Source organism: Cherax quadricarinatus, chromosome 27, assembly GCF_038502225.1.
Source record: "Cherax quadricarinatus isolate ZL_2023a chromosome 27, ASM3850222v1, whole genome shotgun sequence".
Classification (NCBI taxonomy): Eukaryota; Metazoa; Arthropoda; class Malacostraca; order Decapoda; family Parastacidae; genus Cherax; species Cherax quadricarinatus.
In genome coordinates, this window is record NC_091318.1 from 20,802,122 (window position 1) to 20,872,255 (window position 70,134).

Sequence of the window (70,134 nt, forward strand, 5' to 3'; positions counted from 1 at the left end):
AGCTAAGCGCTTTGAAAATGGATCTGCCTTCCATTTTCCGAGCGCTGAGTGACCCCTTCCCTACGAGTACAGCCATTCCTAATTATTACAACAATTACCCATTGCTAACACTTTATCTATATAGGGGTAATTAGATTGGATAAGAGGAAGAAAATGGTAGGACCATTTCCTTGAATCAAGAGTCTTACCAAGAGTATCAGGTTTGAGTCCTTCAAGGGCAAAAAAAAAAAAAAATCCTTGAGGTGACTTTTAAATTGCAAGACGCGACCAAGACAGTTGTCAGATCTCTTGTGCATTCACCCCTGGGCCAATCTTCTGCCAGTTAGTCAAGCCTCTCTGTGTCTGGAGGCTGCGGTGTAGCAGCAGCGCTGTGAAAAGGCACAGCGGGACCTCTGAGAAATTCTCAAATAGCTCGATAGAAGAGAATAAGGAAAGAGTGGAAGAAAATAGGGGGTTAGTAAAAATGGTGGTAGTATGGGAATTGATAAACCTCCAGCGGAAAGAAGGGATGAGTGACCTTCAACCATCAGACATTACTAAGAAAACGAGAATGATGGGAAGGGTAAAGAAATTTTTTTTCAGAAGTTGTCTGACCACACACGCACCGGCTGTCTCCTCAATACGCAGGTGACTCAACAAAGAAAACACTTTCATTGCCAGTCACTCAGTCACTGTTTTGCCAGAAGCTTGCTGACTTAACAGTTCGGATGACCCTCTAAACCCCAATACCCCCACCCCTCCTTCAGAGTGCAGGCACTGTGTTTCTCACCTCCAGGACTCGAGTCCGACTAATCGGTTTGACTAAATCCCTTTGTAAATGTTACCTTGCTCACACTCCAACAGCACGTCGGATCATAAAAATCATTTGTCTCCGCTCACTATCCCCCCCCTCACCCACACACAGTAGTATAGTGGTGAGTATCCCCGCTTGTTACGCAGGAGACCGGGGTTCGATTCCCCGCCTGGAAGGAAAGCTTTTGGCTACATGAATTAATGGTTTCATGTTAGGAAATAGCTCTTCAGTAATAATTATCATGAAGTGGAACAATCTGGAGAGTGATGTAGTGGAGACAAGATCCATACATAGCTTTAAGAAGAGGTACGATGACAAGATCCATACATAGCTTTAAGAAGAGGTACGATAAAGCTCATGAAACAGAGAGAGAGGACCAATGAAGTGGCGGGGCCAGTAGCTGTAAATCGATCCCTGCAAATAGGTGACCCCAGTACAAATAGGCGAGTACAGAAAAGCCTGCTACATGTCCAATCCTCTAGCACTCAAAACCTCCTTTACCTCCACCCGACAACCATAGGATGATCTCTACCCCTCCACCCCAAATGTATATAACAGATAGGTCACTAAAAGCAGCAGAGAGCCGTATGAGAAGGGTGAGGGACTATTTTCCAGTGAAAGATGAACTTTGACAAGAATGTATGATGTCACTCAAGTTGCTTCACGTTTAGAGATGGAGGTTGCAACATTAGAGTGTTAGGCGAGACCACAATCACTAAAAACAACGGATATAGCCCTACTCCATAAAGGTGGCAGCAAAGCAGTAGCTAAGAACTATAGACCAATAGCTTTTACGTCCCACATCATAAACATCTTTGAAAGAGTTCTTAGAAGCAGGATTGCAAACCACTTGGATTCCCATCAATTACACAATCCAGGGCAACATGGTTTCAGGGCAGGTCGCTCCTGCCTCTCGCAACTACTTGATCACTATGACATGGTCTTGGATGCACTGGAAAACAAAAATGCAGATGTAGTATACACAGATTTTGCAAGAGCCTTTGACAAGTGCGATTATGGCGTAATAGCGCACAAAATGCGTGCTAAAGGGATAACTAGCAAAGTAGGCAGACGGATCTTCAACTTTCTAACCAATCGAATACAAAGAGTAGTGGTAAACAGAGTTAACTCGGAAGCTACCATAGTGAAGAGCTTTGTTCCACAAGACATAGTACTCGCCCTTATCCTGTCCCTCATCCTCATATACATAGAGATGTAAACCATAGTACCGTATCATTCTTTGCAGACGATACTAGGATTTGCATGAGTGTTATCCATTGAGGACACGGCAAAGCTCCATGAATATATAAACCAAGTTTTCCAATGGGCAACAGAGAACAATATGATGTTCAATGAAGACAAATTCCAACAACACCGTTATGGAAAACTGGAGGAAATAATAACTAGAACTGAGTATACTACAAACTCTAATCACACAATAGAGCGGAAAATTAATGTGAAGGACCTGGGTGTGGTAATGTCTGAGGATCTTACCTTCAAGGACCACAGTAGTGCCACTATCACATCTGCGAGGAAACTGATAGGATGAATAATGAGAATATTCAAGACGAGATGCCAAGCCGTTGATGATCCTTTTTAAATCACCTGTTCTCTCTAGGCTGCAATGCTGCTATACATTAACATCTCCATTCAAGGCAGGTGAAATTGCAGATCTAGAGAATGTACAGAGAACCTTTACTGCACGTATAAGTTCCATCAAGCACATTAACTACTGGGAAAGCCTGGAAGTACTTGACTTGTATTCACTAGAGCGCAGGCGAGAAAGATGCATCATAATCTACAACTGGAAGATCCTGGGGGGACTGGTCCCTAATCTGCACACACAAATCACACCATATGAAAGCAAAAGACTTGGCAGACGATGCAACATACCCCCAGTGAAAGGTAGGGGCGCCATTATTATACTAAGAGAAAACACAATGAGTGTCCGGGGCCCAAGACACCTGAACAGCCTCCCACCAGCAATAAGGGGAATTACCAATAGACCCCTGGTTGTCTTCAAGAGGGAGCTGGACAGGTACCTAGAGTCAGTGCCGGATCAGCTGGGCTGTAGTTCGTACGTTGGACTACGTGCGGCCAGCAGTAACAGCCTCGTTGATCAGGCCCTGATCCACCAGGAGGCCTGGTCATGGACCGAGCCGCGGGGGCGTTGATCCCCGGAATACCCTCCTGGTAGGTAGACTCCAGGTAGGCTGTGTGAGAGGTGTGGCATTAAAAGCTGATGAATCTGTTAGTGAAAGCTGTCAGCTGCTCCTTGCTGTTGACACAGTTCTTGTGGGCATTGGCGGACTTACATTTTTGGGGCCCTGAAGCTTGAACTGTTATGGGGTTCCCTTCCCAGCCAGCATCGGCTAGCCTACATGATACTTTAATGACCTTTTAATTTTTATTTAATTATTTTGTAATGAATTACATTATATTTAAAAAAAAACTTCTCATACAGTAGACCCAATTTTTTTAAGCAATGTGGACTAAGTGGCTTTTGGGGCCCCTCCGGGATTAGGGGCCCTGAAGCTAAGCTTCATAAGTTTCATAGTAGATCCTTCCCTGCTTGTGGGAGATTCTGAAATTGCAAAGGATAGTGGATGAGTTTAGGAGAGCATGTAAAAGGAAATTAATGATTAATACAGACAAGAGTAAGGTGATGAGAGTAACAAAAAGTCTAGATAGTAAAAGATTGTATATTGTACTGAAGAAAGAGGGGGTGTGGAAAAAGGGAGCGTATTCATATATTTAGGAGTGGACATATTGGCAGGTGGGTCTATGAAAAATGAGGTGAACCACAGATGTGATGAGGAATCTGTAGAAAGAAAGCAACCTTATGTATGGAGGCAAAGAGGTGGATGTACGAGTATTGTGGTACCAACACTTATTATGGATGAGATAATTATAATCATGGGGGAGCAGTAAACCCCATAGGATTATACAGCGCTTCTGGGGGGGGGGAGATGGAAGGTATTCAGGGAACTAAAGCACAGATCCAATTCCCTAGATCAAGAGCTCCTCACCAACGTCAAAACCTCCCTTGAGGGGATATATATGGATGAGAAACATACTTTGAATACTAGGAGGCGGCGGAGATGTCATGTTTGAGAGCAATGTGTGGAGTGAATATTATGTGGAGAATTCTGAACGTAAAAATTAAAGATGATGGTGAGGGTTTGATGAGGTGGTATGACCATTATTTTTATGATTATTATAATCATGGGGGAGCGCTAAACCCGTAGGATTATATAGCGCCTGTGGAAGGTATTCAAGGCTTAATTCAGGGAACTGGAGCACAGATCCAGTTCCCTGAATCAAGAGCCCCTCACCAGTGCGGTATAGCCATTGTGGATAGAAGGGATAGAACGACAGTGTGTGTGTTTGTGGAATAAAGGAGCAGGGATTGTCTCAGGAATGGTTGGAAGGAGAGAGGTGTAAAGGATATTTTGAATGTTGGGAGCTTGGGCATCCAGCACGCTTGTGTGAGCATCTTTGATGGGAGTAGGTGGAGTCAAGTGAAAGTCAATATTTGACATACTGTTGGAATGTGGGCAAAGTAACTTGAAAAGATTCTGGGAATCCAATCAGCTGGACTTGAGTCTTGTAGGTGGATAGGGCAGTGTCTGCACTCTGGAGGAGGGATGCTGATTTTGGAAGTCATGTGAACTGTGATGTCAGAACACTTCTGACAAGACAGTAACTGAATGAATGTTTTCTTGCTTGGGTCACCCTCCTTGATGGGTCACAACTGATAGTTAAACTGACATTACTGTACGTGATTTAATACTAATTAAAGAAATTAATATAAATTGACATTGTACTTGCAGACTAATACATCAAGAATCAAGACTACTACAATCAAAACAAAGTGCTAAACCCAGCAGAGTCATACAGCACTGATCAAGAACCAAGAGATGTTAGCATTCTACACAAACATTATTGCAGTTAAGTAAGGTGTAGAAGATACTTGTACTCTCCAAAGTCCAGTGGAAATCGACTTTGCTTTTTAAGTACTGTAAGTCAACTTATCTTTCTAAAAGACAGTTTTTTTTTATATATAAAAATAGATTAGTATCCGTGTGACCCCATGTTAAGTCTCAAGAGTTGACAGTGAAATTTGATGGAACTGAGTCAACTTGGTTTAGTGGCTACAGCTTCTAGATAAATAACCTTTTTTTTTTTTTACAGTAACGGCCTGGAGTGAGCTGGAAATCTGATAAGAGGAAGATTTCATCATTATGGAAAGAAATAATATAAAATACTGACATGTTGGATAGACGTAAGTGCAGTATAATGTAATCCTTTGACAACATTTTGCCCACACAGTGGACTCTCTGAAGTTACAAACAGATCTACCTTGGGAGAGAGGATGTGCATATATATATATATATATATATATATATATATATATATATATATATATATATATATATATATATATATATTAGGAAACATAGTGAAGAATCAGGAGAGATTACTCGAATACAACCTCTTTAAAGCCATATATTTGTCCAAACCTTTACCCAAGAGGTAAGCTTCAACACTTCACCTGACTCTTCACCTCACTACGCTAAATGTAGTGATGTGAATACATCCATACATCCTCTCTCCCCAGGTAGATCTGTTTGTGACTTGATAAAGTCCAATCTGTGGGTGAAACATTGTCAGTAAAGGATCACATTACACTGCATTTATCATATTTTATTTTTTTCATCATACCCTTATTAATAATGGTAGAATCATAAATCATTATTACATTATCCTCCACGTGGGTGATTGGATGCTGGTTATCCAAGGAATTGAAATTATTATAATAAAAAAGAAGCCAAGGAATTGGAGCTAATTTCCTTAAATCAAACATAAATTTCCTCGCCTTCCCAGTCACTTAGCGGCCTTAATGGGTTCAGCAGATGCTTGTGCACATAACTTATATGTATTCAAGGAAACCACTAAACCCACAAGGATCATTCAGTGCTGTGCATATAATTCTTATATTCAAGAAACACTCAATCTAAAAAAGGTCATATAATACCTGAGGGACGAGAGGAAGTCAGATTTGACCCAAGGAAGAGAACCTTGATGCTGGCAAAGCACTCTCCCTCAACATCAAGGTACCCTTCCCCTTTCATCCCTCGAAACAATCAGGTGAAAGAAATAGCTATGTACAAAATGCTTGAGTGTCTTTATTGCATAATATACATGCAGGTAGAAAAGTAATGATAGTCCAAGTGATGATAATATATTTAGACACCAACTGACATAATCTATATATACACACTAATGCCACACTGGTTAATACTGTACTTTTTACATGGGAATAATGGGAAGATATATTTGTAAAATTATATAAATAATAGTCATTTAAATATAAATAACGTGGCAACAAAACCTCTTAATTCGAGATAATTCATTTAAAGATCAAGATCACTAAGATAATCATATCTACAGTTTCTGGGAGTAGCAGCATAATTATCATTATTTGGAGTTACCCTCCCCTTCCTTGGATCAAACCTGATTACTTTCAATTCCTCAGGTGCTGTATGATTCTCAAGGGTTTAGTACTTCTGCAATAAATTATTATTATTAAACATGGGGAGCACTAAACCAATCGGGGTAAAACAGTGCTCAAAGAATAGTAGGTATACAGGTTTGATCCAGCTCCTTGGATCAAGAACAATCACTATCACCAAGGCATCCTCCCTCAAAGGTAGCTGCAGCACGCAAAATATTTACATTATACTGTACAATGCTGTATTTTCAAATATTCTGCTTTATAATAAATTAGTCCTGCCTTCACAGAACCCTCTTCATAAGTCTATTGTACAACAAAATGTCTAAAAATATTCATTTCCTCTTATCTCTACTCTTTTGGTCCCTACACACCTACTTCCTTTATCTCTCTCCTCCCATTCTGATCTCTATGCTTTTAGTCGCCACACTCCTATCTTCCATTCATTCTCATCACTATTCCATCATTCCCTTCACTCCTACTTTGCACCACATTACTGTTCACATTAACTTTCAAACACTTCTGCCAATCTCTGCAATTCTCTCTGAATATTCACAATTACCAATACAATATCATTTGTAAACTGTCATTGTGACAGCTCCCACTTAAAATCAGTTCTGTTTCCTTTCAAAACATGGAAAAACATTAGGCAAAATGCTTGGGAAATTTAATGTCTTATACTCACTAGTTACGTCTTCAAAGTGTACCTTGAGGCTGATAAAAGGCTCTTGATCCAAGGAAGTAGACATGCTCCTCCATTCTTTGAATCATAACTGATTACTTCCCATTCACCAGATGCTGTATGACCCCTCTGGGGTCTTGCAGAAATATAATCTTGGAGAAGCACTAAACTCATGAGGGTCATACAGCATCTGGAGAATGAGAGGTAATCAGCTTTGATCCAAGAAGAAAATAGCACAAATTCCCTGGATCAAGAGCCATTCAGTAGCATTAAGGCACTACCCATGAAGGCTCAACAGGAGAATACAAGAGCACACCAGTTTTCACTTCTCTTACATTGCCATTCATGAACATACAGTACTGTATTAAGTCATGGATAATTCACACATCCTTGCCTAAGCATAAGCTTGCCAAAAACTTGTCTACTAGTACACTGTCTAGACTACTTTCACTAAATACTTCTCTTCAGACCCTAGACCAAGCATGCCCAAGAGTCCTCCCATCTGTACATGCCTCTGCACCCTGTGTGACCCCACACCAAGACCGAGCTGTCAGCAAAAAACGCCATAATCTACATCGCACAAGTTCCATACATAAAATCTAAATCCACTTCACATGTTTCAAATTCATCATTCTCGAGAAAATTACATACATGTTGAATAAATTCTCAACACAGTGTACAGAACAATAACAATCGTGATGTTCCATGTACATGTAATGGTTTGAAAAAGACTTGTGTACATAATGTTAATATTCATTTTAGCGCACATCTTTCTTCTTTCAACGCACTGGCCACATCCCACCGAAGCAGGGTGACCCAAAAAGAAAAACATAAGTTTCTCTTTTTAACTTTAGTAATGTATACAGGAGAAAGGGTTACTAGCCCCTTGCTCCTGGCATTTTAGTCGCCTCTTACAACATGCATGGCTTACAGAAGAAGAATTGCTCCACAAGAACTAGTAAGAAAATAGAAGAAAACCCAGAGGGGTGTGTATATATATGCTTGTACATGCAGGTGTAGTGTGACCTAAGTGTAAATAGAAGTAGCAAAGCATACCTGAAATCTTGCATGCTTATGAGACAGAAAAAAGACATCAGTAATCCTACCATCATTTAAAACAATTACATGCTTCCGTTTTAAATTCACTTGGCAGGACGGTAATATCTCCCTGGGCGGTTACTGTCTACCAACCTACTACCTAGTTTAGCATATATACATACATGGTGTTTAATAGCGTATGTATATATATATATTATATATATATATATATATATACAGTGGACCCCCGCATAGCGACCTTAATCCGTGCAAGAGGGCTGGCTGTTATGCGAAATGTTCGCTATGCGAATGAATTTTCCCCATAAGAAATAATGGAAATCAAATTAATCCGTGCAAGACACCCAAAAGTATGAAAAAAAAAATTTTACCACATGAAATATACATTTTCCTACACACAAAGAGAAGGATACATGCACAATAATATAGTACATGCTCAATATATATTGTGCATGTACTACTCTACTAAATGAAGAATAAATGACACTTACCTTTATTGAAGATGCAGCAATGACTGATGAGACACTGTGTCCTGGGAGTGCCTTTTCCTCCTGAGTACTGTAGGTCCTGTTTGGTATTTTCTTCCAGAACAGGCCTTATCACACTGTGTATGCCACTACGATTCTTAAATCTCTCAAACCAACCTTTGCTGGCTTTAAATTCACCAATATGAGCACTAGTTCCAGGCATTTTCCCTGTTCACCTGGGTGTTAGTCAACTGGTGTGGGTTGCATCCTGGGAGACAAGATTAAGGACTCCAATGGAAATAAGTTAGACAGTCTTCGATGACACTGACTTTCTTGGGTTATCCTGGGTAGCTAACCCTCTGGGGTTAATTGTTTCTTGGTATTCTCAATAAGCCACACCAACAACGGTGGTACAGCAGCAGCAGCAGCTGATGGTGGTACAGCAGCAACAGACGATGCTACAGCAGCAACAGACGATGCTACAGCAGCAGCAGACGATGCTACAGCAGCAACTGACGATGTTACAGCAGCAGCAGACGATGCTACAGCAGCAGCAGACGATGCTACAGCAGCAGCAGACGATGCTACAGCAGCAGCAGACGGTACTACAGCAGCAGCAGCAGCTGACGGTGGTACAGCAGCAGCAGCTGATGGTGGTACAGCAGCAGCAGCTGACGGTGGTACAGCAGCAGCAGCAGCTGTACCACCAATAGTAGCAATGGTTGATTGGGGTTTATTATACAACCTGGCCAGCTCGGAGACACGCACTCCACTTTCATACTTATCAATGATCTTTTTCTTCATCTCCATAGTAATTCTCACCCTTATTGCTGTAGGGTTGGCACTAGAAGCTTTCTTGGGGCCCATGGTCACTTATTTTCCAGAAAAAAATCACCAAAAACACTGTAATAATACAAAATGTTCCGATTGTATGCTTGGATGTTACCGCGGAGGCTGGCTGGTAAACAATGCCACCCGCGGAACATGTGAGCGTGGCTCAGGCCGCACATTGGACGCGTCTCGGACGAAGGCCGCTGAGCGGGTTTTTGTTCACTATGCGGGGCAAAATTTTAGCGAACAAAGCGTCCGCTATGCGGATTGTCCGCTATGCAAGGCATCCGTTATGCGGGGGTCCACTGTATATATATATAATTTTTTTTTTTTTTTTTTTTCTCAACAAGGCCGCCGTCTCCCACCGAGGCAGGGTGACCCAAAAAAAAGAAAGAAAATCCCCAAAAAGAAAATACTTTCATCATTCAACACTTTCACCACACTCACACATTATCACTGCTTTTGCAGAGGTGCTCAGAATATAACAGTTTAGAAGCATATATGTATAGAGATACACAACATATCCCTCCAAACTGCCAATATCCCAAACCCCTCCTTTAAAGTGCAGGCATTGTACTTCCCATTTCCAGGACTCAAGTCCGACTATATGAAAATAACCGGTTTCCCTGAATCCCTTCACTAAATATTACCCTGCTCACACTCCAACAGATCGTCAGGTCCCAAGTATCATTCGTCTCCATTCACTCCTATCTAACACGCTCACGCACGCTTGCTGGAAGTCCAAGCCCCTCACCCACAAAACCTCCTTTACCCCCTCTTTCCAACCCTTTCGAGGACGACCCCTACCCCTCTTTCCTTCCCCTATAGATTTATATGCTTTCCATGTCATTCTACTTTGATCCATTCTCTCTAAATGACCAAACCACCTCAACAACCCCTCTTCTGCCCTCTGACTAATACTTTTATTAACTCCACACCTTCTCCTAATTTCCACACTCCGAATTTTCTGCATAATATTTACACCACACATTGCCCTTAGACATATATATATATATATATATATTATATATATATATATATAATATACACACACACACTAGTTTAATCCGTTCCATGACCTTGCTTGCATCTGGATTTGCTCATTTGCAGAGTCAATTTTCCTAATTTAAATTAACTGAAATGCATTTAATCTGTTCTGGCTCTCAGGAGGCACGACAAGATACTTCAATATTTCGCTAATATCATCTATACGGCTTATTTATCCATCACAATTCATCTAACGACATAAACAATATAAATAACATAGAAACCTGATATATACTCTAGAATAAAAAATGCCATTATGTGACGGGTGGAGGCGGCCACAATCGCTCCCGCATTGTTGTGGTTATCGTTGCCATCTAGTGATGGCCTTTTGAAGCCGTCTATTATAATTCTTATATAGTACATTATTATTATACATGTATTATTATTTTACATATTATTATACTATTATTTTTATATGTAGTAATAATAATATTACAATATAAATACTGTACATGTAATTTGTAATTTTTATTCACACAAAAAATAGAAGATTTACTGTTATGCAGACTACTTCATTATTGTAATAATTGTATAAATAGTGTTAACTCATTCATGACTGCATACTGGAATGGACAGTGACATCATTTGTTTACTCTTGAACAATGCCAAAGAATCGAACATTTCTGCTACTTAGAGCTCAATTTCAAGGTACTTTTCGTCATGAAACCAATCAAAATCATATATATTTCTGTAATAGTATATCTTCCATTCTATTAAAGGAGATAAAAAAAAAACGAGAATACAACCATAAAAACCATACAAAAATACCGCTAAGGGGCGGATAATGCCCGAGATGTGAACTCCATTATTTATGGTCTGATTTCTTTCATTTTTGGTGTACGCTAAGAAGTATCTTTCCATCATACATTGCCCAAGTTTCAATAAGATAGTCCAACAAACAACTGAGATCCAATTCCCTAGATCAAGAGCAAGAGCCCCTCACCAGCGTCAAGGAACCTCCCTTGAGACCCGCTCGCAATTGGAAATTTCACTCACATCTGGAAGCAAAAAATTGACTGAGCGACTGCTTGTATCTGGAGAAACTCTTATGTGGATGCAATCGTAAGTAGATGTTCCATTATATTTCACAATATAAGCTTACATAAAATTATGGCATTATATTTATTAAAATCCTAGGCAGTAGGTTGGTAAACAGCAACTGCCCAAGCATTCTGCCGAGTGTAAAACGTTAGCCTGTACGTATTTGTTTTACATGATGGTGGGATTGCTGGTGTCTCTTTTCTGTCTTAAAAATGCAAGATTTCAGGTACGTCTTGCTACTTACACTTGTGTCGCACAACACGTGCATGTACAAGCATATATATATACACACCCCTCTGGGTTTTCTTCTATTTTCTTGCTAGTTCTTGTTTACTTCCTCTTATCTCCATGGGGAAGTGGAACAGAATTCTTCCTCCGTAAGCCATGCATGTCATGAGAGTCGACTAAAATGCTGGGAGCAAGGGGCTAGTAACCCCTTCTCCTGTATTATTAGAGTTAAAAAGAGAAACTTTTATTGTTCTTTTTCTGCCACCCTGCCTTGGTGAGAAATGGCCGGTTTGTTGAAAGAAGATTTCTCAAAATATACTGAATGAGAATAAAATGAAAATGACATTATGTATTTACTGAATGGTGTACATAAGATAGTAACGTACTTTTTTGTAATTTTCTCCTTTCCATTATTCTACATGGTTATCATGGAAAGTGCTAAGCCTGTAAAGATCATAAGAGTACTGTTAGATCCAATACAATTCAAACTTTTAAAAATTGAATGAGGCACCCCAAACTGCCTTGCTGTTTTCTACAACAGTGTTGCCCACTTTCGAACACAGGTCTCCTAACAGTTTTCTCCTCATATTACTCACTTTGCCTAAAACCTCAAAAGAACCTACCTACTAACCTACATCCTCCTTTAGATGATAAACTGAATAACTCAAAATGAGCACAGGATGCAGATATAGAATGTGAGAAAATTTTAAAATAATTCTGGATGACCTATAATTTAGAGAACACAATTGAGCAAATGAAATCAAGGACAGGAAAATAACAGAATATATTACAAAAACTTTCACAACAATAGACTTCATGCCACTGATGGTGGAATACATTTCATGTCTCTAATATTGTTTTGTTTTTACAGTACCTTGAAAGTTAGGAGATATAAAAAATGAAATAAATCCAGAGGTGATTCATTGCCATCACAGAATCAAATGTCTGAATTACTGAGAACACCTGAAGCACTTGGAATGTACTCTGTGACAGAGAGGGGACATGTACATAATCCAGTATGTACATGAGGGTTAGGGACTCCCAATCTGCACACTATCATGACTCATTGGTGTGAGAGATATGACAAAAAAAATATAGAATACACCTAGTGCAGTGCAGGTGTCCCAGCCCACGACTTATGAGGCTTCTACCAGCAGATGAAATAACTATTGCTGGAACAATGGCAGAAGTTTCCAAGAGGAAACTGATGGCTGTGTAGGTCTGTGGGCTATTGGCAGCAATAGCCTAGTTGACAAAGCAATCAACAACGAAGTCTGGCCTCAGGCTTAGCTGTGAGGGCAGACCCTTTGGAACCAATCCCTTGTATGTCACTTCTATGTAAATCATAAATGCAGGTAGATTACCTATTATTTTACCATCTATATACACTTATGGACTAATGTAATGCTACACATCTGCTTAGAGCTGTATCAAACACTCAGATTTCAGTAGCTCAGAGTCTCAGGGCCTTATTTAATTGCTGCGCATTGTGCTAAACAATGAAATGAAAATGTATTTTTGTACATGAATGTAATATATATGATCTTTCAAGTGATAGCAAGTAATGGTGAGTGTGCTTCATACATAATGCAAAATGGTTCTGCTGATAGTAGCTGCTTAAAAGTACCTGTATGTTAAAATCATTTGAAGTATTATTACTCTAGTACCACTTTTTAATGATAAATCAACAACTTTTAACAATAAATGCATAGTTAACATGAGATGGTGGTGCACATCTAACACTGTTAACAATTGATTTTAATACAGCAAACAAATAAGATTCTAGCAAACTTATTTCTATATTTTCAAGATTCCTGACAATAGCTAAAAATTATAATAAACAGAGTAAATTGTGCAGAAAAAACAAGCCATGATTTACACACACCACTCTTCAAAGAAGGCACCCTGATGCAGTGAAGGCTATTGACCCAAAAAACTGGACTTTTCTTCATTTTAGGCTTAAACCTCATTACCTCTCGTATCCCAAGTGTTCTATGGCCTCCTACAGGTTTAGCATAGTCCCATGAATGGTATAACCATAATTTACATAAAATCAAGACCTAATTTCTTTTGCCCTCAAGGAGATGCTTCGATGCCAGTGAGAGGCTCTTGATCCAAGGAAATGTGTCAAGATCCTTTCTTTGGACTGAACCTGACTGCCTCCCATTCCTGCAGCCACACTTGATCTGAGGCAGAGCAGTTACTTTGATTCCTTGGATCAAGAGCTCTTCAGCATCAAAACATTCCCCTCTTGAATGATTTCTGTTTATGCCAATGGCTGTCTAAGCCAAGGAAGGGTAACCCAAGAAGGAAACATTCACCATCATTCAATTGCTGTCTTACCAGTGACTGAATAATATATAAAAAATAAAAGTAGCACAGAATCAGAAGACTTTAGTGGAAGTGGGCCCAAGCCTGAGAATTTTTTTTTTTTTCCCACACTTGGGCTCTTAATACAGAAACTTCTCAACTTACAAATGCCCAAAGTTATGCACATCTGCATTTACAAACCTGGCACTTGGGAACTAAATAAAGTTTTACAGCTGCTGTGTTGTATGCAGACAATGGGAAGCATAATTTAAAGATCTTTACACAGGTTCCCCCATGTAAAGTGATTTTATGGTGGATGAAATTAAATTTCACCCAGTGGAGCTTGATCAAGTATGATAAAGTTTGGTAATGCCCCCACTGTGGGTGAAATGTAAAATAAAGGTTCTACCTGCTTACAGTCTTGGAGTTTCCAACTGATGAGCTTCAGTACAAATGTGTGTGAAATAATGTCCACCATCTGTACTATTATTTCCTAACCAAATTTTCATTTAAATTGGAAAAAACATGAACAATTCAAATTTCTTTTAAATTGGAAAAAAAATTAATATTCCTTGTGTAGGCTGGGGACCTTAAAGAGCACAGGTTAAATGATAAAGAATATATATGCACAGCTGTCATTTACGTACTGTGTGAAGAATAAGAGCCAAGTCTAAACAATATGAAGATTTAAGTGAAACTGAAAAATCATATGAATGATGGTGAAAGTGTTTTTCATTTTTGGGTCACCCTGCTTCAGTGGGAGGCGGCCGACGTGCTGGGGGGGGGGGGGGGAAATACATACATCATTACATGTTTTGATCATCAGGAAAATCAAATACTACATACTAAATGTTTAACATAGTTCTTCCACAAAATAAGTCATATTTATGAACATGTAAAACAGACTTAAAATTATTTAGAGATTTTTTCAACAGATCTGTGAAATGGATTTAATTAATATCAGACTGATTTATACTCTCTCCTGTTCATAAATGTTTCGTGAAATATTTTGTCAACTTTTGCATAATAAATTATGTTGGTCATTCAGAATGGGAAGCAACAGTTATTTGGAAAAATTTCAAGTTAGACAAAAATTCAAATCAACGTATGAAGCACCACTGTTCCTTATAACATTTTGTTGGTGTATGCATACACCAACAGACAAACCATACTAATATTAACATAATAAAAATATTGTATGACAGGAATATTTACACTTGTTTTCTAAATGGCAACTTTTTAAGACTTAATAAATATTTTCTCTTATACACAGCATTCCGTCAATAAATTGTGATCGTGAACTCTCATCCAAGTCTCCAGTATTCCCTTTCTTGCCAATTACAAGGCAATCCTGGTCCTGAATATAAGACTACATTTTCTCATAATCACAACCACCCACTTGCCATTCATCACAAGAAGATGGAAGACTAATATAAGAACAGAAGTCGAAGATAAACATTATGTCACTTGATCTTTCATACATGAACACACTATGCTGATACCAGAGTATTAAATATAAGAAATACAAAAATATAGAGAATAAATTTCTGAATAAAAAATAGAATCTGAATATATAAACAAACACTTGCTAATTTACTTTGGAATTTGTATTAGAAGCACAGGCATTAAAATATGACTTAATTTAATGTAGTAGGTAGTGTGTTGAAAAGGGCCACTCTTGTATACTGCAATATCAGTGCTCTCAATATTTTATTGTATTTATGTGGGTTAATTTGTATTATCTCCCTTTGTTTGCACTTAGTTTTGATTGTAATAATAATAATAATAATGCTAACTAGTGTATCTGCATTGAACTGTGTAATTTTTTTAGCCTAAAATATAGATGTACTCTTTACACCTTATGATTTTTATTTGCTTGTATGTTAATGCTGGTAGGAATGTTTTGCAAGTGAGGGAGAAAAGCCTGTGCAAACTTTCACTTAGAACCAGTCAGCCTGCACTAATTAATCAATTTTCTTTTTATGGCATTTATTAAAATTAAATCAGAAGGCCCGGAAAACTTTACAAACAACTGTATATTTAAGTGTTACTTTAACATACTTTTTGATACTACATTACAGTAAAAACCAAAGAATATCAAACATGCTTAAAAGTAATTCATAGCAAACATGGTCACTGATATCTATTAAACTTATGTAAAGGGAATTTAATATTTCTCATAAGCAACAATAATGCAACTGGCACATGAACTGAATAATTCATTTAAATATACAGTGGTACCTTGACTTGCAAATTTAATTCAATCTGTGACTGAGCTCGTAACTCAATTTGATCTTATACCAAATTAATTTTCCTCGCTGAAATTAACTGAAATGCCACTGATCCGTTCCAGCAGAATTCCTGGCTCTCGAGAGGCAGGAGAAAATACTTCAATATAACGCTAATATCAACTTTACAGCTTATTTATCTATCACATTTGATCTAATATGACATAATAAACAATATAACATACACGATATATATACTCTAGAATGAATAAAATGTGCCATTGTGACGAGTGGTGGCGGCCACTCCCGAGGTAAAAGTAATAATCGCTCTGGCCATGTCTTCCCCTACTGAGGTCTTACTATAAAAGAAAATGGAGTGTTTGTGAGGTTAACTGCACTAGATCACTAGTTTCTTAAGGAAAACACTGAAACTAAAGTGATTTTCTCATGTTTTTCTATGATTTCATGCTTTAATTTAATGGACATCATCATCATCATCTTCTCAGCACTGTCTTTTGCACTTACTTTCTTGAAATCCATGGTTAAAAAAAGAAATTTGGCAAAATAACTGCACAAAATGCTGGGATGCTGGGTGGATGTTGTGGTGTTCGCTGCGCCAACTAGTGGCGGCATATCTGAAGCGTGCTCATAACTCAGATTTTGGCTCACAACTCAAAGCAAAAACTCGACTGAGTGACGGCTTGTAACTCGGAAAACTCATAAGTTTGGGCACTCATAAGTCAAGGTATCACTGTACTAAGAATTCAAATCACTTATTTTCATTGCAATACAGTAATGCAAATAAGGGAAAAAGGTCTTGAGGTGTCATTCGGAATCTTATACACCCTCAGCACTGGAAAATTTTAAGAACATAAGAATGGAGGAACACTGCTGCAGGCCTAGTGGCCCATATAAAGCAGATCCTTATCAAAACCACCCATGTATTTGTGCAACCTTTCCCCAATGCTACCCAAGAATCTGGTCCCATACCCCAAACCCAGTCCCTCCCACTTGTATATCTGTCCAATCTCTTTTTAAAGCTACCCAAGGTCTTAGCCTCTATTACCTTACTCAGAAGACTGTTCCACACATCGACAACTGTTTGAAAACCAATACATGTACTTGCCTGTCCTTTCTAAATTTATTTTAAATCAAGAAGCTCACATATAGTTAATCTGCATGTGCAGAACTTATGGCAGGGAAGAAATATGGCACTGATGTCTAGAGCAGAGCAAGACATGCACACAACACCACGGCTGTTACAGGAACCCCCAAGAAGTACAGTAGTTAAGTGTGCTTATAGTCAAATCTGACTGTGCCTTGCATGTTGGGGTTAGTTTATGCAAATCGTAAATCTACAAACTGCCTGAAAATCTTGGCCAAAGGGGTATAAAGTGAAATGTAATGATAGAAAAAACTGTAGCTGGAACTTCTTAATGCTGATTATTATTATCATCAAAATTAAGTGCTAAACCCACCAGGGTCATACAGCACTTCCTGGATGCTGAACAAGTACAGTACACTAATAAAAAAAAGACAAAAACCGAATAAAGGTCATCATCTTAATTACTTAATGAAGAACACGTGCAAAATAAAATTTCTAATATTAACACAAGTAGGCATATTGATAAGGAATGTAGTTTGTGTAGTCACACAGAGTACAAACCAAAAATCAACATGCCTATTCCTGGTCTTGGGAACCATGTTTTGTCAACTCTCTACTATATATCCTATATGATAACCAGGAGTATTTTGAACTGGTGAAGCACACAAGCAAACATACATACAAACCAAGAAAAGGTTCATGCTATAGTTTTAATTACAAGTATGTGAAAGATTGAACTGTGAGAAATCTTGGCAGTGTAGAATTTAAAAATATTATATACAATATATATAGTTTAGTAATAGACTTATGTACAATTATGTAACTGGGAACTTTAATAATGTTAAGTGATTATTATATACATACATGTATATGTAACTGTAGACTGAATAAAACAAGATGACCTAAAATTCAAGCTATACTTGTTAAGTCAGTATGTTTATTTTATCAACAAACAATATCAATATGCTACATTAAACCTTACTTTAGAATGGAATTTAATTAATCAGAAAAACAAAGATAGAGAGAGCATTATCATTTCTAAGTAAATGCCACCAACAGAGCATTTACCTCATTAACCCTTTCACTGTCCAGACCCCAAAAATTGATAATGTTCCCAGTGTCCATTAAAAAAAAATCTGAAATGGTAGAGAATCTTTTCTGAAGGTAATGGCACCAAAAACACGAAATCTAACTGAAAACTGAAACTGGCAGGCGCAAAGTTAGTGGTCTGGGCACAACTTATGCATTGGAGATATTGCCCACTTGGAGTGCTATTTCAAGTTAATTCCATTGCTACATTCAACCAAATCCTTAGCTATTTTGAAAGTATGTCTTCTGCTCTACCAAATGAACACAAAAAACAGCATATTCAACTATTAGAACTACCCTATGAAGTGCACATAAGTTGGGAATTTGGCCAATTTTACACAATTTAAAAATACAGTGCAATATAATGTAGACATTCCTGGCACTAAAACATTCCCTCTGTTCATTAATCACATCCCCTCGCCTTTCCTATATTACACTTGTCTTCCATTTTGAATTCATAATCACACAAAAATAAATTTATTATTTTTCCTGAATAATAAAATTTGACTTGGAATGACTGGTTATGGTTGATGGCATCCCAATAATTTAATTACATCTATGTATTAAAAATTCCTTAAATAGACAAGGGAGTGTATGGAAACCTTACCTATAATCATGAAAATCAACAAAAACCTAATATTTCTGCTACAGCCAGTCCTGAAACTAAACAAAATTATCTATTTCAGTAATATGTCTTTCATTCTATTAAATGACATTAAGAAAAAGCCAATAAAAATCACAAAACCCATTCTAAAAAACATCTTAATGTTGCTATTTTAAACCAAACACATGGTCAGAGTTTCGCTTTTCCTATCATGCACTGCATGGAGCAGGATTTTTTTTTATACTGTGTACACTCGCCACGCAAACCCACTGTCTGATATCTAGGCCAAAGTTTCCTGTTCATAGAGCTCATGATGTAGAACTACGTAAGAGACCCTGGCTTCAATGACGTAGCTCTACACAACGGTCATTGAAAGGGTTAACATGCGTAATAAATCAGATTGCTGAACTAAACTTCTTTAGGCAGGAAATACAGTATTTGCACTCTGTAGGATGGATAAAGAGGCTGCAATTCAGAGGATCATTTGACGTTTGTGCACTTCTGGCAAGACAGCAATTTCATGAACAGTAAATGTGTTTCCTTCTTCGGGTCCTCCTATCATGGCGGGAAACAGCCAATGTGGATAAAAGGTGTAAATATGCAGTTTAAGATATTTATCTATGGTAAGCTCATGACATGTTGCAATTAGGCTCCCATTTTCTTTATCCTTGGTGCATCTAACCACAATTTCAGCCTTGTGCAGACCATATCTGCTACATCCTATCAAAGCTCATTTTATAAAATCACTTAGTTTTGCACAAACAAGGCGATGGTAAACAAAGCTTATCTTTGTACATAGTCCAGTAGCCATTATCTGCGCGTGTCCTGTAAATGCATTATAAAAGACCAGTGATATGATTATTAAACACAAGAACATGGAAATATTATAATAGAGGAGAAGCACTTAACATGTGGAATGCAATAAAGTTTGATTCAAGAAAAGAGAAGGTAGCTCAAATTTCTTGAGTTAAGACCCCATCACCACCACCATCAAGGTAAGCCATCCTGCTGAAAGGTGAGAACGAAGATAATACAAAAAAGTTGATGAGTAACTTTGCTAATGGCTGTCATAGCACCAACTGCTACATCTTTCACCATCTAGAACTGCCTTCACCAGTATCAGCTGTTTTGAGTAATTAATATTAATTAATCAGACAAAAAATTTGTGATACAATCTGCTGCATCATTTCATTGGGAAACAATGGATGAAGTTCACCATTATGATTACAACAAAACACGCATTTCTCTATCTATCACAGTCTCATAATAAATCACTAATCAAGAGTTTACAGTTCAAAAATCCTTCTAAAGAATGGTACACTGATAATCATTTAGTAATATGCAGTATAAGTCAGATGGGGTGCCATGATACTGGTGAAGCTCTCTTGATACAAGGAATTAGAGATGCTCTTTCCCTGGGATCAAACCTGATTAACTCATTCCCCAGGCCCTGTGTGATCCCATAATGGTTTAGTACGCAATAATATAATTTCAAGAGAGAAATATCTGACAGAGCTCAGTGTAGTAATTACAGAATATCCTCTACATCTGGTAAAGATGAAGTGGTGGTGGATAATAATGATAATGTGTGGAGTTATCAAATGGTTACTTCAAAGGTCTGAAGAGGGGCTATTGAGGTGGTATGGATATTAGGAAAGGAAGGAGAAAAATAGGAATGGCTAGGGGAGTGTATAAATCTGGGGCAGAGAGGCAGGAATCGTTCTTGGAAATTTGGGGAGGGGGTAAAGGTTTATAGGGCTAGGAGCCTGGATATCTAACAGGCTTGTGTGAGTGCATTAGACAAGAGTGGAGGCCAGTGGTTTCTATGACTCTGTTTTGTGGTGGAGACAAGAAGAGACTGCTTTGTAGTGATCTTATTAATGAAGATTTTGTGCACTGTTTTTGAATCAAACGACTCAACAGATTTTGCCTGAGTATTCCTGAAGTTCTTTAACCCTTTGACTGTCACAACCCCAAATCCTGAGGTGTCTCCCGGTGTCTCAAAATATTTGAAAAAAAAAAAAAAAACTTATGAAATGATAGAGAATCTTTTCCGAATGGTAATGGCACCAAAAGTACTAAATTTGATGGAAAACTTATGGAATTACGTTCTCGCGAAGTTAGCGACCTCGGCGATATTTACGAATTGGCAATTTCGCCCACTTTGAGCCCTATTTTTGGCTAATTCCATTATTCCGGTCGACCAAACTCATAACTATTTCTTTAGAACTCCATTTGTTCTATAGATTGAGTACAAGAAACTGCCCATTTACTGATTTCAACTACCCAATAAATTGGCAATTTGGCCAATTTCATGCAAATTAAAAAAGATGTCAATTTCAAAATAGGGTCCAGAATAAACAATGCAGACATTCCTGGCTCTAAAATAACATTTTCTTTGTTTATCAGTTACGTCTCCAGACCCCTCTGATATTACTCTTGCTTTCTGTTTTGAATTTTTATTCAAGCAAAAAATAGAAGATTTACTGTTATGCAAACTACTGCAATATTGTAATAATTGTATAAATAATGTCAACCCATTCATGACTGCATATTAGAATGGCTAGTTGGACAGTTATTGGTCAATGACATCATTTGTTTACTCTTGAACATTGGCAAAAATCAAACATTTCCCCTAATTTGAGCTCCATTTCGAGGTCCTTTTCATAGTAAAACCAGTCAAAATCACCTCTATTTCTATAATATGTTTTCCGTTCTATCAAATGGGACTACGATAACGAGAATATAACTATAAAAACTATACGAAAATACACCTCAAAGTCGGCGTTTTAATCCTAAAACACGGATTTTTTTTCTCATTATGCACTGCATGCTGCAGGATTTTTTTTTATACAGTGCACACTGACTACACAGACCCATTCTCTGACATGTGGGCCTACCAGCTTTCTCCTACTTGATTTGAAGCCACTAGAATTTTTGAGTATATATACGTCAAACACATTGGCTTGTAAGATGTATATATATGACAGAAACAGTCAAAGGGTTAAACTGAAGGTTTATTGTATGTTAAATTACATGTTATGTAATATTGTCTTTCCATGTGTATTGTAAGAGGTGACTAACATGCCAGGAGCAAGGGGCTAGTAACCCCTTCTCCTGTATACATTAGTAAAGTTAAAAAAAGAAACTTTCGTTTTTCTTTTTGAGCCACCCAGCCTTGGTGGGATACGGCTGGTTTATTGAAAGAAGAAGAAAATTATCTTTTGTATACACTACCAAGTTTTAAAATCCAATGTGATAAAAATGTTAAGAGATATTTGCTGTTAGGAGGGACATCTGAACTGTCATATCTGTGGGCCTCTGGCAAGTGTGTGATAGTGCAAATGATGGTGAAAGTTTCTTTTTCGGGCCACCCTGCCGTGGTGGGAGACAACCAGTGTATTAAAAAAAAACTTTTTTTAGTGCATGATAAATTATATATTGTAGTGAAGATGCAGTGATGTTGCGTCTAAGGGTGTAAATATTGAGTGGAGAATTCAAAGCGTGAAATCAGGAGGAAATGTGGAGTTACTAAAAGTATTATTCAGAGAGCTTGAGGTGGTTTGGTCATTTAGAGAGGATAAAGCAAAATAGGTTGACTTGGAGGGTATACAAGTCTGTAGTGGAGGGGAGGAGGGGTAGGGGCCATCCTAGGAAAGGATGGAGGGAGGGGATAAAAGAGGTTTCATATGTAAGGGGCCTGGACATCCAGAAGGCATGTGTGAGCATGTTAAATAGGAGTGAATGGAAACGAACAGTTTTTGGGACCTGACGAGCTGTTGGAGTGTGAGCAGGGCAATATTTTGTGGAGGAATTCAGGGAAAGCAGCTAGCTGGACTTGAGTCCTGGAGGTGGGAAATACAATGCCTGCACTTTAGAGGAGGGGGGGGGGGGGGTTGGGATACTGGCTGTTTGGAGTGACATCTAAACTGTTATATCTGGGTACATCTGCAAAGACAGTGATTTTGTGTGAATGATGGCAAAAGTGTTGAATGATAGTGAAAGTGTTTCTTTCTTTTTTGGGTCACCCTGCCTCGGTGGGAGATGGCTGACGTGTTGAAAAAAATACATATAAATTATGCAAATATTCAATAACAGGTACAGATATGTTTTAATGAGGAATATAATTATTAAAACTATTAATGATGGTACATTGAAGATAGTATTTACCTTATTGCTAATGCAACAAAGACTGTAAGGATATACAGTAAAGAAGCAAGTTTGAAAAAGTCTATAAATTTTAGAGATTTTTAGAAAGAAATACGTATTGGATTTTTCAAATACATGTACAGGAAAAGAGGGAATATAAATGTATAAATTCAAGGATTATTTGGTGTAAAATAAGGGTTCGATGTGAAAAGTGTGTTATAGTAAGTGTTTATGCACCTGTAGAAGAGAGAAGTGTAGAGGAGAGAGAGAGATTTTGGAAAATGCTGAGTGCGTGGGGAGTTTCGAACCAAGTCAGAGAGTACTTTTAGTTGGGGATCTCAATGTTAAAGTGGGTAAAAATGCTGTGGAGGAGTAGTAGGTAAATCTGGGGTGCCAGGGGTAAATGAAAATGGAGAGCCTTTAATTGAGCTATGTGTAGAAAGAGGTTTGGCAATAAGTAATACATATTTTATGAAAAAGAGGATAAATAGGTATACAAGGTATGATATAGCATGTAATGCAAGTAGTTAGTTAGATTATGTATTGGTGGATAAAAGGTTGATGGTTAGGCTTCAGGATGTACATGTTTAAAGAGGGGCAACTGATATATCAGATCATTATTTAGTTGAAGCTAATGTTAAAGTAAGAGGTAGATGGGACAAAAGGAAAATGGCAACAGCAAGTAAGAGAGATGTGAAAGTGTATAAACTAAGGGAGGAGGAAGTTAGGGTGAGATATAAACAACTATTGGCAGAAAGGTGGGCTAGTACAAGTATGAGTAGTGGGGGGGGGGGTTGAAGAGGGTTAGAACAGTTTTAAAAATGGTGTACTGGAATGTGGGGCAGAAGTTTGTGGCTATAGGAGGGTGGGTGCAGGAGGAAAGAGGAGCGATTGATGGAATGATGAAGTAAAGGTTGTGATAAGAAAGAAAAAGGTAGCTTATGAGAGGTTTTTACAAAGCAGAAGTGTCATAAGAAGAGCAGAGTATATGGAGAGTAAAAGAAAGGTGAAGAGAGTGGTGAGAGAGTGCAAAAGGAGAGCAGATGATAGAGTGGGAGAGGCACTGTCAAGAAATTTTGCAAAAAATAAAAAATTTTGGAGTGAGATAAACAAGAAAGCCTAGGGAAAGAATGGATTTGTCAGTTAACCCTTTCAGGGTCTAAGGCCAAAATTGGAAGGGGTGCCCCAGTGTCCAAGAAATTAAAAAAAAAAAAAAAAAAAAAAAAATCTTACAGAATTAACCCTTTGGGGGTTGACAGGTCCTCTCAGAGACTTGTTCTCAGGGTCAGCCAAATTTAAAAAAAAAAAATTTGTTTTTCTTATGAAAAGATAGAGAATCTTTTCCCGATCATAATGACACCAAAAGTATGAAATTTGATGGATAACTTACGGAATTATGCTCTCGCAAAGTTAGCAGTCTCGACGATGTTTACGCATCGGCGATTTTGCCCACTTTGAGCCCAATTTTCGGCCAATTCCAGTGTACAAGTCGACAAAAATCATAACTATTTCGCTAGAACTCCATTTTTTCTATCGAATGAGTACACGAAACCACCCATTTACCAATTTCAACTATCCAATAAAGTGGTCAGAATTTAGCAATTTTGCCAATTTCACACAAATTTCAAAGGATGCCAATTTCCGAATCGGGTCCAGAACAAACAAGAAAGACATTCCTGGCACTAAAATAACAAGTTCTCTGTTCGTTAGTCACATCCCCAGGCCCCTCTTATATTTCTTTGGCTTTCCACTTTGAATTTTTATTCTTACAAAAAACAGAAGATTTACTGTTATGCAGACTACTGCATTAGTGTAGAAATGGTATAAATAATATCAGTGCACTTGTAAAAGAATATCAGACTCACCAGTTGATCTGTATTGGACGCTTGGCATGATTTGTTTACTTTTGAACTTGGGTAAAAATCGAACATTTCTGCTACTTTGAGCTCAATTTCAAGGTACTTTTCATTGTAAAACCAGTCAAAATCATCTCAATTTCTGTAATATGTCTTCCATTCTATAAAATGAGACCAAGAAAACTAGAATACAACAATAAATACCATACAAAAATACAGTGCAAAGTCGCTGTTTTAATCCAAAAACACGGTCAAAGTTTTTTTTTCTCATTATGCACTGTGTGCTGCAGGATTTTTTTATACCATGCACACTGACCACATAGACCCTTCTTTCATATGTAGGCCTACCAGCTTTCTCTCACTAGATTTGAGGGCGCTAGAATTTAGGCGTACTAGTACGTCAAAAACCCTGGGTCGTTAGACGTACTAGTACGTCCGAAACCCCCAAAGGTTAAAGAGTATATTTTTGTGACGGTAATAAAACAAAAAAAAAAATTCTGATCAGTACTTACCGAGATACAATGCCAAGAAGATGACCCAAAATGACCAGGTGGCAGCAACATCGATGATTTCCACATACACGCATTACTTTATTTTACGTTTTTCATAGTTTTTTCTTTTCTTTTCTAATTTTTTTCTTTTCCTACTGATATTTGGGGCCTGAGAGACCAATACTGTATATAATGTATATATATAAACTCACTGTATTGAACACAATAACTGCACTAAATTGTTTTTTTTAACAAGTCGGCCGTCTCCCACCGAGGCAGGGTGACCCAAAAAGAAAAAAATCCCCCCAAAACGAAAATACTTTCATCATCATTCAACACTTTCACCTCACTCACACACAATCACTGTTTTTGCAGAGGTGCTCAGAACACAACAGTTTAGAAGCATATACATGTACGTATAAAGAAACACAACATATCCCTCCAACTTGCTAATATCCCAAAACCCCTCCTTTAGAGTGCAGGCACTGTACTTCCCATTTCCAGGACTCAAGTCCGGCTATATAAAAATAACTGGTTTCCATGAATCCCTTCACTAAATATTACCCTGCTTGCACTCCAACAGATCATCAGGTCCCAAATACCATTCGTCTCCATTCACTCCTATTGAACATGCTCATGCACACCTGCTGGAAGTCCAAGCCCCTCGCCCACAAAACCTCCCTTACCCCTTCCTTCCAAACTTTTCGAGGACGACCCCTACCCTGCCTTCCTTTCCCTACAGATTTAAATGCTCTCCATGTCATTCTACTTTGATCCATTCTCTCTAAATGACCAAACCACCTCAACACCCCTTCTTCAGCCCTCTGACTAATACTTTTATTAACTCCACGCCTTCTCCTAATTTCCACACTCCGAATTTTCTGCATAATATTTACACCACACATTGCCCTTAGACACTAAAGTTATCATAATATTGTTTACCACTTTTGTTTATTATAATAAACATGCACAAATCTTGTATAATACTAATGTTCTATCATATATTTACATATGTACAAACACTGGAAATGTTTTTAGAACTGCTGCAGTTTGTGGAACTCCTTGAAACAAGGCACCATGCACAGAGGTACCTTACATTCCTCACACATAAACAGAGTGTCTTTGCATCTTCGTTGCCGTCGTTTTGTTTGTGCACAGACAACACATCTCTTCTGAGCAAATTTCTTCTTAGTTGCAGGAAGCTGTATTATGAAGTGATCACCTTCCCTCCTCAAACGCTTGGGTATATCCTGAGGAGTTCGAGGACAGTTTTGTATAGCAGGTGTTGTTACCTGGTATTTCATTATGAGTTGTCTGACAACACAGACAGACAAAATTCACCATACGGTGATCTGTTGCCAGTCTTCACTTAGTACATATTATATGCATTGAGCATTGAAATGTCCATGAGATGAAAGAAAAGTTTCATATACCACTTGTAACTCTTATGAACACAATCAAAAAAGCCGATCTGCATATCACATTTGTCAACCAAACCTATGTTTTGTGAATAATCAATCACTGTCACTGGTTTTCGAATATGTTCATTAGTCATTCTATCAACTTTGCCACTGTCTTGCATTTCGTTACGGTGAATGGTTGTCAACAATGTGACATCTCGTCTGTCATGCCACCATAATGCCATTATGTTATCGGCAGTAAACACCTGCACCTCATCACCACGAGCGCCTGCGTTGAACCTGGGCATATGTTTACGATTAGAATGCACTGTGCCACACACATCTGTCTTATTCACTCTCAAGAAATCACTGAGTAAAGGGCTTGTGTACCAGTTATTGGTATATAATGTATGCCCCTTACCAAGATAAGGTGCCATCATGCTTCTCACTACGTCACCTGAGATGCCCAATAACATCCTGGTATCTTTCAATGTTTTACTTCCTGTGTAAACAACAATATCCAATACCAGGCCATTGTCACAGTCACAGAGTACAAACAGTTTTATACCAAAGCGTTTCCTCTTGCTCGGTATATACTGTTTGAATGACAGTCTACCTTTGAACAAAATCAAAGATTCGTAAAGTACAAGATTCTTGAATGGATAAAAGTACATGTTGAACTTTTGTTTGAGATACATAAAAGCATTTCTAATCTTGTATAACCTGTCACTTCTGTCAGGCCTGGTTTTGTCAGAAAAGTGCAACATACGTAAGAGTAAGATAAACCTGTTCACTGGGATGATTTCATTGAAGACTGGGGTAGAAATTAGCCGATCTGTGGACCAGTATGCTTTTATATTATGCTTATAGACATGAGGCATAAGCATTATTGTTGCAAAAAGCAAATACATTTCTGCAACAGTTGTCTCTTTCCACCGGTGTAGTCTTGACTGTGGTGATATCATCGTATTTGCCATGGTGTACTCAAAATACTTGTTACTTTCCCTGACAATAGTTTCCATCAAGGGCTGGTCAAGAATAGTTCAAAAAATTCCAGTTCATTGGCAGTGGTTCCAAGGGGACAAGTAGGTAGAATTCCACTTTGAGTTAAATAAAAAAAATAATTTATGTTAAGCGCTAGACCCATGTGGGTCATTCAGCGCAAGACATAATAGAGGCTCGATCCTCCGTCTGCTGAGCGCCAGACAGATGCGCTTCCTATTTGTACTCACCTATATCTCAATTCCACTTTGAGAATCATCAAACTGGTAGGGCTTGAGAACAAAATTGGGATTTTGCTGCCAATCCCAGATACGGTTTGCTGGTGGATACTGGACATCATAGGCTGGTTGTGCTGGTAGTTGTGGTTGTGGTGGGCTGGTGGCTGACGCACCACTTTATCCTTGAACTGAGGAGTCAGCAGCGTGGGTCCCAGCCTGGGCTGGTGAGTCATGCATGGTCGTGGCACTACCATCACCACTACCAACACCTACTGATGCCTGTGGTCTATCCATGCCAAGTGTAGCCACATCATCTTCACTTTCACTGTCTATTCCTGGTGTAGGGCCACGGGATGTACTCTGTTCCCTGGGCACTACATAGGGAACACTACCCGAGCGCATGCGGCGGCGTATATACTGACGCTTCACTGGTGAATATGTTTCCTCACTATCACTACTCGAATGATAGTCAAGAGCAATAAAATCACAATTCAAGTCACTATCATCATCATTACTGAAGTCAGAGGCCTGGCCACGCGAAAATAATAGTTTTCTCTTGCGATGAGGTACAACTGACAGTGACTGAGGAGTGCCCACACCAGAGGTAGAAGGTTGAGGATTGTCAGGGTTTTCTGCACTATTATCGATATCCTGGTCATTCCTTTCGGTCACTAACTGATCAAAGCCAAAGAATTCGCCTTCATTTCCACTTCCATCAGAGTCAGAACTATCAGATAGGAAGAGGAGAGTCCCAATTTTCCTTGGAGTGAGAGCTGCCTTGCGACGAGGCATGGTGAATAAAGGTAACTGAGCCGGCGTTCCCACAATGCTATGCGGGCACCTAGAATTTTTGTTTACAGCACACACACCACACAGACCCGTTCTCTCACATGTAGGAATACCAGCCTTTTCGCACTAAATTTGACGCCAGTAGAATTTTGGCGTAGATTTACGGTCTGGACCCTAAAAGGGTTAAAAACAGAGTAGGGGAGTTAGTTGATGGGGAGCTGGAAGTATTGGGTAGATGGCGGGAATATTTTGAGGAACTTTTAACCCTTTGACTGTCGCAACCCCCAATCCTGAAGTGTCTCCTGGTGTCGCAAAATTTAAAAAAAAAAAAAAATTTTTTTTTCTTATGAAATGATAGAGAATCTTTTCCCGATTGTAATGACACCAAAAAAACGAAATTTGATGGAAAACTGACGGAATTATGCTCTCGCGAAGTTAGTGACCTCGGCGCTGTTTACAAATCGGCGATTTCGCCCACTTTGAGCCCTATTTTCGGCTAATTCCATTGTTCCAGTCGCCCAAACTCATAGCTATTTCTTTAGAACTCCATTTTTTCTATCGACTGAGTACAAGAAACTGCCCATTTACCGATTTCAACTACCTAATAATGTGGTCTGAAATTTGCAATTTGGCCAATTTCACGAAAACTAAAAAATATGACAATTTCAAAATAAGGTCCAGAATGAACAATGCAGACTTTCCTGGCTCTAAAATAACATTTTCTTTGTTCATCAGTCATGTCTCCAGGCCCCTCTGAGATAACTCTTGCTTTCTATTTTAAATTTTTATTCAAACAAAAAATAGAAGACTTACTATTATGCAGACTACTGCAATACTGTAATAATTGTATAAATAACATCAACCCATTCATGACTGCATATTAGAATGGCTAGTTGGACATTTATTGGACAATGGCATCATTTGTTTACTTTTGAACATTGGTAAAAATCAAACATTTCCCCTACTTTGAGCTCCATTTCTAGGTTCTTTTTATAGTAAAATCAATCAAAATCACCTCTATTTCTATATGTTTTCCATTCTATCAAATGAGACCAAGAAAACGAGAATACAACCATAAATACTATACGAAAATAGACCACAAAGTCGGCATTTTAATTAAAAAAACGGTCGGAGTTTTTTTTTCTCATTATGCACTGCGTGCTCCAGGATTTTTTTTATATGGTGCACACTGACCACGCAGACCCATTCTCTCACATGTGGGCCTACCAGCATTCTCCTGCTTGATTTGAAGCCGCTAGAATTTATGAGTATATATACGTCAAACACGGTACCTCGTAAGACGTATATATACGGCCGCGACAGTCAAAGGGTTAAATGTCAACGAAGAAAGGGAGGCGGTAATTTCATGCACTGGCCAGGAAGGTATAACATCATTTAGGAGTGAAGAAGAGCAGGATGCGAGTGTGGGGGAGGTGCGTGAGGCATTACAAAGACTGAAAGAGGGTAGAGCAGCTGGAACTGACAGGATCATGACAGAAATGTTAAAAGCAGGGGGAAATATAGTATTGGAGTGGTTGGTACTATTGTTTAATATATGTATGAAAGAGGGGAAGGTACCTAGGGATTGGCAGAGAGCAGGGAAGGGGGACAAGAGAGATTGTAAAAATTATAAGGGAACAAGTTTACTGAGTATACCAGGAATGTTAAAAGCAGGGGGGGGATATAGTGTTGGAGTGGTTGGTACTTTTGTTTAATAAATGTATGAAAGAGGGGAAGGTACCTAGGGATTGGCAGAGAGCATGTATAGTCCCTTTATATAAAGGGAAAGGGGACAAAAGAGACTGTAAAAATTATAGAGGAATAAGCTTACTGAGTATACCAGGAAAAGTGTACGGTAGGGTTATAATTGAAAGAATTAGAGGTAAGACAGAATGTAGGATTGCGGATGAGCAAGGAGGTTTTAGAGTGGGTAGGGGATGTGTAGATCAGGTGTTTACATTGAAGCATATATGTGAACAGTATTTAGATAAAGATAGGGAAGTTTTTATTGCATTTATGGATTTAGAAAAGGCATATGATAGAGTGGATAGAGGAGCAATGTGGCAGATGTTGCAAGTATATGGAATAGGTGGTAAGTTATTAAATGCTGTAAAGAGTTTTTATGAGGATAGTGAGGCTCAGGTTAGGGTGTGTAGAAGAGAGGGAGACTACTTCCCGGTAAAAGTAGGTCTTAGACAGGGATGTGTAATGTCACCATGGTTGTTTAATATATTTATAGATGGGGTTGTAAAGGAAGTAAATGCTAGGGTGTTTGGGAGAGGGGTGGGATTAAATTATGGGGAATCAAATTCAAAATGGGAATTGACACAGTTACTTTTTGCTGATGATACTGTGCTTATGGGAGATTCTAAAGAAAAATTGCAAAGGTTAGTGGATGAGTTTGGGAATGTGTGTAAAGGTAGAAAGTTGAAAGTGAACATAGAAAAGAGTAAGGTGATGAGGGTGTCAAATGATTTAGATAAAGAAAAATTGGATATCAAATTGGGGAGGAGGAGTATGGAAGAAGTGAATGTTTTCAGATACTTGGGAGTTGACGTGTCGGCGGATGGATTTATGAAGGATGAGGTTAATCATAGAATTGATGAGGGAAAAAAGGTGAGTGGTGCGTTGAGGTATATGTGGAGTCAAAAAACGTTATCTATGGAGGCAAAGAAGGGAATGTATGAAAGTATAGTAGTACCAACACTCTTATATGGGTGTGAAGCTTGGGTGGTAAATGCAGCAGCGAGGAGACGGTTGGAGGCAGCGGAGATGTCCTGTTTAAGGGCAATGTGTGGTGTAAATATTATGCAGAAAATTCGGAGTGTGGAAATCAGGAGAAGGTGTGGAGTTAATAAAAGTATTAGTCAGAGGGCAGAAGAGGGGTTGTTGAGGTGGTTTGGTCATTTAGAGAGAATGGATCACAGTAGAATGACATGGAAAGCATATAAATCTATAGGGGAAGGAAGGCGGGGTAGGGGTCGTCCTCGAAAGGGTTGGAGAGAGGGGGTAAAGGAGGTTTTGTGGGTAAGGGGCTTGGACTTCCAGCAAGCGTGCGTGAGCGTGTTAGATAGGAGTGAATGGAGACGAATGGTACTTGGGACCTGACGATCTGTTGGAGTGTGAGCAGGGTAATATTTAGTGAAGGGATTCAGGGAAACCGGTTATTTTCATATAGTCGGACTTGAGTCCTGGAAATGGGAAGTACAATGCCTGCACTTTAAAGGAGGGGTTTGGGATATTGGCAGTTTGGAGGGATATGTTGTGTATCTTTATATGTGTATGCTTCTAGACTGTTGTATTCTGAGCACCTCTGCAAAAACAGTGATAATGTGCGAGTGTGGTGAAAGTGTTGAATGATGATGAAAGTATTTTCTTTTTGGGGATTTTCTTTCTTTTTTGGGTCACCCTGCCTCGGTGGGAGACGGCCGACTTGTTGAAAAAAAAAAAAAAAAAAAAAACAGGAAAAGTGTACGGAAGGGTTATTATTGAAAGAATTAGAGGTAAGACAGAGAGTAGGATTGCAGATGAGCAAGGAGGCTTTAGTGTGGGTAGGGGATCAAGTGTTTACATTGAAGCATGTATGTGAACAGTATTTAGATAAAGGCAGGCAAGTTTTCATTGCATTTATGGATTTAGAAAAGGCATATGATAGAGTGGATAGAGGAGCAATGTGGCAGATGATGCAAGTATATGGAATAGGTGGCAAGTTACTAAATGCTGTAAAGAGTTTTTATGAGGATAGTGAGGCTCATGTTAGGGTGTGAGGGAGAGAGGGAGATTACTTCCCGGTAAAAGCAGGTCTTAGACAGGGATGTGTAATGTCACCATGGTTGTTTAATATATTTATAGATGGGGTTGTAAAAGAAATCAATGCTAGGGTGTTGGGGAAAGGTGTGGGATTAAATTATGGGGAATCACATACAAAATGGGAGTTGACACAGTTACTTTTTGCTGATGATACTGTGCTTATGGGAGATTCTAAAGAAAAGTTGCAAAGGTTAGTTGAGGAGTTTGGGAGTGTGTGTTAAGGTAGAAAGTTGAAAGTGAACATAAATAAGAGTAAGGTGATGAGGGTATCAAATGATTTATATAAAGAAAAACTGGATGTCACATTGGAGAGAAGGAGTATGGAAGAAGTGAATGTTTTCAGATATTTGGGAGTTGACTTGTCAGCAGATGGGTTTATGAAGGATGAAGTTAACCATAGAATTGATGAAGGAAAAAAGGTGAGTGGTGCATTGAGGTATCTGTGGAGACAAAAAAATGTTATCCATGGAGGCAAAGAAAGGAACGTACGAAAGTACAGTGGTACCAACACTCTTATATGGGTGTGAAGCTTGGGTTACAAATGCTGCAGCAAGGAGGTGGTTGGAGGCAGTGGAGATGTCCTGTCTAAGGGCAATGTGTGGTGTAAATATTATGCAGAGAATTTGGAGAGTGGAAATTAGGAGGTGTGGAGTTACTAAAAGTATTAGTCAGAGGGCTGAAGAGGGGTTGTGGAGGTGGTTTGGTCATTTAGAGAATGGATCAAAGTAGAATGCCTTGGAGAGCGTATAAATCTGTAGGGGAAGGAAGGCAGGGTAGGGGTTGTCCTCGAAAAGGTTGGAGGGAGGAGGGTAAAGGAGGTTTAGTGGGCGAGGGGCTTGGACTTTCAGCAAGCATGTGCGAGCGTGTTAGATACGAGTGAATGGAGAGGAATGGTTTTTGGGACCTGACGAGCTGTTGGAGTGTGAGCAGGGTAATATTTAGTGAAGGGGCTTGAGTACTGGAAATGGGAAGTACGTACAATGCCTGCACTTTAAAGGAGGGGTTTGGGATATTGACAGTTTGGAGGGGTACGTTATATATGCTTTGAAACTGTTGTATCTGGGCGCCTCTGCAAAGACAGTGATTATGTGTGAGTGAGGTGAAAGTGTTGAATGATGATGAAGGTATTTTCTTTTTGGGGATTTTCTTTCTTTTTGGGTCACCCTGCCTCGGTGGGAGATGGCCGACTTGTAAAAAAAAAAAAAAAATCTTACCAGTTATTAGATTTTGCACATTCAAAAATGCATGAACCAATGTGAAATTCAATTTTCATGGCCTTGCATTACACATATTTTGACATCCTTAACAAATCTGTATTTTCTTAACTAAATTAAATAATACAATAAAGCAATACTATTAATTTTATTAACCTAAAGTTAAAGACAGTAAAGCTCAATATAACAAAGCTTCATTATCTTTTGTAATACTGTATTGAGAGTTACCCTTTTTTCAGAGCTTACCAGCACATCACATCAATTAATGCAACAGCTTCACCTTAACTAAATCTTCATCACCTGATTTTCTAATAGCACCTTCTGGAGGACTCTGGGTACCTCTCCTTCAGCTCTCCCTTAAACTGTCGAAATAGAATGCGGTTTTTTTCCTGTTCCATGTCCTTGGTGCTGTGGAAGTTGTCGGAGGTCTTGTATCCCTGGTGTACCACAAAGGCGGAGTCCAGCACCAAGAACCTGTACCCGGCCACATGAAGCTCGCAAACCTGTAGTCAATGCATCAATGTAAGGAGGGGAGAAGAAAAGAACTTTGAAAATGAAATCACAAAAAGGAGCAAGAAAGAACCATTCAGTTTACAAAAAGAGAAAATAATCTTTTCTTTTCTTTCAACGTACCAGCCATATCCCACCGAGGTGGGGGGGCCCAAAAGGAAAAACGAAAGTTTCTCCTCTCAAATTTAATAATATATACAGGAGAAGGGGTTACTAGCCCCTTTCTCCCGGCATTTTAGTCGCCTCTTACGACACGCATGGCTTACGGAGGAAGAATTCTGTTCCACTTCCCCATGGAGAAGAGAAAATAATGTTAAAAGAAAATACAAAGAATTATGGACAACAAAATCACTGTAATGGTGGAAGAAATTCATTAGGTCAGCAAACAAAGGGGGACAGCAGAGGGCAGCAAGGGACTAGCTCCCTTAAGGTTTACTATACTAATAGCAGGAGTGTAAGAAATAAGATAGATGAGCTAAGATTAATTGCAAGTGCAGGAAACATAGATATTATTGCTATAACAGAGACCTGGCTCAATCTGAAAGATAGAGAGATGCCCTCTGAATGTCACATACAAGGCTATAAATTATTCCACACTGACAGGGTCAACAGGAAAGGTGGTGGAGTAGCGATGTATGTCAGAGACAATTTAAATTGTTGTGTTAGACAAGATATTAAATTAGAAGCGTCAGCCACTGAATCTGTTTGGTTACAGCTTCTCGAGGGCCGAGAAAAACTAATTTTGGGTGTGATTTACAGGGCCCCAAATCTTGATAGGGAGTGCAGTAAACTTCTATGGGACGAAATTCGTAAGGCAACTACATACGAAAATGTTGTGCTAATGGGAGATTTCAACTATAGACAGATTGACTGGAGCAATTTGACAGGAAATTTAGAGTCAGGTGACTTTCTTGATACGATCCAGGATTGTTTTTTAAAACAGTTTGTGACAGAGCCAACTAGGGGAAATAACCTCCTTGACTTGGTTCTTGCCAGTAGGGAAACACTAATTAATAATCTTGAGGTTAATGATGAGCTTGGGGAAAGTGATCACAAATCACTCAGTTTTAATATATCATGGAATTCCCCTAATAATGGCAATCAAGTCTCCGTCCCTGACTTTCGCTTGGCTGATTTCATAGGACTGAAAAATTACTTAGGTGGGCTGAACTGGAATGACCTGACTAAGGGTCAGGTAGGTGGTGATGGTTGCCGATATGATGCTTTCCAGGGCATAGTTCTAGCTGCTCAGTCAAATTATGTTCCAAATAGGGAAATCAGATCAAACAAAAATGATCCTAAATGGATGAACAATAGATTAAAATATCTGATTGGTCAAAAGAGAGGCATATATAGGCAAATCAAAAGAGGAGAGGGGCAATTGAGAAATCGATATATTCAGTTAAAGAGAGAAATAAAAAAGGGAATTAGAAAAGCAAAAAGAGATTATGAGGTTAAAGTTGCAAGAGAATCGAAGACTAACCCAAAAGGATTCTTTCAGGTATACAGAAGTAAGATCAGGGACAAGATAGGCCCACTCAAAAGTTCCTCGGGTCAGCTCACTGACAGTGATAAGGAAATGTGTAGAATTTTTAACACATACTTCCTCTCAGTTTTTACACAGGAGGATACCAGCGATATTCCAGTAATGATAAATTATGTAGAACAGGACGATAATAAACTGTGCACTATTAGGGTCACAAGTGACATGGTCCTTAGGCAAATAGATAAATTAAAACCTAACAAATCCCCAGGCCCTGATGAACTGTATGCAAGGGTTCTAAAGGAATGTAAAGAGGAGCTTAGCACACCTTTGGCTAATCTTTTCAACATATCACTACAAACTGGCATGGTGCCAGATAAGTGGAAAATGGCAAATGTGATACCTATTTTCAAAACAGGTGACAGGTCCTTAGCTTCGAACTATAGACCAATAAGCCTAACCTCCATAGTGGGAAAATTTATGGAATCAATAATTGCCGAGGCAGTTCGTAGCCACCTTGAAAAGCATAAATTAATCAACGAATCTCAGCATGGTTTTACAAAGGGGCGTTCCTGCCTAACGAATTTATTAACTTTTTTCACTAAGGTATTTGAGGAGGTAGATCATGGTAATGAATATGATATTGTGTATATGGACTTCAGTAAGGCTTTTGACAGGGTCCCACATCAGAGACTATTGAGGAAAATTAAAGCACATGGAATAGGAGGAGAAATTTTTTCCTGGATAGAGGCATGGTTGACAAATAGGCAGCAGAGAGTTTGCATAAATGGGGAGAAATCAGAGTGGGGAAGTGTCACGAGCGGTGTTCCACAGGGGTCAGTGTTGGGCCCCCTGCTGTTCACAATCTACATAAACGACATAGATGAGGGCATAAAGAGCGACATCGGCAAGTTTGCCGATGACACCAAAATAGGCCGTCAAATTCATTCTGACGAGGACATTCGAGCACTCCAGGAAGATTTGAATAGACTGATGCAGTGGTCGGAGAAGTGGCAGATGCAGTTTAATATAGACAAATGCAAAGTTCTAAATGTTGGACAGGACAATAACCATGCCACATATAAACTAAATAATGTAGATCTTAATATTACGGATTGCGAAAAAGATTTAGGAGTTCTGGTTAGCAGTAATCTGAAACCAAGACAACAGTGCATAAGTGTTCGCAATAAAGCTAATAGAATCCTTGGCTTCATATCAAGAAGCATAAATAATAGGAGTCCTCAGGTTGTTCTTCAACTCTATACATCCTTGGTTAGGCCTCATTTAGATTATGCTGCACAGTTTTGGTCACCTTATTACAGAATGGATATAAATTCTCTGGAAAATGTACAAAGGAGGATGACAAAGTTGATCCCATGTATCAGAAACCTTCCCTATGAGGATAGACTAAGGGCCCTGAATCTGCACTCTCTAGAAAGACGTAGAATTAGGGGGGATATGATTGAGGTGTATAAATGGAAGACAGGAATAAATAAAGGGGATGTAAATAGTGTGCTGAAAATATCTAGCCTAAACAGGACTCGCAGCAATGGTTTTAAGTTGGAAAAATTCAGATTCAGGAAGGATATAGGAAAGTACTGGTTTGGTAATAGAGTTGTGGATGAGTGGAACAAACTCCCAAGTACCGTTATAGAGGCCAGAACGTTGTGTAGCTTTAAAAATAGGTTGGATAAATACATGAGTGGATGTGGGTGGGTGTGAGTTAGACCTGATAGCTTGTGCTACCAGGTCGGTTGCCGTGTTCCTCCCTTAAGTCAATGTGACCTGACCTGACTAGGTTGGGTGCATTGGCTTAAGCCGGTAGGAGACTTGGACCTGCCTCGCATGGGCCAGTAGGCCTTCTGCAGTGTTCCTTCGTTCTTATGTTCTTATGTTCTTAAATAGAAAGTTTCTGATTGTGTTCACTAAAAAAAGATATTTTAGATGTATTAGATTTAAAAGTCAAACAGATGACTGAGCTAATTCCAGGAAGTTTACACAAGAGAAAGGTACCTGCCTGACTAATTCTATTAAAGCCATACTGCCTGAACCTTTCATCATAGGGTGGTATGTTGGTCCTGGTGATGTAGAATGGTTCCCAGGGGTCCTGCCACAGCACTTCATACAAGGGTTCTACATGACCCACTTTTCCACCTTTATTCTTTTCCCATGCTGCATAGTCCGTGTATCGCTGGTGAATAATTAAAAAGGTTAATCAAAATCTTTTATCATATGCTGTACATGTACTGTAAAATAAAACAAATTATATACAAAATTTCATTCTAGTAAGGTCTGTATGACCTCATACAGATCAGTGTGCATAATTTCTGGATACAGTAGGACTTCAGTTAAAATACTACCTATTAATGCTTTCTGAAGAATTGCAACATTGTTTTGGTGATCATGCTGTGATTTTCAGTTAGAACGACATTAGCTTAGGAGAAAATATGGCACACCGTGGGATGTTTCCTTCCCACCCTCCCCAATCCATCTTGCTGTTAGCCTATGGGTGATACCACCGATATTTTGCGAAGGCCTAATCTTAAGCTTGTTGTAAACAAACTCTCCACACTGTCAGCTCTCTCTCTCTCTCTGTCTTCTGGCTTCTTTTTTGATTATAATAATAATAATAATAATCTCTCTCTCTGTATACATATGCCATACATACTCAGTGCGGATAGTAACCATGATACCCAAGAAGAATTTGAATAATGTTGAAAGTGCCAAGAAGTATTAGTGTAAAAAATCTTGGTGTTTTGAAAAAGTTGACATTTCAGATAAGGTTAAAAGTGGAGTACATGTGGCGGGAAATGTCACGTGCCTTTTATACTGATAAGACTGGTAATAAATTTATAATGGTCACTGGAGGTGTATAAACCTTTTCTGTTTCCTCTGGATGGAAAACCATGCCCATTTTCTCTGGAAAGAACATATGATATACTGCATCAAATGGCAGTGTAACCCATGTTTTGACAAGTTTATTTAGTAACTGAGTTTTTATTTAGGATCTGGATAAATGACATATTGCTTTTTAGACTGAAAAGTAACATCATCTATAATGTAAAGTGTCTAAAACTGATTATTTCGACAAAATAAGAAATTTAAAAAATATCTGGCATTTCTGGAGGTCCGAAGATCTTCTACCAGTATTAAACACTGTTTTCAGAAACATGACTAGTGTCTATACTGAGAGTTTACTGTAAATCAGAATTTTTTTTAACACATCAGCTGTTTCACACCAAGGCAGGGTGACCCAAAAAAGAAACACTTTCATCGTCACTCATTCCATAACTGTCTAGCCAGATGTGTGCCTACACTACAGTTCAAAAACTGAAACATATCTCAACCCCTCCTTCAGAGCACAGGCACTGTATTTCCCACCTCCAGGAATCAAGTCTGGCTAACTGGTTATCCTTAATACATTCATAAATTTTACCCTGCTCACACTCCAACAGCATGTCAAGTCATAAAAACCATTTGCCTCCACTCACTCATGCATGCTGGCAGGAAGTCTATGCCCCCCCTCACACACAAAACCTCCTTTACCCCCTACCTCCAACTTTTCCTTCCACTACAGAGTTATACACCTCCAAGTTATTCTATTTTGTTCTATCCTCTCTAAATACCTGAACCACCTCAATAACCCCTCTTCAGCTCTTTGGATAATATTTTAGTAACCCCTCATTTTATCACAATATAGAATAGACAGAGACTGTGTGCGAATAATGGTGAAAGTGTTTTTTTTTTTGGGTCACCTTGTCTCAGTGGGAGACAGCGGATGTATTGGAAGAAAAAATAAAAATATATACATCACATACCTGGCACTTCAAGCACAGCTCTTGATAAAATGGTCTTGCTAAGCCATTTTCTTTCATTTTCAACAGTTCCTGCTTAGTTTTGGGGATCTTCACATCATCTTTGATCTCGTAGGCTGGCACTACCCACACAGTCTTATCCTCACCAGAATTGTCTCCAAATAAACCTTTTCCAACTGCATATGAAATAAATGAATCATGCAGACCTAGACTTGGGGTCATATCAATGTCTACTACCATCATCAAAGGTGTGTTAGTAGCTTTACGAGCAATATTTCTCAGCAAGTTGTTTGGGTACTGCACTCCCTTGAAGTCATAATTGGCTTGGTGGATTTCCAGAAATATTTTCTCACAAGGAGTAGTATCTGCTGTGGGAGTGAGGTGCGGAGAGGTGGGAGAATTCAGAGGAAAGACGAGACTAAAAGTAACGTTCTCCTTAATTTCAGGGTAACATTTACGCAACAAATGGAAGGTTTGAACTACAGCTTGTACCTCTCCACTCAATGCAAATACTGCAATGGAGACTGGGCCCTGGGAAAGAGAATTAAATGTAAAAGCCAAAACAAAATATTAAGTGCTGTAGTGATATATATATATATATATATATATATATATATATATATATATATATATATATATATATATATATATATATATATATATATATACATATATATATATATATATATATATACATGTATATATATATATACATGTATATATATATATATATACATTTATCTATATATATATATACATGTATATATATATATATATACATGTATATATATATATATATATATATACATGTATATATATATATATATATATACATGTATATATATATATACATGTATATATATCTATATATAGATGTATGTATATATATATATATATATATATATATATATATATATATATATATATATATATATATATATATATATATATATATATATATATATGTATGAAAGTATAGTAGTACCAACACTCTTATATGGGTGTGAAGCTTGGGTGGTAAATGCAGCAGCGAGGAGACGGTTGGAGGCAGTGGAGATGTCCTGTTTAAGGGCAATGTGTGGTGTAAATATTATGCAGAAAATTCGGAGTGTGGAAATTAGAAGGTGTGGAGTTAATAAAAGTATTAGTCAGAGGGCAGAAGAGGGGTTGTTGAGGTGGTTTGGTCATTTAGAGAGAATGGATCAAAGTAGAATGACATGGAAAGCATATAAATCTATAGGGGAAGGAAGGCGGGGTAGGGGTCGTCCTCGAAAGGGTTGGAGAGAGGGGGTAAAGGAGGTTTTGTGGGCAAGGGGCTTGGACTTCCAGCAAGCGTGCGTGAGCGTGTTAGATAGGAGTGAATGGAGACGAATGGTACTTGGGACCTGACGATCTGTTGGAGTGTGAGCAGGGTAATATTTAGTGAAGGGATTCAGGGAAACCGGTTATTTTCATATAGTCGGACTTGAGTCCTGGAAATGGGAAGTACAATGCCTGCACTTTAAAGGAGGGGTTTGGGATATTGGCAGTTTGGAGGGATATGTTGTGTATCTTTATATGTGTATGCTTCTAGACTGTTGTATTCTGAGCACCTCTGCAAAAACAGTGATAATGTGCGAGTGTGGTGAAAGTGTTGAATGATGATGAAAGTATTTTCTTTTTGGGGATTTTCTTTCTTTTTTTGGGTCACCCTGCCTCGGTGGGAGACGGCCGACTTGTTGAAAAAAAAAAAAAAAAAAAAATGTATATATAAAATTATATATATATATATATAAAATTATATATATATATATAAAATTATATATATATATAAAATTATATATATATATATATATATAAAATTATATATATATATATATATATATATATAAAATTATATATATATATATATATATATAAAATATATATATATATATATATATATATATATATATATATATATATATATATATATATATATATATATATATATATATATATATATATATATATATGTATATAAATAAAAGTAGACATTTACTAAAAAAGAGAAGAAACAAACTTTATAAAACTGGGATGCTTAAATGTGCATGGATGTAGTGCAGATGACAAGAAACAGATGATTGCTGATGTTATGAATGAAAAGAAGTTGGATGTCCTGGCCCTAAGCGAAACAAAGCTGAAGGGGGTAGGGGAGTTTCGGTGGGGGGAAATAAATGGGATTAAATCTGGAGTATCTGAGAGAGTTAGAGCAAAGGAAGGGGTAGCAGTAATGTTGAATGATCAGTTATGGAAGGAGAAAAGAGAAAATGAATGTGTAAATTCAAGAATTATGTGGATTAAAGTAAAGGTTGGGTGCGAGAAGTGGGTCATAATAAGCGTGTATGCACCTGGAGAAGAGAGGAATGCAGAGGAGAGAGAGAGATTTTGGGAGATGTTAAGTGAATGTATAGGAGCCTTTGAACCAAGTGAGAGAGTAATTGTGGTAGGGGGACCTGAATGCTAAAGTAGGAGAAACTTTTAGAGAGGGTGTGGTAGGTGTGGTAGGTGTAAATGATAATGGGAGCCCTTTGATTGAACTTTGTATAGAAAGGGGTTTAGTTATAGGTAATACATATTTTAAGAAAAAGAGGATAAATAAGTATACAAGATATGATGTAGGGCGAAATGACAGTAGTTTGTTGGATTATGTATTGGAAGATAAAAGACTGTTGAGTAGACTTCAGGATGTACATGTTTATAGAGGGGCCACAGATATATCAGATCACTTTCTAGTTGTAGCTACACTGAGAGTAAAAGGTAGATGGGATACAAGGAGAATAGAAGCATCAGGGAAGAGAGAGGTGAAGGTTTATAAATTAAAAGAGGAGGCAGTTAGGGTAAGATTTAAACAGCTATTGGAGGATAGATGGGCAAATGAGAGCATAGGCAATGGGGTCGAAGAGGTATGGGGTAGGATTAAAAATGTAGTGTTAGAGTGTTCAGCAGAAGTTTGTGGTTACAGGAAAGTGGGTGCAGGAGGGAAGAGGAGCGATTGGTGGAATGATGATGTAAAGAGAGTAGTAAGGGAGAAAAAGTTAGCATATGAGAAGTTTTTACAAAGTAGAAGTGATGCAAGGAGGGAAGAGTATATGGAGAAAAAGAGAGAGGTTAAGAGAGTGGTGAAGCAATGTAAAAAGAGAGCAAATGAGAGAGTGGGTGAGATGTTATCAACAAATTTTGTTGAAAATAAGAAAAAGTTTTGGAGTGAGATTAACAAGTTAAGAAAGCCTAGAGAACAAATGGATTTGTCAGTTAAAAATAGGAGAGGAGAGTTATTAAATGGAGAGTTAGAGGTATTGGGAAGATGGAGGGAATATTTTGAGGAATTGTTAAATGTTGATGAAGATAGGGAAGCTGTGATTTCGTGTATAGGGCAAGGAGGAATAACATCTTGTAGGAGTGAGGAAGAGCCAGTTGTGAGTGTGGGGGAAGTTCGTGAGGCAGTAGGTAAAATGAAAGGGGGTAAGGCAGCCGGGATTGATAGGATAAAGATAGAAATGTTAAAAGCAGGTGGGGATATAGTTTTGGAGTGGTTGGTGCAATTATTTAATAAATGTATGGAAGAGGGTAAGGTACCTAGGGATTGGCAGAGAGCATGCATAGTTCCTTTGTATAAAGGCAAAGGGGATAAAAGAGAGTGCAAAAATTATAGGGGGATAAGTCTGTTGAGTGTACCTGGTAAAGTGTATGGTAGAGTTATAATTGAAAGAATTAAGAGTAAGACGGAGAATAGGATAGCAGATGAACAAGGAGGCTTTAGGAAAGGTAGGGGGTGTGTGGACCAGGTGTTTACAGTGAAACACATAAGTGAACAGTATTTAGATAAGGCTAAAGAGGTCTTTGTGGCATTTATGGATTTGGAAAAGGCGTATGACAGGGTGGATAGGGGGGCAATGTGGCAGATGTTGCAAGTGTATGGTGTAGGAGGTAGGTTACTGAAAGCAGTGAAGAGTTTTTACGAGGATAGTGAGGCTCAAGTTAGAGTATGTAGGAAAGAGGGAAATTTTTTCCCAGTAAAAGTAGGCCTTAGACAAGGATGTGTGATGTCACCGTGGTTGTTTAATATATTTATAGATGGGGTTGTAAGAGAAGTAAATGCGAGGGTCTTGGCAAGAGGCGTGGAGTTAAAAGATAAAGAATCACACACAAAGTGGGAGTTGTCACAGCTGCTCTTTGCTGATGACACTGTGCTCTTGGGAGATTCTGAAGAGAAGTTGCAGAGATTGGTGGATGAATTTGGTAGGGTGTGCAAAAGAAGAAAATTAAAGGTGAATACAGGAAAGAGTAAGGTTATGAGGATAACAAAAAGATTAGGTGATGAAAGATTGAATATAAGATTGGAGGGAGAGAGTATGGAGGAGGTGAACGTATTCAGATATTTGGGAGTGGACGTGTCAGCGGATGGGTCTATGAAAGATGAGGTGAATCATAGAATTGATGAGGGAAAAAGAGTGAGTGGTGCACTTAGGAGTCTGTGGAGACAAAGAACTTTGTCCTTGGAGGCAAAGAGGGGAATGTATGAGAGTATAGTTTTACCAACGCTCTTATATGGGTGTGAAGCGTGGGTGATGAATGTTGCAGCGAGGAGAAGGCTGGAGGCAGTGGAGATGTTATGTCTGAGGGCAATGTGTGGTGTGAATATAATGCAGAGAATTCGTAGTTTGGAAGTTAGGAGGAGGTGCGGGATTACCAAAACTGTTGTCCAGAGGGCTGAGGAAGGGTTGTTGAGGTGGTTCGGACATGTAGAGTGAATGGAGCGAAACAGAATGACTTCAAGAGTGTATCAGTCTGTAGTGGAAGGAAGGCGGGGTAGGGGTCGGCCTAGGAAAGGTTGGAGGGAGGGGGTAAAGGAGGTTTTGTGTGCGAGGGGCTTGGACTTCCAGCAGGCATGCATGAGCGTGTTTGATAGGAGTGAATGGAGACAAATGGTTTTTAATACTTGACGTGCTGTTGGAGTGTGAGCAAAGTAACATTTATGAAGGGATTCAGGGAAACCGGCAGGCCGGACTTGAGTCCTGGAGATGGGAAGTACAGTGCCTGCACTCTGAAGGAGGGGTGTTAATGTTGCAGTTTAAAAACTGTAGTGTAAAGCACCCTTCTGGCAAGACAGTGATGGAGTGAATGATGGTGAAAGTTTTTCTTTTTCGGGCCACCCTGCCTTGGTGGGAATCGGCCAGTGTGATAATAATAATAATAATAATATATATATAATATATATATAATATATATATATAATATCTATATATATATATATATATATATATATATATATATATATATATATATATATATATATATATATATATATATACTAAAATGTAGTATATATATATATATATATATATATATATATATATATATATATATATATATATATATATATATATATATATATATATATATATATATATACATATTTTTTTTTTTTTTTTTTTTTCAACAAGTCGGCCGTCTCCCACCGAGGCAGGGTGACCCAAAAAAGAAAGAAAATCCCCAAAAAGAAAATACTTTCATCATCATTCAACACTTTCACCACACTCGCACATTATCACTGTTTTTGCAGAGGTGCTCAGAATACAACAGTCTAGAAGCATACACATATAAAGATACACAACATATCCCTCCAAACTGCCAATATCCCAAACCCCTCCTTTAAAGTGCAGGCATTGTACTTCCCATTTCCAGGACTCAAGTCCGACTATATGAAAATAACCGGTTTCCCTGAATCCCTTCACTAAATATTACCCTGCTCACACTCCAACAGATCGTCAGGTCCCAAGTACCATTCGTCTCCATTCACTCCTATCTAACACGCTCACGCACGCTTGCTGGAAGTCCAAGCCCCTTACCCACAAAACCTCCTTTACCCCCTCTCTCCAACCCTTTCGAGGACGACCCCTACCCCGCTTTCCTTCCCCTATAGATTTATATGCTTTCCATGTCATTCTACTTTGATCCATTCTCTCTAAATGACCAAACCACCTCAACAATCCCTCTTCTGCCCTCTGACTAATACTTTTATTAACTCCACACCTTCTCCTAATTTCCACACTCCGAATTTTCTGCATAATATTTACACCACACATTGCCCTTAAACAGGACATCTGCACTGCCTCCAACCGTCTCCTCGCTGCTGCATTTACCACCCAAGCTTCACACCCATATAAGAGTGTTGGTACTACTATACTTTCATACATTCCCTTCTTTGCCTCCATAGATAACGTTTTTTGACTCCACATATACCTCAACGCACCACTCACCTTTTTTCCCTCATCAATTCTATGATTAACCTCATCCTTCATAAATCCATCCGCCGACACGTCAACTCCCAAGTATCTGAAAACATTCACTTCTTCCATACTCCTCCTCCCCAATTTGATATCCAATTTTTCTTTATCTAAATCATTTGACACCCTCATCACCTTACTCTTTTCTATGTTCACTTTCAACTTTCTACCTTTACACACATTCCCAAACTCATCCACTAACCTTTGCAATTTTTCTTTAGAATCTCCCATAAGCACAGTATCGTCAGTAAAAAGTAACTGTGTCAATTCCCATTTTGAATTTGATTCCCCATAATTTAATCCCAACCCTCTCCCAAACACCCTAGCATTTACTTCCTTTACAACCCCATCTATAAATATATTAAACAAACATGGTGACATTACACATCCCTGTCTAAGACCTACTTTTACCGGGAAGTAGTCTCCCTCTCTTCTACACACCCTAACCTGAGCCTCACTATCCTCATAAAAACTCTTTACAGCATTTAATAACTTACCACCTATTCCATATACTTGCAACATCTGCCACATTGCTCCTCTATCCACTCTATCATATGCCTTTTCTAAATCCATAAATGCAATAAAAACTTCCCTATCTTTATCTAAATACTGTTCACATATATGCTTCAATGTAAACACCTGATCTACACATCCCCTACCCACTCTAAAACCTCCTTGCTCATCCGCAATCCTACATTCTGTCTTACCTCTAATTCTTTCAATTATAACCCTACCGTACACTTTTCCTGGTATACTCAGTAAGCTTATTCCTCTATAATTTTTACAGTCTCTTTTGTCCCCTTTCCCTTTATATAAAGGGACTATACATGCTCTCTGCCAATCCCTAGGTACCTTCCCCTCTTTCATACATTTATTAAACAAAAGTACCAACCACTCCAACACTATATCCCCCCCTGCTTTTAACATTTCTGTCATGATCCCATCAGTTCCAGCTGCTTTACCCCCTTTCATTTTACGTAATGCCTCACGTACCTCCCCCACACTTACATTCTGCTCTTCTTCACTCCTAAAAGATGGTATACCTCCCTGACCAGTGCATGAAATTACTGCCTCTGTTTCTTCCTTAACATTTAAAAGTTCCTCAAAATATTCTCGCCATCTACCCAATACCTCCATCTCCCCATCTACTAACTCCCCTACTCTGTTTTTAACTGACAAATCCATATTTTCCCTAGGCTTTCTTAACTTGTTTAACTCACTCCAAAATTTTTTCTTATTTTCATTAAAATTTCTTGACAGTGCCTCTCCCACTCTATCATCTGCTCTCCTTTTGCACTCTCTCACCACTCTCTTTACCTTTCTTTTACTCTCCATATACTCTGCTCTTCTTATAACACTTCTGCTTTGTAAAAACCTCTCATAAGCTACCTTTTTCTCTTTTATCACACCCTTTACTTCATCATTCCACCAATCACTCCTCTTTCCTCCTGCCCCCACCCTCCTATAACCACAAACTTCTGCCCCACATTCTAATACTGCATTTTTAAAACTATTCCAACCCTCTTCAACCCCCCCACTACTCATCTTTGCACTAGTCCACCTTTCTGCCAATAGTCGCTTATATCTCACCCGAAGTTCCTCCTCCCTTAGTTTATACACTTTCACCTCCCTCTTACTTGTTGTTGCCACCTTCCTCTTTTCCCATCTACCTCTTACTCTAACTGTAGCTACAACTAAATAATGATCCGATATATCAGTTGCCCCTCTATAAACATGTACATCCTGGAGCCTACCCATCAACCTTTTATCCACCAATACATAATCTAATCAACTACTTTCACTTTTTAGTAATCTTTACAGGAAAAGGGGTTACTAGCCCATTGTTCCCGGCATTTTAGTTGACTTTTACAACACGCATGGCTTACGGAGGAAAGATTCTTATTCCACTTCCCCATGGATATGAAAGGAAAATTAATAAGACCAAGAACTATTAAGATAAAATCAAAGAAAACTCAGATGAGTGTGTATAAATAAATGTGTACATGTATGTGTAGTGTGACCTAAGTGTAAGTATAAGTAGCAAGACATGCCTGTAATCTTGCATATTTATGAGACAGACAAAAGACATCAGCAATCCTACCATCATGTAAAACAATCACAGGCTTCGTTTTACACTCACTTGGCAGGACGGTAGTACCTCCCTGGGTGGTTGCTGTCTACCAACCTACTACATATATATATATATCCTAGGTAGTAGGTTGGTAGACAGCAACTGCCCGGGGAGGTGCTACCATCCTGCCAAGTGAGTGTAAAACAAAAGCCTGTAATTGTTTTACATGATGATAGGATTGCTGGTGTCTTCTGTCTCATAAATATGCAAGATTACAGGTAAGTCTTGCTACTTCTACTTACACTTAGGTCACACTACACATACACGTACAAGCATATATATACACACCCCTCTGGGTTTTCTTCTATTTTCTTTCTAATTCTTGTTCTTGTTTATTTCCTCTTATCTCCATGGGGAAGTGGAACAGAATTCTTCCTCTGTAAGCCATGCGTGTCGTAAGAGGCGACTAAAATGCCAGGAGCAAGGTGCTAGTAACCCCTTCTCCTGTATATATTACTAAATTTAAAAGGAGAAACTTTCGTTTTTCCTTTTGGGCCACCCCGCCTCGGTGGGATATGTCCGGTGTGTTGAAAGAAAGAAGAATATATACAGCGGAACCTGGGTTTCCGGTTGTCCTAGTTTTCGTTGAATTCAGTTTTTGACAACTTTTTTTTGTCAAAATTTTGTAACAGTTTTCATTCATCACCTCGGTTTTTGTCGTTCTGCCGTACCGAACATATCTGCCTGCCCACGCCCACACAAAGCATCCCACGTGTTCTGAGTCAGTCTGGCTTTGTTTCTCGTCAAGTGAGCATTACCCTGCGCATTCATCTGAAACATTTTGTAATAATCCATTGCTTTTTGTGCTTGTTTATTGAGTGCAACTTCTAAATAAGCCACCACAGGGCCAAAGAAAGTTCCAAGTGCCAGCCCTTTGATAAAGAAGACAAGAAACACCATAGAATTCAAGAAAGAACTACTAGTAGTAAAGTAGGAAAGTGGCGTACATGTGGTCGATCTTGCTAGGATGAACGGGAAGTTCTCATCAACGATCAGTGCCATCCTGGCGAAGAAAAAAGAAATCAAGGAATCTAATGTTGTGAAAGGGGTAAATGTGCTAATGAAACAGAGATCGTAAACAATCAAAGATGTTGAGAAGTTGTTGTTGGAGTGGATCAATGAAAAACAGTTAGCAGGAGATAGTGTTGTGGAGGCAAAAATTTGCGAAAAGGCAAGGCAGTTGCATGAGGATCTCTTAAAGAAAATGTATGGAGTGAGTGCTGCTGTTAGTGAATTTAAGGCCAGCAGAGGCTGGTTCGACAAAGTCAAGAAGCAATCTGGCATACACAGTGTTAAGGTAGAGTGAGGCTGCAAGTTTGGACAAACGTGCAGCCAAAGAATTCATTGATGAATTCAAGGAGTACGTAGAGGCTGAAGGATTCCTCCGCCAACAAGTCTTCAATTGTGACGAAACAGGCCTCTTTTGGAAGAAAATGCCAAAGAGGACCTACATCATGCAGGAGGAAAAGGCACTGCCAGGACACAAGCCTATGAAGGATAGGCTAACTCTTTTGTTCTGTGGTAATGCTAGTGGGGATTTCAAAGTGAAGCCTTTACTGGTGTATCACTCTGAAAATCCCCGAGTGTTCAAGAAAAACAATGTCATCAAGAGTAAATTGTGTGTGATGAGGAAGGCTAACAATAAGGCATGGGTCATGAGGCTAATTTTCATTGAGTTGGTCAATGAAGTGTGTGGCTTGGGAATGAAGAAATATCTCCTGGAAAATAAATTACCACTCAAGTGCCTCCTAGTAATGGACAATGCTCCTGCTCATCCTCCAGACTTGGAAGACCAATTATTGGAGGAGTTCAGTTTCATCACAGTGAAGTTCTTGCCCCTTAATACTACTCCTCTTGTCCAGCCCATGGACCAGCAGGTCATTTCAAACTTCAAAAAACTTTACATCACAGCAATGTTTCAAAGGTGCTTTGAAGTGACCTTGGACACAGAAATGACCCTAAGAGAGTTCTAGAGGAATCACTTCAATATCCTCAATTACATAGGCCTTATAAGGCTTGGCAGGAAATGACTTTCAAGACAATAAACTCTGCTTGGAGAAAATTGTGGCCAAAATGTGTCCAAGAGAAGGATTTTGAAGGGTTTGAGGCTGACACTGACAACCCTACGCCTGTTGTGGAATCTATTGTGGCTTTGGGGAAGTCCCTGGGGTTGGATGTGAGTGGCCAGGAAGTGGAAGAGTTGGTGGACGACCACAGGGAAGAGCTAACCACTGAAGAGCTGCAGCACCATCAACTGGAACAGCAACAGACTGCAGCTGAGGAAGCTGCTTCAGAGGAGGAGGAAGAGAGAGGGGAGAATGTGCCTTCTTCAGTGATTAAGGACATGTGTGGAGTGAGTTGCAAAGTTTGTGGAGAAATATCACCTTAACAAAGCTGTTGCAAGCCGTGTCTGCAACAGAAACAGACCTCTCTGGACAGGTTTTTTGTGTGACAGGGGTTCCAGTAAAAGACAAAGAAGGGAAGTAACCCCGGATAGGGACTTGATACTTGAAGTCTTTATGGAGGGGGATTCCCCTTCTAACCAATAACCTCTCCTCCTCCCTCTCCTCTCCTCATGTCTTCCATATGTCAACAAGAGTCTTCAATAAAGGTAAAAGTGATATTAAATGTTCACTTATCCATTTCATTAGTCTTTTATAATTATTTCTCATTGTTTTCTGTATGTAAAACTATATTCTCTACAAAATGTAATTTTTGTTAATACTTTTGGGTGTCTGGAACAGATTAATTAGATTTACAATATTTCTTATGGGAAATATTGCTTCAGTTTTCGCCGAATTCGGTTTTCGTCAGACTTTCTGGTGGCCTGGTGGCTAAAGCTCCCGCTTCACACACGGAGGGGCCCGGGTTCGATTCCCGGCGGGTGGAAACATTTCGACACGTTTCCTTACACCTGTTGTCCTGTTCACCTAGCAGCAAATAGGTACCCGGATGTTAGTCGACTGGTGTGGGCCGCATCCTGGGGGACAAGATTAAGGACCCCAATGGAAATAAGTTAGACAGTCCTCGATGACGCACTGACTTTCTTGGGTTATCCTGGGTGGCTAACCCTCCGGGGTTAAAAATCCAAACGAAATCTTATCTTATCTCTCTTATCTTATCTTAATGACGAAAACCGAGGTTCCACTGTAATTCTTTTCAATGCAAATAATCATTCAAATAATTTTACATTTCCTATCAATTTAATGGATGTATCCAAACTAGAACAGTAATTGTGAATAACAGACTGGTGCAATACACAAATAATTTGCACATAGGAGAAAGAGACTAATGACGACATTTTGGTCCAACTTGGACCATTAACTGATATCTTACATTTCAGTACATACATAAAACATTAACACACCTGCCAATGTTTAGCCAGTGGAGGTAGATGATGAAGCCTTGCAAGAGAGCACTGAGTGACTAGTGTCAAACCCTGACTGATAGGTACGCTCTGCTCGTCTCTTCCGTCCAGTCTCTCGTCTTGGCCGGCTTCAGCTCCAGATCCTCGTAGGACACCCACTGCCACTCTGAACTCCCCAGAGCCATCTAAGACACTCCAATGAGCAATATGAGATAACATTGCCTGGTGGTCATCTGAAAACTACATAGTCAAATGATAATTCTCAATATACAGTAATGATATCAGGCATAGATAAAGAGCTTAAAAATTAATTGAAAAATTGAGAGCCAGGACATGATTTCTGCACTATGAGAGATACAGTGATAAGGGGAGTAGTGGAGAAGCTGAGAAGTGGAGGTAAAAGTAGAAATATTAATTAGGATTACATATAGCAGGTGGTAATTAAAAAAACAAATCTCAAGAAAGCTATCATTTTCCCATTTTCCCAGCATCCTTTCTTCCATTCTCAGTTAAAAAAAATTTCCCAAGATATGGCAAATCTTGGATACTTCTTATTCTCTTTAAAATGTATGTATAGGCTGCCTTCAGGAAGTGTTAAGGCCAAACAAACAAGAGAGTATGTATGCAATATTTGAAGATTACCATTCTGTATATGGTTATCTGTTTATTGTAAGAAAAACATTCCTGATGTGCTAAGAAATGTAATAAGGAGTTCACCTGCTAATGAAAAACAACCTATTTGCTCCAATGAGCTAGAAGTCAATGAATTAGGAAATATCTTGGCTAGTGTTTACCAATGCCAGTTAAAGTTCCATCATCAAATCATCCAGAGTAGATGAGACAGGCTTCATCCAACAGTGAGGTTTAATGGATGAATGGAGCATAGCTGTTCCATCCATTCCTCAAATTTCTTCACCATAAGATATATAACATTCAATTATTTGAAATAAAAAAGTGGCCACATACTAAAAAAAAAAAAAAAAATCACTAGATGAATTCACAGCAAAAAATATGCCTGGTCCTCTCCACAATCACAAATTAAATTTTCACTCATTTGATTTTATTGCAATGTACTTTTATAGGCTGAAGTGGGGACCACCAAGTCTAGCCTAAAGCTTTGTTAATTGGGCATCAATTTGCACAACTTTTGCAAGGACTGCAGCCATAATACTTAGTGAAAGAAGTGTACCTATTTAATATTCAGTTACTATACATCTAAATGTGCTAATAAAAGAAAACATTTAAATGAAAAACTTACACAAATTACAGTACTTAGCCAATTAAAGAAATTTAACACTCAAATTCCTTATTTATATTTGTTAGATTTACCCTTAAATTTCAATACAAAATGTTATGTAGAGTTGTTAATAGTCATCAATGAAACAGCTGTTGTACCTTCTGGCCAAGATGATAGTCTCGCCTGCGGAATAACGAGTGCTGACCCCTCAGTCCAACCTTCAGGGCTGAGCCTGAGTTTACCTCGCCTGCTGCTGCTGCTGCTGCTGTTTCTGCTGCAGCCTGTTGCCTCTGCCTGAGCTGCCATGTGAGAACTACATTGGTAACCTGCAAAAGATCTGGGACTTAACTTTTGTGTTGTTATACAGGATGGAGACAATCTGATACTCAACAGTACAAGAACACTAATTCACTGTCTTCCTTTACATGCAACCTTCGGATTAGTATAATATTAAAAGCAAATTGGCAGATTAAAAGGGACCACTATTTAAACCTCAAATCTCAAGGTAAGAGATGAAACAACTGAAATTCAGTAATAGAGGAATGACACATTACAGCACTTTAGGAGCAATAGCAATAAAATTTGTGACCAATATTCCAGTCACATAGCCTACTAAACATGTCTTGATGAAAGGGTTTAAAGTGTTGGAACTGGAAACATGATTAATACAGGGTACTACTAAATTTTCATACAAAAATGAAGTTTTGATCCAGATGATTGGAGGAAATCTAAGTCAGAAAAGACACAGTATGTTGATGATACTGTTTTGTTGCAAGAACTATCAGGGGTAACTGCAAAATACTACGGCCTTTCCTCACTTAATGACGGAGTTCTGTTCCCAAGACCATGTCGTTAAACGAATTCGTCGCCAAGTGAGGAGCATACTATAATGGTAATGGGTTTGTGTCAACCATCTTTGATACTGTTTTAATGTCACCTTTGCACCAGTCATAACATTTCTGGTATAATTTTAAATGTTTATACAGTAGTGTACTGCATATTGAAATAAACAGAATAGAGGAAATCAGCTCTAATATACATTATTTAGGTATAGATACTGGTCAAAGAGCCCGTCGTAAGTCCAAGGCATTGGTAAATGAGTACGTCGCTAAGTGAGGAGAGGCTGTACAAAGGAAATTTGTAATATATGAGGAAGACATTGCAGATAAGTGGGCAAACAATAGGGTAATAGTATAAATGTTTTTATGTCTCAGGTACATAATATGTAAGTGACTGTGAAGGTGTGGGTGCAGCCAGATGGCAATACTGTACTAAACGTAAGCCTCCTCTGATATATGGCATAGGGTAATGTACCTTACTTTTGCATATAGCAGAACTAATAATAAACCAGTGGAACAATTTACCCACCACTGAAACATGAACAACATTCATCTCTAAAATACAACTGGATAAACTTAGTTCCACCACTCCAAGATCACCAGTATTAGTGGCCAATGGGTAAATGCAGTTAAATATACAGTACAATACAGTGGACCCTCGGGTAACGATGTCATCGGATAACAAAAAAATCGGATAGCTACACGTTTTTGCGTCAAAATATTGGCTCGGTTACCAAAAAAAAACTCGGTTAAGGACATTCATCCCGAACGTGTCCGCAAGACCTGAGTGGGCCCGGCCACTCCATGTACAGCTAGTGTGCCATTGTTTACAAGCCAGGGAGGACAATTCCACACGTACATGCGATATATTTTGTATTATTCCATTGTTTTTAGTGCTTGTAACTGCTAAAAAAGCCACCATGGGTCCAAAGAAAGCATCTAGTGCCAGCCTTGTGGTAAAGAGGGTGAGAAATACTATTGAATTGAAGAAAGAGATCATCGCAAAATATGAAAGTGGAGTGCGTGTCTCCGAGTTGGCAGGTTATATAACAAACCCCATTCAACCATCGCTACTATCTTGGCCAACAAAAAGGCAATCAAGGAAGCTGTTGTTGCGAAAGGTGCAAGTATGCTTACAAAACAGAGATCGCAAATACTCGAAGATGTGGAGAGACTGTTGTTGGTGTGGATCAATGAGAAACAATTATCAGGATATAGTGTTTCTCAGTCAACAATATGTGAAAAGGCAAGGCAACTGCATGATGATCTAATTAAGAATATGCCTGGAGCTAGTGTTGATGTTAGTGAATTTAAGGCCAGCAAAGGTTGGTCTGAGAGATTTAAGAATCATAGTGGCATACACAGTGTGATATGGCATGGTGAGGCTGCCAGTTCTGACAAAAAAAGAAGCTGAAAAATATGTGCAGAACTTTAAGGGGTACATAGAGGCTGAACAATTAAAACCCCAAAAAGTGTTCAATGTGACAAAATAGGCCTGTTTTGGAAGAAAATGCCAAACAGGACCTACATTACTCAGGAGGAAAAGGCACTCCCAGGACACAAACCTATGAAAGACATGCTAACTCTCATGCTTTGTAGTAATGCTAGTGGAGATTGGAAAGTGAAGCCTTTAGTTGTGTATCACTCTGAAACTCCCAGTGTGTTCAAGAAAATCAGTGTTGTCAAGACTAAACTGTGTGTGATGTGGAGAGCACACAGTAAGGCATGGGTCACTAGGGGCATTTTCCTGGATTGGTTCTATGACGTGTTTGGCCCCAGTGTGAAAAAATACCACCTGGAAAATAAACTGCAACTCCAGTGCCTCCTGTTAATGAGAAATGCTCCTGCTCATCCTCCAGACTTGGAGGAGCGAATTGTGGGGGAGTTTAGCTTCATAAAAGTTAAATTCTTGCCCCCTAATACCACTCCTCTCCTTCAGCCCATGGAGCAGCAGGTCATTTCAAATTTCAAAAAACTGTACACCAAAGCAGTGTTTCAAAAGTGCTTCGAAGTGACCTCAGACACTGAATTGACCCTATGAGAGTTCTGGAAAGATCACTTCAGTATCCTCGGTTGCATAAACCTTATAGGCAAGGCTTGCGAGGGAGTGACTTGCAGGACTTTGAACTCTGCTTGGAGAAAATTGTGGCCAGAATGTGCACAAGAGAGGGATTTTGAAACGTTTGGGGCTGACCCTGAGGAGCCTATGCCAGTTGTGGAATCTATTGTGACACTGGGGAAGTTCATGGGGTTGGAGGTTAGTGGCGAGGATGTGGAAGAATTGGTGGAGGATGACAATGAAGAGCTAACCACTACAGAGCTGCAAGAGCTTGAGGTGCAACAGCAACAGACCACAGCTCAGGAATTTCCTTCAGAGGTGGAGGAAGAGAGATGGAGGAAGTTGCTTTCATCAAAAATTAAGGACACTTGTACAATGTGGACAAAGGTGCAAGCATTTATGGATGAACATTACCCTGACATAGCTGTTGCAGGCTGTATTGGCAACATGTACAATGACAATATTGTGTCCCATTTTAGGGAAATCTTAAAGAGATGCCAGAAACAGCTCTCTGGACATACTTTTGGTGCAACAGGAGTTCAGTGACTCTCAAGCTGGGTCTAGTGGCATTAAAAAATAAAGAAGGGAGGTAACCCCAGAAAAGGACTTGTTACCTAAAGTCTTTATGGAAGGGGGCTCCCCTTCCAAACAATTGTAAACGCCTCCATCCTCTGCCCTCCTCCCATCTCTTCACTCATCAATAAGTCCTCAATAAAGGTAAGTATCATTTCAGCACTGTTTATTGTGCATGTCTCATTGCTTTCTGTGTAGGGAAATGTATATTTCACGTAAAAAAATTGTTTTGTTTAATACTTTTGGGTGCCTGGAACGGATTAATTGGATTTCCATTATTTCTTTTGGGGAAAATTAATTCGGATAATGAAAAATCAGTTAAAGACAAGCTCTCTGGAACGGATTAATGTCGTTACCCGAGGATCAACTGTACTTAAAAAATAAAAAAATAGACCTAATGGCTACAACTGGAAACATCACTTGGTAATGATGACAGTCAGATTAACAGACAACAGTTGTACACCATGTCAAATTATTTATAGTACTGTACACCAAATGTGATTAATAAAATCACACCTGCAGCAAACTTGCAACGACTGCTAAAATGGCCACAGAGCGCCATGACACAATACTCGAAAGACACCTCGGAAACATCCCCACACACGATACATCTGACTTCGGCTCATGGCGAGGTCATGAATCCGGATCATCTACATCAGTCATGATCTGTTGGGTAACACAACAAACTAAAAACAATTTTTTAAAATATTTTGTTTATAATAAAACATACTTGTACTATAATAAGTTATTAACCATTATAAAAAAATTAAGAGGTAAGGCCATTTATGAAAATAGGGATGTCAGGCTAGTACATGAATCTGCAGCAATAGCTTGTGAGAAGACAGCGAGAGAATAAATGCAAGAACACACAAAGACATATTTAAAAATTGGATGACCTGAGAGAGCATACTTAAATGGAGCTGCTTGTTGGGCTTGTTATGAGTCCTTTTCCTCCAAGGCATATAAAGAATGAAAAAAGTTTCCCAAATTAGATATATGCAGAGTATCGTATACTACAACTCTATTATTAACGTACCTTTTAAGCCTCGTATAGAGAATATAGATTATTGTGAGTTCACGAAAGCTCATGTACGATATAAATGGCATACCATTGACAATTGTGAGGAAAAGACACACTGCAGAACAAGCCTTGTTTGGGACAATAACACACTGAATAAAGCTTTATCAAATCATAACTTATTAACAAGGCTGTGGAGTCGGCGTCAGAAGTGCCATAAATAAAGGAGTCGGGGTCGAAGGTCTTGTGTGCCGACTCCACAGCCCTGTTGACAACAACCTGCCTGAGGACAATGTAGTGGTAAATTTAGATTTCAAGAATGCGTTTAGTCTCCTAAAACGTAATGCGGTATTAACCAGGGCTGTGGAGTCAGAATCAGAAGCAGTTTTTTGGGTTACTGGAGATGGAGTTGGTAAAATGAAATTAAAGGAGTCGGAATTGAAGGTTTTATGTGCCAACTCCACAGCCCTGCTTATAAAGCTCTACAAAGGAAAACTTTGTTTCATTAAAAGCTTCCACAACAAGTCTTTTCTTCAATGGTTCCCACTGTATTTGCTGTTTCTAGAGTGCCATACCTTGATCTGGCATGAAAAATATATATACATGTATTGAGCAATTCACTAGCTATTATTTTAATTTTTACTACAAACCTTTGATTTAACCTACATGCATTCACTCTACACACAAAGTCAAAATGTGTAGATATATCAGAGGCAAACGCCTTCAATAATAGCATTTACTATATTATAGCTTTTACTTCAGAAACATTTGGCTCAATGTACTTGCTTGCCTCTATCTATTTATAAAATGAATCCCTATTTATTTTCATGGTCTGAATACCAGTAAGGTGCAGATTTAGAAGTAAATCCTTGATTTAAGAGACTAACAGGGAAAGCAGATGGCTGGTAATTGCAATTAGTGTGGATAGAGATGAGATTCTTTTGCTGTGATCTTTACAATAACAGACAATTCTGTAACCAATGAACTGTTAGTGGCATTTTCTGACAAATTTCAAATTTTAGCTACAATATCCATATAAACAGAATTAATGTTATACAGTGGACCCTTGATTTTCACAATTTTTTTTGTTAATACTCTTGGGTATCTGGAACGGATTAACTGGATTTACATTATTTCTTATGGGGAAAATGATTTTGGTTTTCGTGAATTTTGGTTTTCGGCAGACTCTCTGGAACGAATTAATCATGAAAACCAAGGGTCCACTGTATTACGTAGAAAAATAAATTATCACAATTTTAAATTAAAACTTGCTCTCTAAACATTATATGGAGAAAACTGTTTCAAACTCAACTGACCAAGCCGATTTAGTGTCATATTTCTGATGTTCATTAAGTCGTGAGTTCACTGTATTTTTAATTTCCAAAAAGTGTTGCTCTAAGTGGCAAATAAAGAGATAACAACAATGGCTTGATAAAGCTCCTGGAGAGTGAAAAGTTGCCACAATAAAATGTCACATCAGTTGCACTTGCGTCCTTTTACCTAACAGATAAGAACAAGCAAAGCAGTATTTTCAGAATTTACAAGCCATGAATTTCTCTCTGGTTGTCACATGAAACACTCCTCTTGAAATTTTATCATACAGGTTCCCTCCCCTCCTCAAAAAAAAGGAGACAAAGAGATAAGGTTTATCATAGAACACAGCTGTACCCAACCTTACCCTTGTGCAGGTCTCGAGACAATTCTCTTAAAATGTTTCAGCCTCCTCTCAAAAGTGTTGCAGCTCAGACAGCATTTCAGGTTAACATGGCTGTTGTTGCAGCTCTTGGATCTGATGAGATATGAGTGTGGATTATTTGAAGGGAAAAAACGTAGTTGATAAAGTAAATGTTTTGCAAAATTTAAAAAAAAGTAAGATCCTTTGATTATTATTATTGTCTTGAGCACAGGTTGCTGAAATCAATAAAATTTCTATCATTATCAATTTGCTATTATAGTGGCCAATTAGCTGTAATATTGCAAAAATTATCAAAATATGTAATTAAATAATTCAAAGCTGAAAAAATTCCTTACAAAAACTGTATCAATAATCTATTCAATATGATAGGTCAAATGTCACATTACAGATTATGATCACTGTATGAGGAGGCTCTAAACCCATAGGAGTCATACAATGTCTGGGGAATGAGAGGTAATCAGGGAAGAGGAGGGGAGCTCAAACTCCTTGGATGAAGAGCCCTTCACCAGCTTCAAGGAACTCCACTGAAGGATCACTTAACAGTAATCATTGCTATCTAATCAAGAATTTCCTGCTTAACTTTGATTTACAAAAATCAACAAATAAGTTTTAGACAGAAAAAACACGCCCTTATATGCCAGGACTAGAATTAAGCAATATATCTCACGAAATCATGATAACACGATTGCAAACAAATCACAGAATCTACCTATGGCGGAAGAAGGTCGCTCAATTTCCTTGAATCAAGAACCCGCCCTCCTTAAAGGGTAAACTGAACTTTGGATACCCCAGTAAAGTCAACGTGTTATTTATGGCTCAAACAATCACGTCTCTGCATCTCTTACCAACCAACCTTCATCAAACTCTTAAAATTACACTGAAACGTAACTAAAATAAAAAATAAATTCACCCAGTAAGACTCAAATGGCACAAATGACAGTCAGAGTATTTATCACTACAGACCAGCTGGAGGTGTTATACGCATCATACCTCCGTATTCTGCAGAAGTTAAGATGTCTGAAGAGTAAAAGTGACGAGTGTGAGAGGTAGTAATTACAAATAACGAGCTACTGCAGCAAGCTGACACTAACACCAGGACTGTTGTTGTCCTCCCTCTGAGGTCCAAGTTAACCTCACACATGGAGGGAATCTTCACACTTGTCAAATGTAAAATATAATTAAAAACACCAGGCAAAAAACACACAACAAAATCTAAACTAAACAAACAGATTTAGCGTAATCGAAACACCTTTATTCGGTATATTTCTTTGCATAGTGTAATTAAAATTACTTGTATGCAACACCGTATATGATGCTGCTATGGACTTTGTAACATCCGGTAGATATTTGTACTTGAAAAAATTGGAGAGTTTTTCGCGTCATTTAAGACTACTAAAACACTCATATTATTCTTGTTATATATAATAAAAAGGTCAATATGAGAGAGGCTGGATCTGAATGGGACTTACACATGATTTATAGGGTTACTGAAGCTTATTCTTTGGGCTGCATTGAAAATGGGTTGGGTAAATATTTTTGTTAGTGGGTTTGTCAGTAGGCCTGCTGCAGTGCTGCTACGTTCTTATGTTCTTATAACTGTTGCTATAAAATACAAATTTAGACAATGGTCCTCGATGACGCACTGACTTTCTTGGGTTATCCTGGGTGACTTACACTCCAGGGTTAAAAATCCGAAAAAATCTTATCTTAATGATCTATCACTTGATTGTTTGTTTATATTACTTTTGTTTTTGCGTAAAATCCGGATTTCAAATAGGATTTTTAACCAGGATGGTTAGCCACCCAGGATAACCCAAGTAAGGCAGTGAGTCATCGAGGGAATTGTCTTTCTTATTTCCACTATGGTCCTTTAATCTTGTTCCCCAGGATGCGACCCACACCAGTCGACTAACACCCAGGTACCTACTTACTGCTAGGTGAACAGGGACAGCAGGTGTAATGAAACATGCCCAACGTTTCCACCCGTGCCGGGATCGAACCAAGAACACTCAGTGTGTTGCTAACCGAGGCACGGCACACTCCACTTGACTAATTTGATAACTGCCGACGACTTCAGTATTATCACACAGGATATATATATCGAGAGGTGTATTTCCCTGAACGTATATATGTTGAGACTGATGGTTATTTGCAGTTTTAATGACCCTAGTGTAGTTGTTAAGCCCTTATTAACCAACTTATCTCACATGATTACTGTTTTTTTGTACACCGAGAGATGTATATCTCTCATTGTGTATACACAGTTTCCTTTATTCTTTTCATTAGTTTTATGTTATTATTATTATCTTTATTTACTACAAGTAATTGGTATACAGTCCTAGCTGACATCAATGACATACTGCTATATAGAAAGCCGCTTGTTATGCTGAGCATTTCGGGCAAATTAGGTCAGTTTTTGTCCCAGGATGCGACCCACACCAGTCCACTAACATCCAGGTACCCATTTTACTGATGGGTGAACATAGGCAACCAGTGTAAGGAAACACGTCCAATGTTTTCACCCTTGCCGGGAATCCAACCCGGATCCTCACCGTGAGAAGCGAGAGCTTTTGCCACAATGCCACGGGTACATATGATTCAACCTTCTTTGGCGGGTCGTCATTATATATCATGAAAGGTAATAATTCTAGTACTGATACTTTCAATTTCAAATTCAACAAATTATTTCTTTGCGATGCCCCATAGCCATAGACCTTTTATTTTGAAATTTTCAATCGATTTTTTTTTTTTGGTAATTTCGACTATTTTTAGTTTATTTAGAAAAATAATTACGTAAAAATCACATAGACTGGTAGCCTCAGCCTGCCTCCAGGGGCCCCAAAGCAGTCTTGTCCCACCTTGTAAAATTTCTCTTGGAGGCCCTGGGTACCGTGTCCAATCCTTCCTCCAGTCCAAATATATGCAGTCGACTCAACATTCTCTCCGTTGCTTAATTTATGTTATTTTTGTAATTTAATGTTCATCTTTCCCGCTACTTTAAACAACATACATGTCAGTGATGGTGGCCTGCAATTCAGCACCTCTTGTCTGTCTCTCGGCTTGTATAATGGATAACCCACTTCTGCAGTTTTCCAGTCGCCTGATAGTTTTCCAGTCGCTGTTGAGAAGGAAATCTTTGTTGATAGTTCACGCAAGTCCTACACTCCTTTCAGTAACCATGGTATGAGCTGTGTGTGTGTGTACTCACCTAGCTGTACTCACCTAGCTGTGGTTGCAGGAGTCGATTCACAGCTCCTGGCCCCGCCTCTTCACTGGTCGCTATTAGGTCACTCTTCCTGCTCCATGAGCTTTATCATACCTCTTGTGTGTGTACTCACCTAATTGTGATTTCAGGGATCGAGACTCAGCTTCTGGCCCTCCTTTTCACTGATCGCTACTATGTCTTCTCTCTCTCTCTCTGCTTCCTGAGCTTTGTCATACCTCGTCTTAAAGCTATGTATGGTTCCTGCCTCCACTACATCAATTCCTAGGCTATTCCACTTCCTGACGATTCTATGACTGAAGAAATAATTCCTAACATTCATGTGACTCGTCTGAATCTTCAGCTTCCAATTGTGACCCTTTGTTTCTGTGTCCCCTCTCTGGAACATCCTGTCTCTGTCCACCTTATCTATTCCACGCAGTATTTTGTATGCCGTTATCATTTCTACCCTGACCCTCCTGTCCTCCAGTGTCGTCAGTCCGATTTCCCTCTACCTTTCTTCGTAGGATATTCCCCTGAGCTCCGGAACTAGCCTTGTTGCAAACCTTTGTACTTTCTCTAATTTCTTGACATGTTTGACCAGGTGTGGGTTCCAAACTGGTGCTGCATACTCCAGTATGGGCCTGACATACGCAGTGTACAGTGTCTTGAATGATTCCTTACTAAGGTATCGGAACGCTATTCTCAGGTTTGCCAGGCGCCCATATGCTGCAGCAGTTATCTGGTTGATGTGTGCCTCCGGAGATGTGCTCGGTGTTGTGATGTAGTCCAGCTGGGCTTGTGAGGTCTCTGGGGAGACCTAATTTGACCAATTATATGGTCACACCTTGCCTTGGCAGGCGTCTGTAGCCACGCCCACGTCTGAGATCTTTTGTTCTTGACGCCTCAGACCTAGGCGTCAGGTCGCAACACGTGGTTGTGGAGGGTGCTTGGACCACCATAAAAGCCCAAGGAAGAGCTTGATCAAGGGGACTCGAGCGGAGCTGCTGCCGGGGTGCAGAGCTCCTGAGCAGAGATTCGAGCGGAGCTGCTGCTGGGGTGCAGGGCTCGGGAGAAGGCTGCTGAAGTCTCTGGAGGAGACTGTTGGAGGCACTGGGCAGAGTACTGGCTTGGCACAGTACTCGTGCTGTGTAGGTCTTGGGACCTGTGGCTTAGTTCCTTTGATGAACTGCCCTCTGAACTATATTGTAAGTTACATTCATTTTGGTCAAGTTGATTGTGTTCCCTGTCTCACTGCTTATGTGTACCATCCCATTTATCTAAACCACAATAGTGTTCTGTTCCCAAATATATTATTGTACAAAGACTTAATAATAAACTGTGTTTGAGTAGAATAGTAATATTCACTGTCCCTGTTACTTGCTATTCATATTTCTTATATTTTATTATGTTTATATATGAGTGAAGAGTGGGTGAGGCATATGTTAGTGAGTATTGTAGAGTTAATGAGAGTGTCGTGGTGGTCACCACTGACCTGTCATTACCTACCTACCTCCGCTAATCATCTCACTCCTACCACCTCGCCTGCCTCTCCCCTGCCTACATAATCCCTTACTCCCATATTCCCCACTTATATCCTATTCAAGCATTACCCCCCTACATGACATGGTGTCTAAGCGGTGGTGGTTCTTATTATTTTTATAGTAGGAACCAGTCCCATGTGCCTTATTTTTGACTGCTCGGTTATACTTATGCTACCATTTGCTACCATTTGATTTTGTGTGTTATTATAATATTATAATCCTAGTGACCTTAACTGTCCTTTTTTGACGGTGGGTCTGAATAATTGTTTGGGTGTAATAATATATTTTGTGGAGTTGGTTGTTGGTTTGAGATAAATGGTGGAGAATATCAGTATTTGGGTGAGACTTTTGGGGGAAGCAATTACTGGCCGAAATTGAATATTTACAGAGGAATGAGAAGTCACCCAGCCCGCCTTGGATGACTTACCCACAACTGTCACCCATTGGAGAGTTGCCTATGATTGCTGTCCACCTGATGTGCCCAGTCACCCAGCTGATATGCCCAGTCACCCAGCTGATGTGCCCCAGTAGATGTATTGCTGCCCTGGTCTGTCATCCAGTGTAGTGGGTGTCTGTCTGCGTCACCCAGCCTCTGTGACCATCACCCACGGACCGCCAGTTACCCGCAGTTGCCAGGGATGGGTGACCGCACCTACTGTTGATGACCTGAAGTGACCTCACCTCACCCCGAGCAACTGACCATTGCCTGCTACTGCTGATGTCGGCTGCTGTGATGCTGCTGAGATGCTGTAGCCGTGCTGCTATGCTGTGGCCGTGCTGAGATGCTGTAGCCGTGCTGCAATGCTGTGGCCGTGCTGTGTGCTGCTGTGATGTTGAGATGCTGCGGCCGTGCTGTGATGTTGAGACGCTGCGGCCGTGCTGTGATGCTGGGACCGTGCTGCGATGCTGTAGCCGTGCTGCGATGCTGTGGCCGTGCTGTGTGCTGCTGTGATACGGCCGTGCTATGTGCTGCTGTGATACGGCCGTGCTGTGATGATGGATATGCTGTGGCCGTGCTGTGATGCTGCGATGCTGCCTAGCTCAAGAGGAGATGGCGGTGATGCTGCAGTGGTGTGTGAGGGATTCTGGCTGGTGTGCCAGGACAGGAGAATCTACTATGAAGGAGTTGCCATCCTCGGAGATGTGGAAGGACGTGAGCCGCGGAGATGGACTCCAGCTGCTGGGACCAGCCTGCTTTCAAGGGCGGCATGGAGGTGTGTCCTGCCTTGCTGGTCGACCTGTGCGACAGGTATGCGGGGATGCCCTGCCAGCCATGAGAGACAATTAAGAGTGTGAGATGTCCCCAGCCTACTTTGACTTGCCAGAAGTGTTAGTGTTACCTGTGTGGAATAAGGTGACCTTGAAAACGGTCCAGTGATTACGGCCGCCTTGTTTTATGAGGCCAGTGAATCCTAGTAGTGGCATAGGATAATGGAGGGTCTTAGCTGCGATGCCTGCCCTGTCTCGATTTTCAGATGTTGTAGTGTGCATGTGAAGTGTGCCGAAAATGCGACCTTGGTGGTCGTGAAGTGGTCCAGTTGCAGTTACTTGAAAGAATGCAACCCGTTGGAGCAGTTTTCCACGCCATAGAAGCCTAGAGAGGTTTGGCCCAATGGTTAACGTGCGAGGGTGACTAGCATTGGCTAGTGCATTTCTAGTAGAAGTAGGGAAGGCACTGGAGCCCGATAGTTAGGTTTAAGGAGAAATGACGGGTAAGGAGGCTTTGCACCAGAGACCAACTATTATGCTGGTCAACTGCCAGGTGTACTGATTATGCTGCCTTGTGGTAGATGAGGAGGTTGAGGGAAATATATGTAGTGGAATAATTTAGCATTATGTATAATTTTGTCTTTGTATTGTAATCGATTTAAGGGGTTAGGATTAAAATAGTCTAATAACTAGGACAAATTGTCCTAGTTCTCAGATATTTTAAATTGGGGGAGAAAGGGGGATGTGATGTAGTCCAGCTGGGCTTGTGAGGTCTCTGGGGAGACCTAATTTGACCAATTATATGGTCACACCTTGCCTTGGCAGGCGTCTGTAGCCACGCCCACGTCTGAGATCTTTTGTTCTTGACGCCTCAGACCTAGGCGTCAGGTCGCAACACGTGGTTGTGGAGGGTGCTTGGACCACCATAAAAGCCCAAGGAAGAGCTTGATCAAGGGGACTCGAGCGGAGCTGCTGCCGGGGTGCAGAGCTCCTGAGCAGAGATTCGAGCGGAGCTGCTGCTGGGGTGCAGGGCTCGGGAGAAGGCTGCTGAAGTCTCTGGAGGAGACTGTTGGAGGCACTGGGCAGAGTACTGGCTTGGCACAGTACTCGTGCTGTGTAGGTCTTGGGACCTGTGGCTTAGTTCCTTTGATGAACTGCCCTCTGAACTATATTGTAAGTTACATTCATTTTGGTCAAGTTGATTGTGTTCCCTGTCTCACTGCTTATGTGTACCATCCCATTTATCTAAACCACAATAGTGTTCTGTTCCCAAATATATTATTGTACAAAGACTTAATAATAAACTGTGTTTGAGTAGAATAGTAATATTCACTGTCCCTGTTACTTGCTATTCATATTTCTTATATTTTATTATGTTTATATATGAGTGAAGAGTGGGTGAGGCATATGTTAGTGAGTATTGTAGAGTTAATGAGAGTGTCGTGGTGGTCACCACTGACCTGTCATTACCTACCTACCTCCGCTAATCATCTCACTCCTACCACCTCGCCTGCCTCTCCCCTGCCTACATAATCCCTTACTCCCATATTCCCCACTTATATCCTATTCAAGCATTACCCCCCTACATGACAGTGTTATGGTCACCCCAAGATCTTTCTCCTTGAGTGAGGTTTGCAGTCTTAGTCCAACTAACCTATACTCTGTCTGAGGTCTTCTTTGCCCTTCCCAATCTTCATGACTCTGCATTTGGTAGGGTTGAATTCGAGAAGCCAGTTGCCGGACCACATGTCCAACCTGTCCAGGTCTCTTTGTAGTCCTGCCTGATCCTCACCTGATTTAATTCTCCTCATTAACTAAACATCATCTGCGAACAAGGACACTTCAGAGTCTATCCCTTCAATCATGTCATTCACATAAATCAAAAATAGCACTGGTCCTAGGACTGACCCCTGTGTGTGTGTGTGTGTGTGTGTGTGTGTGTGTGTGTGTGTGTGTGTGTGTGTGTGTGTACTCACCTAGTTGAGGTTGCGGGGGTCGAGTCCGAGCTCCTGGCCCCGCCTCTTCACTGATCGCTACTAGGTCACTCTCCCTGAGCCGTGAGCTTTATCGTACCTCTGCTTAAAGCTATGTATGGATCCTGCCTCCACTACATCGCTTCCCAAACTATTCCACTTACTGACTACTCTGTGGCTGAAGAAATACTTCCTAACATCCCTGTGATTCATCTGTGTCTTTAGCTTCCAACTGTGTCCCCTTGTTACTGTGTCCAATCTCTGGAACATCCTGTTTTTGTCCACCTTGTCAATTCCTCTCAGTATTTTGTATGTCGTTATCATGTCCCCCCTATCTCTCCTGTCCTCCAGTGTCGTCAGGTTGATTTCCCTTAACCTCTCCTCGTAGGACATACCTCTTAGCTCTGGGACTAGTCTTGTTGCAAACCTTTGCACTTTCTCTAGTTTCTTTACGTGCTTGGCTAGGTGTGGGTTCCAAACTGGTGCCGCATACTCCAATATGGGCCTAACGTATACGGTGTACAGGGTCCTGAACGATTCCTTATTAAGATGTCGGAATGCTGTTCTGAGGTTTGCTAGGCGCCCATATGCTGCAGCAGTTATTTGGTTGATGTGCGCTTCAGGAGATGTGCCTGGTGTTATACTCACCCCAAGATCTTTTTCCTTGAGTGAGGTTTGTAGTCTCTGACCCCCTAGACTGTATTCCGTCTGCGGCCTTCTTTGCCCTTCCCCAATCTTCATGACTTTGCACTTGGTGGGATTGAACTCCAGGAGCCAATTGCTGGACCAGTTCTGCAGCCTGTCCAGATCCCTTTGTAGTTCTGCCTGGTCTTCGATCGAGTGTATTCTTCTCATCAACTTCACGTCATCTGCAAACAGGGACACCTCAGAGTCTATTCCTTCCGTGTGTGTGTGTGTGTGTGTATGTGTGTGTGTGTGTATGTGTTTGTGTGTGTGTGCGAGAGAGAGAGAGAAAGAGAGAGAGAGAAAGAGAGAGAGAGAGAGAGAGAGAGAGAGAGAGAGAGAGAGAGAGAGAGAGAGAGAGAGAGAGAGAGAGAGAGAGAGAGAGAGAGAGAGAGAGCACCCGTGTGTTAGAGGAAGTGAATACTGAGTTTTTTTTTTTTTTGTAATCAACTAGAATTGGGTTCATCCGTATTGTGTGTCCACCCTCACCTGTATTACATTTCACAAGGTCAGAGCACGGGCTGTATTTATCTAAGACACCCATCACACAGGGCGGATTTCCAGTCATACTCCATCCCATAGGATGAGTTACCCCTCACATTCTGTCACATAGGATGTCTCTCCTCTCACAAAAAAAAAATGAGGCACTATACCGCGACTGGAACAATATTCAAATAACCCGCACATAGAAGGAAACTTATGACGACGTTTAATCACGACGTTTCGGTCTGACTTAAACAATTAACTAGTCACACTAACACACGAAGGTAAGGGAGCCAGCAAACCCTTAAATACTGTCACTATCAGCTTAGTGACTTAGTTTATTGTTATGTTACCATTCTCCCGTGTGCGGGTTATTTGTGTAATGTTGTCTCTCATACTTCGTCACATAGGATGGAATTTCTGTCATTCTCTGTCACACTGGATGAATTTTCTGTCATATTCCATCAAAACAAGATTGGTTTAGGCCATATTCCATACTGCAGGACGAGTGTCTTCTGATTTCGGGAGAGTGAGGGTGAATATGGAGGAGAGCAGAATGCCTGGAGGGTGTTCCGGGGTCAGTGCCCCCCCGTTGTCCGGTCCATGACCAGGCCTCGCAGTTGATCAGGACCTGATCAACCAGGCTGTTTCTCCCGACCGCACGCAAACCTACGCATGAACCACAGCCCGGCTGGTCAGGTACTGACTTTAGGAAGGGTTGTAAGTGTGTGGGAGGAGGGTGCAGGAGAGTGTGAGTGAGGGAGAGTGTGAGTGAGGGTGAGTGTGAGTGAGGGTGAGTGTGAGTGAGGGAGAGTGTGAGTGAGGGTGAGTGTGAGTGAGGGAGAGTGTGAGTGAGGGAGAGCGTGAGTGAGGGAGAGTGTGAGTGAGGGAGAGTGTGAGTGAGGGAGAGTGTGAGTGAGGGAGAGTGTGAGTGAGGGAGAGTGTGAGTGAGGGAGAGTGTGAGTGAGGGTGAGTGTGAGTGAGGGAGAGTGTGAGTGAGGGAGAGTTTGAGTGAGGGAGAGTGTGAGTGAGGGAGAGTGTGAGTGAGGGAGAGTGTGAGTGAGGGTGAGTGTGAGTGAGGGAGAGTGTGAGTGAGGGAGAGTGTGAGTGAGGGAGAGTGTGAGTGAGGGTGAGTGTGAGTGAGAGAGAGTGTGAGTGAGGGAGAGTGTGAGTGAGGGAGTGTGAGTGAGGGAGAGTATGAGTGAGGGAGAGTGTGAGTGAGGGAGAGTGTGAGTGAGGGTGAATGTGAGTGAGAGAGAGTGTGAGTGAGGGAGAGTGTGAGTGAGGGAGAGTGTGAGTGAGGAAGAGTGTGAGTGAGGGTGAGTGTGAGTGAGGGAGAGTGTGAGTGAGGGAGAGTGTGAGTGAGAGTGAGTGTGAGTGAGGGAGAGTGTGAGTGAGGGAGAGTGTGAGTGATGGAGTGTGAGTGAGGGAGAGTGTGAGTGAGAGTGAGTGTGAGTGAGGGAGAGTGTGAGTGAGGGAGAGTGTGAGTGATGGAGTGTGAGTGAGGGAGAGTGTGAGTGAGGGTGAGTGTGAGTGAGGGAGACTGTGAGTGAGGGAGTGTGAGAGAGGGAGAGTGTGAGTGAGGGTGAGTGTGAGTGAGGGAGAGTGTGAGTGAGGGAGAGTGTGAGTGAGAGTGAGTGTGAGTGAGGGAGAGTGTGAGTGAGAGAGAGTGTGAGTGATGGAGTGTGAGTGAGGGAGAGTGTGAGTGAGGGTGAGTGTGAGTGAGGGAGAGTGTGAGTGAGGGAGAGTGTGAGTGAGGGAGAGTGTGAGTGAGGGAGAGTGTGAGTGAGGGAGAGTGTGAGTGAGGGAGAGTGTGAGTGAGGGAGAGTGTGAGTGAGAGTGAGTGTGAGTGAGGGTGAGTGAGGGAGAGTGTGAGTGAGGGAGAGTGTGAGTGAGAGTGAGTGTGAGTGTGAGTGAGGGAGAGTGTGAGTGAGGGAGAGTGTGAGTGAGGGAGAGTGTGAGTGAGGGAGAGTGTGAGTGAGGGAGAGTGTGAGTGAGGGAGAGTGTGAGTGAGGGAGAGTGTGAGTGAGGGAGAGTGTGAGTGAGGGAGAGTGGTGGTGAGGAGGGAACCATTGTGT

The 70,134-nt window shown here is 39.8% G+C and overlaps 1 protein-coding gene and 1 long non-coding RNA gene across 5 annotated transcripts in view; one reads left to right on the forward strand and one right to left on the reverse strand.

Moving 5' to 3' along the window:
* The window catches only part of LOC138853302 (uncharacterized), an 81,231-nt gene extending 76,063 nt beyond the window's left edge, over positions 1 to 5,168 (forward strand). The window contains exons 3-4 of one of the 2 annotated variants that reach the window (XR_011392509.1): positions 4,627 to 4,814; positions 4,988 to 5,168. This is a non-coding gene — a long non-coding RNA (uncharacterized lncRNA). The remainder of the gene's footprint in view (positions 1 to 4,626; positions 4,815 to 4,987) is intronic. The other variant, XR_011392510.1, reaches the window with a different exon arrangement.
* Positions 5,169 to 32,001: 26,833 nt separating this feature from the next.
* Positions 32,002 to 60,110, reverse strand: LOC128691047 (beta-1,4-glucuronyltransferase 1). 3 transcript variants are annotated; one of them, XM_070089098.1, is made up of 8 exons: positions 59,952 to 60,110; positions 58,944 to 59,054; positions 56,764 to 56,913; positions 52,935 to 53,102; positions 51,540 to 51,779; positions 39,737 to 40,264; positions 37,970 to 38,109; positions 32,002 to 34,428 (listed from the first exon to the last, which is right to left on the reverse strand). In XM_070089098.1, the coding sequence occupies exons 3-8, from the start codon at positions 56,839 to 56,841 to the stop codon at positions 34,272 to 34,274; spliced, it is 1,311 nt and encodes a 436-aa protein (XP_069945199.1). In that variant the 5' UTR covers positions 56,842 to 56,913; positions 58,944 to 59,054; positions 59,952 to 60,110; the 3' UTR covers positions 32,002 to 34,271. The 3 variants fall into 3 exon arrangements, with proteins under 3 accessions (XP_069945199.1, XP_069945197.1, XP_069945198.1); XM_070089096.1 differs by having other exon boundaries at positions 32,005 to 34,428; positions 37,936 to 38,109; XM_070089097.1 differs by having other exon boundaries at positions 32,005 to 34,428; positions 37,936 to 38,109; positions 56,764 to 56,933.
* Between the last annotated feature and the right edge of the window lie 10,024 nt (positions 60,111 to 70,134).

Coding starts and splice junctions, on each gene's coding strand:
- LOC128691047 (XM_070089096.1), bottom strand. CDS start 56,841: ATGTTTCCGAGGTGTCTTTCGAGTATTGTGTCATGGCGCTCTGTGGCC. Junction 40,265..51,539: donor CACTGGCTAAACATTGGCAG/GTGTGTTAATGT, acceptor TCTCTTTCCCAG/GGCCCAGTCTCCATTGCAGT. Junction 34,429..37,935: donor GCTTTAATAGAATTAGTCAG/GCAGGTACCTTT, acceptor CATTGACTACAG/GTTTGCGAGCTTCATGTGGC.